Below are 72,089 nucleotides of genomic sequence, written 5' to 3'. Positions count from 1 at the left end.
CATGTATAACTGAAAAGTTGTGCTCTACACTGGAAATTGACACTACATTGTAAACTGAGTATAACTCAATTAAAAAAATTTAAAAAGTGGAGTAGGAATTTCTCTTGAAAGGATTAAGTGGTTTTTTCCATATTAGCTTCCAGGTTAGAAGATCCAACAGAACAAACATCTTATTCTTGAAAATTTTCTAAACCACCTGGAGCAGGAAATGAATTTTCAACCTGTTTTTTTTATATGAAGATGATTTGGTTGTTGGGTTTCAGTTTTGTTTTGTTTTGGTCTTTAAAAAATTTTTTTTTCCTGAATTAGAAGTTACTAAGACCATCCTATAGACAAGGATTAAAATGTCATCTGTCCTCCCCAGGGAATGGAGATTAGGCAGTTTTGTTCTTGGAAAGTTCTTTCTTATCCTCAAGGAAGGAGAAACTAGTTGTATTGTTGCAGACATTTGGCTGTTCAAGGCTCTACTGCTGACTGCATTTCTAACTGTTCGTCAAGGACTATTGTGAAAGAAAAGAAGAGAATAGAACTTTTGGAGAGAGGATAAAAGAGTGATACAGCAAGAAAGCAGTGGAAACCAAAACAGAGGACAAAAGAGAAGCCATCCCAAAGACCCTTAACCAGGAGAATGGTTTGAGGGTCTGCCACTTCCCAGGAGCTGCCAGGGAAAGGCTAAAGACCCCACAGTGGCACAATGAGACTGCCAGAACTCCCTTAGATCAGAATCTTGTCTTCAAATTGTCTAGTCTCCAGCCTTAACTTGCTGACCAGCCACACAGCCACGCTGGAGTGGGCCCATGCTCTACCTGTGTTATAATCTTTTTTCTGTCATCATTTGCCTACTTTCTGAGGACTTCTTTCCATAGTAGCCCCCAGGACACTTTGTATAACCAGAAGGGCAGAGTGGAGGAAAATCCTTACAGTGAGATTTTAGAATTAGACATATTCATTAAACTAGTTTCCTTTTACTAAATATCATTAATCACCAAAGGAATTAGATATATGTAATTAAGAGTCAGCTAGATCAAAAGATCAGTATAAAGCTCCTACAGACAGACTCAAGTATTTATGGGAATTTGGTACTTGGAGGAAGTGACTTCATAAATCTTTTAGTGAAAGAACAGATTATTCAATAAATGATTTTGGACAACTGCCTATCCATATGGAATAAAAAGTAGATTATTAACCTCAAAATATTTTCTAGAAGGATTAAAGACCTAAAGAGACAAAAAACTCAAACTACTAGAGTTATTTCAAGGTAAGGAAGGCTTTTAAAATAAGGTTAAACCATAAAATTTGAAAATCAAAACTTTGATACAACAAAAAAATTCTAAAGTTACTAGATCTGTGACAGACTAGAAGATATTTCCACCCTACATAAAGATAAAGGCTTCGTACTAGAGTATGTATATAGAAATAGGTACAGATATAAGCATAGGTATATAGCTCCTAAATATCTCTGAATGGGGAAAAAACAAGATAGCAGTAGAAGAATGGCAAAGGGAGTGGAGCAGCAGCTCACAGAACAGTAAATCTGCTTGGCTAATAAAGACACTCCAAAAAATGCTTTCACTAGTTAAACAATAACGCAATACCATTTTCATCCACACTGTCAGAAATCTAAATGTCAGACAACATCAAATGTTGGTAAAAAAATGTGGGGACTTCATGCATCTCTGGTGGGAATATAAATTGGTACAACCACTTTACCTAATAAAATTTGGAAATGCACACCCCTATAACAGGTTATTCCATTTCAGGATATATGTCTGAGAGAAATTTTCTTATATTTGTAGATGGAGACATGTGCATGTATGCTCATTACATCACTGACTGTAATATCACACATTTGAAAATAATTGAAAAATCCACAAACGGGAAATTATCTGATGGAATATTATGCTGCAATACAAAAGAATAAACTATCAAATAGGGAGGTACAAAAACCAATATTGAATAGTAAAATAGGCAAAATAATAGGGTATATTATATATATATAACATTTTAAAACATACCAGATAATTTAAGTGTAGCTCGTGGATTAGTTCATGTAAACATATGTTGAGCTATGAAAAATGTATCTGAAGCACAGATTTAAAGCAAATTGTAGCAGTTGCCTCTGGACCAGAGGGATGGTGGTTATGGAAGAAAACTGGACAGAGGGATGGTGGTTATAGGGATTTCAGCTTTATGATTAATATTTTATTTTTTTTAATGTGGAATATAAGTGATTGTGATATTATAGTTTGTGCTTTTCTAAATTTTGACATTTATTACCACAGAGTCTAATATGCTACTTTGAGAGAAGTTCCTTTTTGACTTTCCAGAGTTGATGCAGTGTGTATAGGAAGAAGACTCATGCAGTAAAAGTAAATGTGAGATGCTCTGCTACCAACTAATTTACAGCAAAATATTGTTTTGAGCTTTTTTTGGAGAACAGTTTTACTCTTTTCATTTTGCTATGTGAATAGGATAATAAAATTAAAAAGACTTTGTTCTGAAAGGGGACTTAAGAGATCATTATAAAATAACCCTTCACTTTACAGATGAGAAATGAAAACCCAGAGACCAGCTGAGGGTCAAGCAACTTGTTAATAATGCAGTCCGAATGAGAACGCCTATAGACTACACTGGAATGTTATATGAACTATCATCTTTATTCATCCTTCCTCTCCCTTCACTCCCCACACACACTGATAGAATTCTACTCTATTATTATTCTTGTTACAGTCGGCTTGGCGTTAAAGTTATTTATGGATGTCTGTTTCCCTCATGAGAATGTGAACTTTTACTCCTGGAAGTCCAGGATCACGTCTCATTTATCTTTGTAGTTTTGCACACAGTAGGTGATCAATAAATATTGGTTAAATATTCTACCTCAGTTATTATCTTTATGGTATTGCCGTCTTGGTATGAAGGACAATATATTTAAAGGAATTTAGCACTTAGATTTGTTATAACTCTAAAAATAAAGCACTAGAACAATTTAATATCGAATCTTCATTTTAGAGATTACTCAATTCAGGGAGCTGAGCCATAATATCTCTGCCGTGTTTTTTGATATATATACATTATAGGAAAGACATGTCTCAAGCAGCTGAGCTTGCCATATCACCCTAATGGTGTGTGACTCAATATAGCATAGGCAGGCTCCTCTTAGAGGGGTGAGCATGAGTGACTCTGTTTTCCCCAGCATCATCTTAATCCTGTATTTCTCAACATCCAGCCCCTGCAGCTGATGCATGTTTAAAAGATTTTCACTCACACTGTCTTGTCAACGTGATAGATTTTATTCACCAGCTGGGATTTTCATGTGTTCTGTAGCTTCCTACGGCGTTTCATTGGGTTTGGGTCTCTCTGCTTCCCTCATACTAGTAATGATTCTGGAATAATGGAAAAGGGCTCAAATTCAAGCTTCCCACAGCAATTTAAATATCACTTTTTATAGCTCTCTCCCTCACATTTCTACAGCATCCTGTCTGCTAATATTAACATCACAGCTTGAGGCAGGTGCAGACCAATTTGCCTTTATGGATTATTTGACCCCTAAAAGTCCTCGCTCTGTTTCTGAGCCCTTCCAGCATGAGCCTGGCATTCACCCCACAAGCCTGTATCTACTTGTTCTTTATACAAAGGCAAGAAAGAAAAACTAAGGCAACCTTTCCCTTTTCCCTCATATCAAACAGACTGTACAAATTACAAATGTACACAGATCCCTGCTTTCTTTTAATAGTTCAAGTGGGAAATCTACATATTTACAGGACATGGGAAGTAGCAGATTGGATAGAGGACAACATCAGACTCATGGAATAAACTTGATACAAACTTACTGAAATCACTGTGGTTGTCATATATGAAAAGACTTGGATTCCTAATGATGTTTTTGCGGAATCAAAACTATGTTTTCAACATTCTGTAAATATTAATTTTATTGAAGGGATGACAAGAAAATTGTGCTTATTTCCCACTAAATTTAGAGAAAATAGTTAGAAGAGCATTTTACATTGAATGCCTTCCTCAATCTTCTCAGCACCAAATGAAAGACAAATAAAATCTGTTATATGAAAACATCATAGCAGATGGTCTTTTCCATTAATGAGTATGTAATGAAATAATAAACATGCTAAAGAGAAAGACATGAGAGACTGCTTATCAGTTGTGCAGTGAGTAATTTATCTCAGGACCCAGAGGTCAACCAATGGGAAAGCTTTCATGAGCATAAACATTGAATCTCCTCCTCTTTCCCTATCCTACTGGTCACCTATAAATGCCTCAGATCGCCTATCCAAATTATTGTCTTCATTGTGAAGTGTCCCAGAAAAATACTCCACAGTTCACATAGATGAATCTAAAAAGGGTAATCTCATTTTTTAATACATATGAAAAAGTTATAAGAGAGTAACAAATAGAATCCAGCAGTGCATTGCTATAATAATGCCCTATGACCAAGAAGGGTTTATTTCAGGAGTAAAAGAGTACTTTAATATCAGGAAATCTATCAACATAATTCACTACATCACCAAATCAAAAAAAAAATAAAAAGAAAAACAAAATTACTATATTATTACATAGAGGTTGAGAAGACTTTTAATACAATTTGAAAGCCAGTAGTAAATGGAATCTGCTTAAGTATGATGAAGGTGATTTTTCAGAAACCAATAGAAAATGTCATTCTAAAATAAGAGAACTCTAAAACGATTTCAACTAAAATTAGGAACTTTCAGGAAGGTCCATTGATAGTAATTATTATTTTAACATTGCCTTGGAAATTCTAGTGTCTATAGGAGTCAGGAAAAGTAAATCCTACGCATAGGCACTGGGAAAGAAACCACTAATACAGGTGTGCTGGATTCTTCTAATATTAACGAGATTACAAATGGGACTATATTTTTCAGAAGCCCTTCCCTTTGTGGTTTTGTGTAAGAGTTGGACAAAATTGGAAGTCACGTGAGACTTGGGAGGTGGAAGTGGAATAGTAACCACTATCTCTGAAGTTCTTTTGAGTCATATATGATGAAGAACAGAGGCAGAGGTGCCCAGTGGATTCTGGTTTGTCATTGTTTCCCCTACTTCATGTTCAACTCTACCTTCTGGCTGCTAGATCTGCTGACCACAAGTAGCCGCAGGCCCACCAACAAGACCTCAGAAGTGCAAGCTGTACAGAGGTGCAGCCTTCCAGGAACTTTGCTCACTTCCCTTTCATGTTCCCTCTCTGGCATCTGGGTGCATCTAGCTTTCCAGATTTTCATTAACACACATTTAAGAAGGCTGAGTAGTGACTTTTCTCCAATTCTCCATCTTCCCGTTTTGGATCTTTATTCCCTAATATCTCCCACAATTATGTAAGTTATGGTTCCTATACTTAAACCCCTTTTCATGATGCTAGTTGATTTGCTTCTCTAAGTTCTGACTGACAGAATTAATAAAATAATCTATTAAGGGGGCTGGTTACAAGACAAAGGTTAAAAATAAATGTTTTCTGTATTTTAGCAAGAGACCTAGGAATAAAAATGGAAAAATAATAGCAGTTTGTTCACAACACTGACAAAGTATAAAATAATTAGGAATAAAATTACCAGAAAGGCATAGCATTATACGAAGAAAACAATAACATCTTATTGAAGGATATAAAACAAGATTTACACAACTGGAAGGACATTCCATGTTCTTGGGTAGGAAAAAAGATGATAAAGTGATAATTCTTCCAAATTAATATGAAAGAAGTTATACTCCCAATTAGATCCTAACAGATTTTAAAAAATAGTTCCTATTATTTTAAAATTCATATGAGAGATATGAAAGATATGAAAAAGAACAGTGTATGTGTATGGTGGTTCTTTACTGTATATAAGAACATGTTGTAGAGCTTTTGTAACTAAATCGACATGATGTCAGCATGAGAAAAAATAGATAAGTTGACAGAAGAGAAAATCTAGGAATAAATCACAACACATATGAGAATTTAAAATATGAAAAATTTGTAGTTCAATTTGGTGGAGGAAGTATACTTTACCTAAGCGATAGTGTTTGTACCAGTTCATCTATTGATCTACGAGCATGAAGAAAAATTCAGAAGGATACACAAGGTTAATGCAAGTTGTCTAGTGGGTGGATGTGGGACATAAGGAAGAAGTTGGGGAGAAGAAAGAGACAAAAATAAAAAAATAAATCATTAAGCAAACTTAAAATGTATGATTTCTAGAACAATATCATAGAGTCATATTTCTAGACAAATTTCAGAATAAAAATGTTTACATTTTAGTGCAATTATGTGTAAATATATATGGAGAAATGTATGGATGTGGGGGAAAGATGTAACAAGGTGTAAGAATCTCTATGACCTATCAGTGAAGAAAGCAAGTAAAATACCAACATGTATAATTTGATTGTGCTTAGATAAAAACAAACTGACACATATTAATCAGGGTTTGATCGGAGAAGTAGAATTCTAGCCATCATATAGAATAAGGAATTTATCACAGGTATTTGACCTCATGCAAGGTCAAGATTGGCACTGGTTAAACAGTTTATATGTGACTTGATTCTGCAACCAGTGTTGGGCCTGAAGCCTTCCAGGCAAGCAGTTGGAAGGGAAAGATAGGAATGAAGTTGCATGACATTTCAAGGATAAACTGAACCTAGGAGGATAAACTGAAACCCAGGAGGATAAACTGAAACCCAAGTGGCTTTCAATTCCTTCAAACCTCCAACTTCGGTGATGTGGGTGGCCTGCTGGAGAGTGATGCCCTTGGTCATGGAGTGGCACACACAGCTGACTCAAGAGTAGGAGAAGCTGAAGGAGGAGATCCTGTGGGAGTTGGAGAATCCGTGGGTTCAGCTGCTACCTGATGCCAAAAGGTAAGCCAGTAGATCAACAAAAATGTGTACAACTGCTACAGAATCTTACCCTATACCAATCTTCCCAATCTAATCATCCCTGCTGCTTCATTTTTGCCTTTCATAACTATGGAAATTTCTATATGGCTAAGTTTAGCTCAAAACCACACAGGGAAAGGAATTCTTGGGAAAAGAATTCTGATAAATGTAAACAACACATACACGTACACATACACATACACATACACAAACAAATAAGACCCTTATGTAAGTATATGCATCCCTTTTTATTGGTATAAATAAACAAAAAGTCATGGAAAGATACACCCCAGGTTGTTAAGCCTAGTTTCATGAGGGAGATGGTAGTAGAGAGATATGTCCAGAAGTTAAGTTTATACAACATACTATGATGCAACTATTATAAAGAACAAGATATGTCTGAATGTACACATATGGAAAGATATCCCAATGGAAAAAAGCAAGTCAAGGAAAACTATCTAAAGTATAATCTTATTTATGGAAAAATAACCCCGTATGTGTGGAGATACAGAGAGAGTCACTTACTAGCTATGTGACCTTCCAACAAGTTATTTGATCTCTCTCTACACCTTATTTCCCTCATTTATAAAATGAGCATAGTGATGATAATGATAGTATCTGGATTGTAGAGTTGTTGTGAAGATTAAATGAGACCCATAAGGGCTTAGAATACTGCTTGGCAAATAGCAAGTGCTCAATAATATCAGCCATCATTATCATTATTTTTGTTATTTCTCTAATTATTAATATATCTAAATGGAAATCAATTTCCTCCTCATATCTTATCAACTCAATTGTATCCTGTCAAATGAAGGAGAAAAGGAGGAAGAGAAGGGGATCTGATTTAAACAGAGCTGCCCCATAAGGTTGTCACCAGCCCGTGGGTCAGTGAGTTGTAACCCTGGGTAGTCATTAAAAGGATGTTGATGGTGAAAAGACGCAAGGTCAAGCAATGCTTATCCAGAAAAAAGCCTGGGATTCAGACAGGCAGTTCTGGCTGTGTGAGTGTGTATGCCTGCATGCGTGCGTGCGTGCGTGCGTGTGTGTTAGCACACACACACTTGTGTATAAGTTGGAAAGAACCAACACAATAACTGAGAATAAAGTCACATAAGGAAACATTTTACAATTTCTGCAAAGGTGAGTCAGAGTGCTACATATTATATTTTCTGGTCCACACATGAGAGTTAAAAGAAGGGACTGCCAGCATATTTATTTACACACTCTGAGCCCTGCAATTTATTTCACTGTGTTTGATGTTAGCAAGGAAGCATTTTTAAAAAATTACTCATAATACAGAACAAAGAACTATTCTGTAGGTACAAAATGTGTCTAAACTGCAAAAAAAAAAAAAAATCCCTCTCCTGCACTTTTGACACATTGTGACCACAGTAAAGGAAGCACTAAGCTTCTTTTGTTTCTAGATGCTGCTGGAGGAAATGAAACAATGGGGCATGAACACAGTTCTCAACCTTTTTTTTTCTATGGGGGCATACGTGGCTGACTAATGTTCCCTAGCACAATGCTCCTCTAAACGCAATTCCCAGCACACTGGCCATTACTTCATCTCATTCACTGCCACCCAAGAGAGCATTTCAGGATACAAATGACTGAGACTGACATTGAAAGAGGATAACCTTGGAGACATTCTATTTTTTAATTAAAAATGTAATACATGAATATATTCTCATTGTAAAAGACTAAAACAATATGGAAATATATAGGATATATTTCTGTACCAGCTCTCCCAAACCCAAACTCCTCCTCTCCACAGAGAGAAGTTAATAAATTATCAACAATTTGGTGTGCATCCTTTACATCTTAAATTTAGATTTATATATGTTTAATATGCACTCGTGTTTATCTATAGCTTTTTATCGATATATCCACACACACTTGTTTTTCCATAAATAAGATTATATTTTAGATATTTTTCTATAACTGTTTCCCACTTAACATCATAACACTGATATCTTTCCATATGGGTACAATACAGACCCATCTTGTTCTTTATAACAGCTTCATAGTACTGTTTCATAAATAAAAGATATTTTATTTCACCTGTTCCCAACTAGTGGCTATTTATGTTGTTTCTTTTTTATTATTAAAAACAATGTTGCACTGAGCATACTTGCTCATCCTTGTTTATGTTCCTTTGTGCACAAATGTATTTACTAAGAACAGATATGTAGTAGTGGAACCGCTGGGTCAGAGAGCACCCACATTTTATTTTAGTATTTAATTCAATGCAAAATGTCCTGAAAATTTGTATCAATTTATACTGTTTCCAGTGGCAGTATCTTTTCATTCATTCAAAAAAGATTTATGTGGTGGCTACTTACTTACCCACCTACTTACCTATCTATCTACCTGTCTACCTACCTACCCACCCACTGTCTAACATGTAGAGGAAAATAGAGCAGGTCAAGAGGTATAGGAGTGACAGAGTCAGGTTGCATATTTAAGTTAGGTGGTACAGGTGCCTTGCTAAAAAGGTAATTTCTGAGAAAAGCTTGAAGGAAGTACTGGAGCAAATCACACAGATATCTGAGGAAAGAGGATCAAGGTAGAGGTAACAGCAAGTAAAAATAACTGAAATGGATAGATAGCTGGTGTGTACTAAGAAAAGCAAGGAGGCCAGTATGGAAGGACTGGAATGAGCACTGGATCTTTGCTTGAAAACCACGTTTTATATCAACAAAAATCCTTCATGCCTGGGAACCCACATGCTCCTATTTTAGACACATCGCTCCAAAAGATGCAGCATGGAAGGAATTTCTTGATTCAGTATCACAAATTCATTATTCACTTTATGTTAGGATATATGCTGTGCTCTATTAGAATGGCTTTGTCAGCTGGAGACTGGATTACCTTTTATCCTTAGACTTGCTTCCTTTCTGGGTACTGACTGATACTCAACATAGGAATATTATAGCACAACAATGAAGAATGTGAGTTAAAGGCAAGCAAAGCATCATGGTGTTTACCTGCAGAAGGAACCTTCAACTTAACCGGGCTGCAAGAGCCAGAATGAGCCTATTATCCATTTTTGTGTGCAGGGCTGGGCCTCAAATGTATCTCAATTTTATCTATTCTTCTTAAGCCTGAAATAAATTTTAGTTTTTAAGCTATAGCAAACAAACAAACAAACAAACAAAAAGTAGAAGGGGAAAGCAGAAGAGAAAGGTAATAAACATATTTATATATTCTGATTATTTATTAACCCTTTTTCACTTATATATGTTGCAAATAAGTTATCCCAGTTTGTCTTAGTCTTTATGAAATTCAACTTCTATATTTTATTTGACTTCTTGATACTGCTTTTAGTTTAAGGAGATCCTATCCACCATAAAATAGATAATAAATATTTTCCTATATTCTCTTTTGATAAGTCTTACAAATTTGTTGTTTCTTACATTTAGTTCTTTAATCCATCTGGGATTTGTATCTGTGAATGTCACAGTTAAGGTATAATCATATATATAATACATGCATATATATTATTTTTCTCCTTTTTCTGATTTGAAATACAAAATTTATTATATTAAAATTCTATTAAAAATTTCATATATATTAATCTGTTTCTGGACTGTCTATTCTGTTATATTATTCTATTTTCCTATCAATACCACACTGTTTCAATTATTAAAGCTTTATACTTTATTTAGATATCTGATATGGATCACTTTTCCTCACTGTCCTTGAAAAAAATATTCCTGGAGATTCTACTTCAGATTAATCTTAGAATTATTAGCTTATCAAGGTCCATTTTATTGAAGTTTCATTTAAATATATAGATTAATTTGAAGAGAATTAATACTGTAAATTATTGAGTGTTCTCATTTAGAGAATAGATCTTTCCATTTGTTTAGATTTTCTTTCAAAATTTTTGGTACATTTTTACAGTTTTGTTCCACATAGGTCTTGCATATTTCTTGTTAGGTTTATTTTTAGGTTTTTACTGGTTTGTGTTACTATTTATGAAGAGGCTGTATTACATTTTATTTTCTACTATCTTGATTTAACTTTATTGAATAAATTCAGCACCCCCCACCCAAAACCCAAAAAACCCACAAGACCCTGCAGTAAATAAAGGTATAAGGGTAGCTTTACACTGATTGTAGTCTTTTAATAATCTATTGCTAGCAATAGACCATCTGAATTGATTCCCTCATCAGAACAATCTCTAGGATATGACAAATCAAAGAGACTACCTTTAGCCTTTGTTTTGGGACATTTATTTACCCGGGGAGGAGACAATTAGGCTAAGCTCTGGGGCTTATACATGTTCAATCATCCTGGAATCTGAGAAGAACAAAGCAATAGGGCTGGGACTTCTCCTCCTTCTTTCTACATTCACCCCTGCTGTTTTATTTTGACTTCCTTTTGTTTTAAGTCTTTATTTTATACAACAAAAAAATTTTAATTATGCAATATTATATGAACAAAGAAAAGAACATGAAATAATACAATCTTAATTTAATAGCTGAGTCATTTAAAATTACTCAAGTTTAATAGCTGTTTCTTTGCCAAACTTGGTTCAGGATTCTTTTCCTTTTGTTCTTCTTAATTTTAAGGAAATAAAATATTACAAATATAGCTAAAGCACCAACCTTTTTTATTCCCATTCACTCTGATATTGGTGTGTTTCACTCTTTAGCACATTTTAAATATTTTTATGATTTTTATTTGCAGCTGTAAGTTATATTTATTATCTTGTGGGTTTTTTAAATAGTTGGTATCAAAGCATGTGTAGCCTTTTGTAACGTGATACTGTGGGCTTTTTAAATTCATCCTCGCTGACAAGGACAGTTCCTTAAAGTTATTCATGGTTGATTGATTGATTTTATTTTATTTATTTATTTATATCCATTGGTTAGACTTGGCCAATCTGTCACATGGCTATACCTAATGGCCAGGGAAACTGAGAAATGTGGTTTTTATTCCAGGCAACCATGAAGCTGACTAAAAATTAGGGTTATATTACCAAAGAAGAAGACTGGAATTGGTAATAGAGTAAAGCTAGCCATCTCTGCCAAACACCTTTAATTATAATGTTTATTATAGATTTCTGAAATAGACTTTTATTGGATTAAGCTGATTTTTTTTCCCATTCTTAGCTTGCTAAAGGATTTTAAAAATTGCTTTTAATTAGGAGTAGGTGTTAAAATGTTCTTTGGCATCTTTTAATGTGATCATATGGTTTTCTACTTCAATCTAATAATGTAATGTATTAAATTAATAGGTTTCCTAATGTTAAACTATCCTTGCATTCCAGACATAAATTTTAATCAGTCAAAAACTTGAATCTTGTATCTGTTAGAAACATAATTTTCTTTTAAAGTAGTGTAAAGTTTCATTTATTTAGGATTAAACATGTTCCTAGATTAAATTGGCTTATACTGTTGTTATTTATTATTATTTGTATGGATTTATTATCAAGATTATGTTAACCATATAGAGTTAGTTGGGAAGCTTTCCATCTTTTTATATTATTGGAAAAAATTTTTAACTTCAGAATTATCTCTTTAAGTTTTAATATAACTTACCCATAATACCATATGGTCTGGGTTTCTTTCTTAAAGGATATATCTTTGCATTCAAATTTTTTTCTATGACACTATTCTATCTTTGGCTGAGCCAATTTTTGTTATTTTTTTCTAGAAAAATCAACCTTTTAATTTAGATTTTAAGTGTACTGGCATTAATTCATACCTACCTTTCACACTTTCCATATCTATATTTATCTTATCTATCTTCTGTGATTAATTCATCTCTCCTCTATTTTTTCTGGTTCAGAATTGCCAGAGATTGTAAAATTATGTTGGATTTTCAAAAAACCAGGTAGTGGTTTTATTAAGTAGTCCTTTTAGGCTTTTTGCTTACTTTATTATTTTCTGCTTTTTAACTTTTTAATCTTTTATCCATTCATATTGGGTTAGTTTTGTTTTTTTCTTCTAATTTGTTGCATTGTTTATTTAAGTAATTATTGGAGATACTGTTTATTGCCTATCCATTCCTAACTCCCTTATCCCTTTCCTACTTCCAACTATAGAGACTGAAATAGCTAGATACCCAATTTCCCAAATAGTCTTACAGCTAGATATGGCCATGTCTTCCAAATGTAGGAGAAAATCTTTTAGTGGCATAGTGGTAAAGATTTTTTTTTTGATGCTCACTAAAACAGAGTAACACACCAATTCTCTTTCTTTCCAACTAATAGAAGGAAAAAGAGAGCCCAGAGAAGGTACAACTGCTTTCTTAAAAGCCCCACCTTGGAAGCTGTATACATCATGCCCACTCACATATCATTGGTGAGAAGTTATTCATTTAATCATACGAACCGTGAGGGAGGCTGGTAAATGTGACTAGCCATGTGGCTTGCTATAACCCTATTACGATGGAAGAAAACACAGATCTGGAAGATAGATTAGCACATTACTTGCAATCTTTCCCACATACAATGGCAGAGAAGTTAAGAACATCAGTTACTCACGAAAGCACATGCTTGGAAGTTGTTCTATAATCCTTTAGGGACCTATATGAAAAAAAATTGAGCTTTGAAAATATTCATCTAAATATTGGGTGATGCCACCAGTACTCTTATCTGACAAAAGTACCAAAACTTGAGCTACAACAATCAGATTCAAGTAAGCAGTGACAGAAAGTCTAGGCAATCAACTTGAATCAATAATGCTACCTATAATTCTGTCGGGAGGATAATCACATATATACATCGGCATACAGTGTGGCTTCTCAACTCACTATGAAAGCATATAACTCAAACCAAATTAATAGTTACAGGTAGCTTTAACTGGCAGTGTCATAAAAGCATTGGTTTGTACCAACTGTATCCAGTAGAATGAGCCCAGAGTTAATGACAAATGTATGCACAAGTAGCAATATTTTGCATGCTTTCAGAAACATTAAAAGAATAGAAAAAGATATACTACTTTTCCTAGTTAATTTATCTAATTTTAAAAATATTATTTCTTATATTTTCTTATACTTTCTCTTATAAGTTTAAAATAAGTCAATAAAAGTTCTACAAACCACTTGATTATCTTTGTTTTAGCATAGATGCAGATATCTTTTATAATCTTTTTATTTGTCAGGTTTATTAAAGCATAATTTATATTTAATAGAATTCACTTTTTTAGGTGTACAGCTCTATGAATTTTAGCAAACAAATATAGTTGTGCAGCTGCTACAAGAATCAAGTTATCAAATATTTCCATCACCCTTCTACCCCCAACAAAGTTTCCTCATGCCCCTTCGTAACTCTCAAATACAATATTTTGGAAATGAATCAAAATTCCAATTGATGTGTCCGAACTGGTAAGACAGGCCTTTCATCTGGGAGAACGCCATACAGACATCAAATGTGAACAAGCCAACTAGCTTATTTTTATTTTCCTACCCCTGAAATCCCAATTGTTTTCTCAAGTGCCTCATTGTTTTGACCCAAATGATTTTAACAGGGCATCACTGTTTCTTTTGCTTTGCAAATAAACTTAAAAAATTATTTGGGGAATACTATTTTTTAATTTAACATATCAACATCATTGTCTTATTAAATGTTTTCCAAATCCATCAAGTGTTTCTATATTATAGAAATAAACAAAACCATTCAAAAAAAAAAAAAAAGAAGGTATGGTCTTTGTTCCCAAGGAGGTTTCAGATTTAAGCAGATTAAGAGAGAGAATAAGCATGAACATATTTGTAACAAATAAAATATGGTCTATGATAACCAGTAGGTGTTTAAGTATTTTCCTCTCTCTATTTTATTATGGCTAGCCTGTGGGGAAGGTAGGAGGAAGTAGGCTGAGTGGAAGGAGTGACTGGATTCAGCAGAATGAAATAAATAGAAGAAGACACAGAGGCAGCATGAAGAGGGCAGAACAAGGATTTGGGTAGAGATGACATTATAGAAAAGATAATTGTCATGGTTTGATCTAGCTGAAAGAAGCCTTGTATAGAGAAGCCCTTCATTTTGTAGATGAAGAAATAGGCCCGGAGAGGTGCAGTGACATGCTTAGGGTCAACCAGAGAAGTTGCAGTAGAACTAGGACTAGAACTAGTTCTAATTCTGCTCTGATGTTTATTTTACTATCTTTCATGGCTTATCCTAGTTGCTTTCAGGAAGCACCTGTAATTTCCCACTTATTCATACTTGTTTTATGACCCTTACACACTACTCTAGCTTTACAAAAGAAATGCATTAGCTATCACCTGGGACATTCCCAGTGCCTTGGAGGTGCTGCCCTCACAGTCTTTCTCAGAGAATCTATCTCCACTTTTCTTTCCCAAAACCTTCTTGGCAGAGTCTTGGCTCCTTTCTTTGCTGGAGGCTTTAATAATGATTCACTGTAGGGCAAGCTTGAAATTTTGACTCCTTTGATATCATTTATGTAGGAAAAAATGTTCCTAGCTCCAAATAATCAAACTAAACTTTCAACAAGAAGACAAATACTTGGAGACTTTCTATAAATTTATCTGAATATGTAATTTTTTTCTGTTCTGTCGAGGAATAACATATGCCACTCAAATCTGAAACTATGATCTAATACATATTGAATCAGCTATTCCGTACACACCTTTCCATAGATTCTTGTGAAAACTGAATTCTTCATTGCCATAGCAGATTGCACCCACAATTCTCCAAATTAAAGAGAACAGAACAAATTGTCTCAGCACCTGGACAATGGGCAGAGTACATGAGAAAACAGAACTTATAGTGGAAGAGGCACTAGTAACAGTGTCTTGCTGCTACAGTTTTTTGCTGAAATGTAATTTTTTCAGGTGGCTCCTCCAAAACAAAATAGGATACTTGGACATCAAGTTCAAGTCCACAGAGGAAATTCAGATCAGGACTACACCAACTGCAGCACTTTCAAACATCATCTCTGGGTATTTTCACCAGAATATTCTATGTTTAAAAGTATTTTTGAACTATATGTTTACAACACTGTGCTGCTGGGAATGCAAAAAAGTAGGGTAACAACAGAAGATAGAAAATGCCATAGAGATAATTGGGAGGCACAGACAGGCTGTAAATATTTTAGGAATTCAAAAATAAGAAACAGGGCTGTATGGAATGTGAAAGGCTTCATTGTATGGAAGTGAAACTTAAGCCAAGCCTTGAAGGATAGGTAGAATTTGTATATGTGGAAAGGAATCAGGAGCAGAGCTAATATTCAGTTGGATGTTCTGGTACAGTTGCACTGACATCTGTTCTGTGTGACTGGGAATCCATTTTAAATGGTTCCTGTACCTGCCAAATTGGTTGTGAGATATTCTGAAGATCACCTCAGCAGGCACTCCTGGACACAACTGTGGAAGTGATTACTGGGAGCAGTTCAACTTGCCCAGGCCATCAAAAGGCAACAAACTGATCAGAAATGGATTAAAAAAATTATTGCTGTGTTCAGTTGTCTTATATATGCTGTGCACACATTTCTCCTGAGATTATAACCTAATCTCTCAGTCAGATTGATGCCAGTCTTAAACTTCATTATCATATGGCCATGTGCATCAAAATGACAAAATCAATGTGTCCAAATGATTATTAGTATTCTTTACCAGAACAAGAACTGTACTGTCACTTATAACACTCGGATCCAATTTCAATCCCTTGAAAAGAATATCATCAAGAAATAGCCAAGCTGATCGGTCTTCTCTAGCAGGTACTTCTGCTGTTTCACCTTCTGAGGTGAGTAGCCTCAGGGACATGGAACCAATTTTCCGCAGTGGTTTGCTATGATATTGAATACACATCTCAATACCCTCATAGATAGAAAAGGAGGGTCTGATTCATCAACACTTTCCTTTAGGTCAGCGAACACTCGGAACAATTAGACTGTTTATAAAGCCTTGGTACATGGAATAGTGCAAAGTCAATTTAAGAAATATATTGAATATGTGAACTTTTCCAAATTGTCATCAACTGTTGTGACAAGCTATTAAAGAAACTATTGTAGAAGACTGAAGGAGCAGCTGATTTCAAAACAGTAAATCAAGTCTTGGTCAAGAGCACTGATGAAAAGAGAACAGGATTCTTGCTGTGTTTACGAGTGGCTCAAGACAGCTTTAATACACATCAATCACAGGTAGGCAGCGTGCTCTGGTCCGTGCCCCTGACTCTCAGTGTGACCTTTTGTGAGTCACCAGAAGGCTTTCAGGCTCGGTTACTCAGCCGAAAACAAAGCCGAGGAGCAGAAACCTCAGTGGAAAACAGGCACTGCATTGCTAATGAGATATCCTGGGGAAATGAATTCCTCACCTCTACAACCCCTCTCCGTAACACTCCCCACTCTAGACCGCCATGTTCCACGCTTTCAAGAGAAGATGGACAAAGTGAAGTGTTTTAGGCACATACTAAGCTTTAGAAGCATTTATTAGGAAAAATTTACTGTTCTTACTTAAAATAGAAAAGCGATGGAGAAAGAAATGTTCATGCAATCTTGCTTTAGAAATTAGAGCCCTAACTTTGGGTTTAAAATCTCTCAGTTGGCTATAGTTTGCTTAGAGATTTGGGAGGGCTAGCCAAGGAATCTCACCCTTTCAGTTGGCTCTAAACAGTTTATGGCTGTATAACCAGTACTATGAAATATTTCCACCCCCTTTAGGCAAAAACCATTCATTATTGTGAAACTTTCTGCTAAAAGCATAAGATTAGAGTTGCATGAACATGTCACAGTATGACTGTGGGTGATACAAAGTTTGGAACAGAATAGCCAGGACAGCAGCTTCTTAGGAGGGTAGTAAAACAGACTGAGGGTGGGCCTGGGGCTGGGAAATGTTATCCTCCACAGCTTAATGGAGCAGCCGGCCACCTGTGGAAGAAGGAAGCTCAGGAGGAAGATGTGGCCAAAAGAACCTCTGGCCCTGGAGAATGAGGCTGCACTTTCACTTTTAAGATTGTTGGTCCCTTGGGGTTGCAGTACACATACACACACACACAAACACACAAGTGTCTGTCTGGCACATATGTATCTCCTTTCTGAAGCTAGCCCCCTTGGAAAGGTTACACATGACTGAACACCACTGAATTAGTCAGTCTATTTAGTAGCCTGTAAGAAAAGCTGACGATATCACAGCTCCAAGGCAGGCTGCCACCTTGGAGCCTCAATCGTAACTAATGGGGGTTTAAAAGGGAGATCAGAAAATATCATGCAGATAAAATACAGAGATAGGAGAAAAGACCATAACCTCAATCTGCAAAATGTAATAGCTTTGTCAAAATAAAAGCCAAAGCTAAACTCTCCTGCTGCTGTACACCTCCCAGCTCGAGGGAACTGTTCAAGCAGAGAGGCATTTTCTATTAGCACAAACTCCGAATGCAGCAGGGAGAAACTCAGCCATAATATCTGCACAACGGCCCCTCCATGCAAACACCATTCCAGTAATGGGAAATTTTAATGATGTAAAGCAGCAAGGTCACACGATATGTCCAGGCAGCCCTTGGAAAGACACTGCCTCGGCAGATATTACAGAGGAGAGCTCAGAATTGCTCCTGGTTCATTAGGTTTTGCCTGAGGGTTTTTTTTCTTCCACTATTAACTACAAACAAGGCTGAGGTTCTTGTTACTCAGTTCCTTGTATGCAATGTAAAGAGGTGAAGGGCAGGGTTTGTAAATATGGGAAGGCAGACAGCTTAGACGTGTTTTTACAATACTTGAAATATTCTCTCTGAGTCACCTTAAATATGAAAATTGCAAAAGCCTTATCAATGTTGCAGTGTTTTTTTTTTCCTACCAGAAGAAATTTTTATCTACTTGGGTATAGATAAAGGTACTATATGCACATAAATATACACACATGGGGTGGATTGATTCCCTCCCCTCCATCCAGCACCACCACATCTTCTTACAGTTTGCCTCCTTCTCCCAGCTTTATGACCCCATTGAGATCGCTCTTACTGTTTCTTTCCTCGTTACATTTTGATATTTCAAAGCATGGCCTGGATCTCACTCCCATCTCCCCACTTCACATTATTAATGAATTGGAAAGCAGACATCATTAGTTTTCGGAGACCATTTCTTTTAAAATTTACAGACCCCTTCATCTGAATCCCCAGAGACAGTCTGCTGTTCTCATCTTAGAATCTTATTAGCATCATATCTTCTGTATCCTGCCATGCAAACTGCATGGCTATGCACTTTCTAGCACTTGACCCTTTTGCAGATGGAATTAATTTACTCTTTGAAGATGCAGCAGCATGCTGTTGTGCTTGTTAAAGAAAGAAAAGCCAAGCAAGGAGATAGCAAAGCAAGGAAAGAAAATTCTTGGTCTAAAAGCAAGCTCTTGTAAGGGAAGTTAGGTGGAGATTGGGCAGGAGAAACTAATAGCAATAACTATTCATAGAAACAGGCAAATCAGCTGATTAGCAGGGATCACTGAGAATTTCTGCATCCAACTACTAACAAGAATTGGAAAAGCTCCCTGGTATGAAACAGATTACAGGAATTAGTTTATACTAGAACCTTTCATTTTTAGATACCTCTTTGGTTTAACATGGCCCAGGTCAGCATTAGAAGACAAGTCAAGTAACTATTTCTGATTTGGTCAGACACCTAACCTAACTCCTGAAAGCGTTCAGACTCTTTTACTCATTACTCACTGTGTGCTGGTATTGTTCTAGGCACAGGAGACATAATAGTGAGTAGTACAAGATTCCTTCATTGGCAGAACTTATTTTCTACTGAAGGAGTAAAACATAGAAAGTAAACAGACAATTAAAAATATAACTTCAGGTAGCTATAAGTGTTATGAAGGAAAATTTAGCCACTTAAAAGAATAGCAAGTGTTAAGCGGAATTATTTGAAACAAGGTGATCTGTTACAGAATGATTCAAGCTGGGACATTAATGATGTAAAAGAGCAAGCCCTCTAAAGATCTTGGGAATGAGTGTTCCAGACAGAATGTAAAAGCCTTGAGACCAGAACAAGTTGGCATATTAAAAAAAATTAAGTACACAGCTGATTGATGTGGCTGGAGTGGAGTCACAGAGTAGTAGGACAAATAAGCAGTGACCAGGAAAATAGATTCTTAAAGGCCATGATAAGGAGTCTTAATTTTAAGTCTAACCATTATGGAAAAAATGTAAGGTCATATATTTATGCTTTAAGATAAGTCCTACTGTTTTGTAAGGGTAAACTCAAGGGTAGAAATAGGAGGGCAGAATGAAACCAAGGAAACCAGATAGAAGGTTACCTCAGAAGTCTAAACAAGAAATTACTATGGTGTCTTAAACTTAAGGTGACAGAAGTGGAGGTGGTGAGAGGTGGAGGGATTCAGAATGTATTTTGAAGAGATTATCTATCTATCTATCTATCTATCTATCTATCTATCTATCTATCTATCTATCTATCTATCTCTATATATAACTTGTTGAGGAATTGGATGAGGAAGTGAATGATGATGTCTTTAACTGAGTGCCAGCTGACTGAAGTGGGAACAGACTAAAGTTGAAATTAAAAGCTTCATACTGGCCAGGTTAAGTGTGAAATGACCACTAAATATTCAAGAGTAAATAATGCAGGGCTCATAGAAGAGATCTGAAATTAAGAGAGTAAACATTTTGTAATTACGAACTCATAAATAGCACTTCAAGCCATGTAACTGGATGAGATCATCACAGGAGTGAGCTTAGACAGAGAAAAGCCCCAAAGATGGCTTTGAGACATTCCAAAAAACAGGAGTCAGAAAGAGGAAAAGGAGGCATAAAGTGAGGCTGAAAAAGAGTAACCAGTGTTATAGAAGAACCCAGAAAATACCACCAAAAACAACAACAACAAAAAGACATTTGAGAAAGGAAGGAGTAATCAACTGTATAAAATGCCACTAAGAGTGAAATAAGAACTTAGAATTGGTTATTTGATATGGCAGATGGAAGTCATTGGTCACTTTGGAAAAAGAGTTTCAGTGGAGTGATAAGGACAAAAACTTGACTGAAGTGACTTACAAACAAAATAGGGGATGGTGGTGAAAAAAACTGAGTAACTACAGAAAACTTTACTGATGAGTTTTCTCAGAAAGAAGAGCAGAGAAATGGAGTGGTAGCTGGAGGGTTATAGTGGGATAAAGGAAGGTTTTTAGAACTGTTGACCATATCTAGAAAAACATTCTCATGATAGTAGTTGAAAATCAGGATTAGAATGCTTTATCTTTTATAATTGTATATTTAATTGAACTATTCTTTTGCATTATTGAAACCATAATTCTGTTCTCATTTAAAGTATTTTTAATAGGAAACACTTTTCAGAATTTATGAGGCATTATTTATTAGCTTGGATTCTAACTGTAGCCAGATGCTATCACGCTTTTAATCATTTAAATTGGTTTATTTTCCTTTTATTATCCTATTGCACATTGAGTAATCACTTAGCAAGAAGGACCAAATGCTAGAAGTGCCTAGTAACTTTGAATATGATGAAATGTGACACAGATTTAAATTAATCCTTTGAATGGTAATGATGTACTCCTTCATAATATGGAAAGGAATAAACTTACTAAGACTACTCTTGCTTGTTATTATTATTTTTCCATCTTCATTCCTGCTATATCACTCTAGTTTAGAGCTTTAGAAAGTCCTGTGTATTACACCAACATTCTTTCCATCTGACTTTCCCTTTCTTAAATTTATTTTCCTCTCTAATCTGTTCTCTTTGCCATTTTAGACTAATATTTTTAAAAGACTACTTTAATCTCTAAAATCCTCCTCAAAAATCCTCAAGGCTTGCTGAATTAAAAAATAATTCTCTGTTAGATTTATACACTGGCCCTAGACAATCTTGTAATTTTATTTCCCATTAACAGTTTCTATTCTATTGAATTTCCACACAGCCATAGGTATAGACCCTGACTTCTTAGAGGCTTACTCTTCTACATTCATTCATAACAGATTTGATTAAGGTTCTTATTTTTACCCCACACTATAACAACTACTTTATAACAAGTTTCACTGTCTCCACTCACTTACCACTTTAGTCCAGGGGCCATACAACTGCTAGGGAAATTTCCTAAATCATAAAATCCATTATGCTTTGCCCCATTGTAACAAGGGAGAAAAAAGGCAGATAAAATTAAAATCATACTAATGTAAGAGACTGTTAAATAGTGGTGGATGCAAGATACTCTTGAACTTATTTCAAATGTAAGTGACAACAACAGCAAAAAAAAAAAAAACCCTTCAAAGGTAAGCAGCCAAAGAAAAGTCTGTGAAAAATGGAGAGATTTTGTGGGGTCAAGAGGAAATCAATCAAGCTGTTAGCAATATTGAAGGCTGATGGGGGCATACTGGAGTCTGGAGAAGCCCCATACACTTCACTAGCTTATTTGAGATAATAATTCTTCCTCCACCCCAAATTTTGCTGAAGGAGCAATAGTGAAGCTAGGGCTTAAAATAATAAAGAATTTGAATAATCTTTTATATTCTTGAGATGTCTGGGGCCTAGAACCTTAGTGTAGCTAAATACAAAGATGAATGGAAATTAGCTGAAACTGTAGGCCAAACCCCTCTAAACACAATACTGAAAAGATAAAATTAGTTTCTCAGTGGAGGCAGCCTAGGAGATTGAGCATTGAGCTATCCAAGATGAAATTAATCTTTATTAAAGCTGTAGCTCAGTCACAGATTGACTTGACTTCTTATAAAGTTTGAATTATCACTTATTCACCTTAGATGCATAGAAAGAATTCACCTTTTTGGGGAAAACCCTTTACGAAACAAAACAAAATATACTGCAGTCTCTATCCTTCTATGCACAATGCCTGGCATGTAAGAAAATATCATGAGACATGTAAAGAATCAAGAAAATATGATGCATGATCAAGAGAAAAAAGAAGTAGATCCATAGATGCTTCAGATAGCGTAATTAGAAGACCAGGACTTTAAAACTAATGTGAACATGTTCAAACATTTAGACACCAAGATGGGCAGAACTCGTGAACAGAAAGGGAATTCTAATGGAGAAAAGAAAAAAAGACTTAAAAAAACTGAATGGAGTATCAGTGATTCATGAACACTATCAAGCAGTCTAATACATATGTAATTGAAGTTCAAGAAAGGAAACAATGGTAAGAATTATGGCTGACTTTTCATAAAAAACAATAGAAACCAGGAAAAATGAAATGATATTTTTAAAATGCTGAAAAAAGAAAGTTATCAATCTAGAATTCTACAGCCAGTGAAAATATCCTTTAAATTGGGGGCAAAATAAAGACATTTTCAGATTAAAAAAAACTCTGAGGCAATCTGTCAATATCAAAGCTACACTATAAAAAATACTAAAGAAAGTTCATCAGGTCAAAATAAAATGATACTAAATAGAAACTTAAATTATAGGGAGGAATGAAAAACAGTAGAAATAATAAAAAGCAGTATATAAATATAAAATTATATTTTTCTAATTCTTTTAACAGACATTTGGTGGTTAAAGCAAAAATAGCAATATTTTAGTGTAAAGTTTATAAAGTATGCAATGGTAAGATATATGATAAAACTAGCTCAAAGTATGGAAGATGACAAATGGAATTATAATGTTGATGGTTCTTAATTTATATATGAATGAGTATAATAATAATTCAAGAGAGATTGTAATAAGTTAAGAATGTATATTGCAGTCCATAATGTAACCAATGAGGGAAAAAAAAGAAGTCATATAGTTTAAAAACCAGCAGAAAAGATAAAACAGTCTACCTAAACATTCTTAATCCAAAAGATTTTAGAAATGGAAGATGAAAGGAAGAAAGAACAGATGGAATAAATAGAAAACAAATAGAAGTATGGTAAACATAAACTCAACCAATCAATATTAACATTAAGTATAAATAGGATAAATGTTCCAATTAAAAGGCAAAGATGTTAGAATAAATGAGTTAAGTAATGGTGCAGGATATAAAATCAATATACAAATACCAATTACACATCTATGTACAAGCAACAAACAGAATTTGAACTTAAAGATAAAAAGTATCTACAATAGCATTGATAACATGAAATACTTAGGAATAAATCTGACAAAAGATGTATAAGACTTGTGCAATGAAAACTATCAAACATGGCTGAGAATTTAAAGAAGGCCTAAATAAATGAGAGCTATAGCATGTTTATGAATCAGAAGATTCAGTATCGTTAACATGTCAATTTATCAATAGAATCAGTGCAATCCCACTCAAAATCCCAGGAGGCTTCCCCCCCTCGGTAGAAATTGACAAGTCTTAAATACAGAAATGCAAAAGACCTCAAATAGCTAAAATAACTTCAAAAAAGGACAAATTTGGAAGACTAAAACTGCCAGTTTTCAAGACACATATTAAACCTATAGTAATCAAGATGGTGTAATATTGTCAATAAGGACAAATAGATCAATGGATTACTATATTTTAGGAAATATAATAGAGATATGTAGTAGAGAGCTCACGTATAAATGGACTATTGATTATCAACAAAGGTGTAAATACAATCTGATGGAAAAATATTGTCTTCTTTGACAAATGATCCTAGAACTAGATATGCACATGCAAACACATGAACTGTGATTCATATCTTGCACAATCCACAAAAAGTAACTTAAAATATATTATAGACCTAAATGTAAACTCTAGAACTTAAAAAGTTCTGTAAGAAATCATAGGAGAAAAAAATTCTTTATATGTTGGGCAAGGCAAAGATTTCTCAGTATGACACAAAAATCATGAACCATAAAATCAAAAACTGATTAAGTGGATGTTATCAAAATAAGAAGGTCTGCTTTTCTGAGACTTTTTTAAAAAAGAAAATCCATAGATTGGGAGAAAAAAATTTGGAAATCATGTATTAGATAAAACTTTTATATAGATTATATAAAAACACTTGAAAAGTCAGTAATAAACAAAAAAGCAAATTTTGTTATGTTCAAAATATTTGAACAGATATTTCATCAAAGAAGTTACAGCACATGAAAAGATGCTCAAATTATTAGTCATTAGGGAAATATAAATAACAACCACAATAAAATGCTATTTCACAACAGCTAGAATGGTTATCATAAATAAGGTAGGCTTTAATAAATAAGATAGACAATAATAATTGTTGAAAAGAATGAGGAGAAATGGGAACCCTCATAGACTACTGCTGGGAATGTAAAAGGGTGCAGCCATTTTGAAAAATAGTTTGACAATTTTTTAAAAAGTTAAACACAAAGTTACCATACAACTCATCAATTGCACTCCTAGGTTTCTACCTAAAAGGAAAAAAAATTCACACAAAGATTTGCATATGGTTATTCATACCAGCATAATTCATAATTGGCCAAAATGGAAAATAACCTAAATTTCCATCAACCTGGAAAGGACAGACAAAATGTAGTGTATCTATACAACTGATTGCTATTTATCAATAAAAGGGAACAGACTATTGACACATGCTATGACAGGATGAACCTCAAAAACATTATGCTAAGTGAAAGAAACAAGATACATAGCAACACATTGTATAATTCTATTTATATGAAATATAAAGAAAAGAAAAATTTATAGGCACAGAAAGGAGATTATTCATTGTGGCTGGAAATGGAAACAGGGGTTAACAGTAAATGAACATGAGGGATCTTATTAGGAGGATGAAAATGTTCTAAAACTGATTTATGGTAATTATTGCACTACTCAAAGCTATTAAAAATCACTGAATTGTACATTTGAAATGGGTGAATTTTATGATATGTAAAATATATTCCAGTGAAGTTGTTTTTTAAAAGAATAATGAAATATCACTATATGTCTATTAGAGAATAATGAAATATCACTATATATCTATTAGATATCTAAAATTAAAAAGACCAAGCATTGATGAGATGTTGAGGAACTGGAACAATCAGACATTGCTGGTAGAAATGCAGACTGTAATGACTTCGAAAGAGTCTGCATGTTTTTTCAAAAGTTAAACATACACCTACCATATGATTCTCCAAAAGAAATGAAAGCATATTTCATTTCATTTTGTAGATAAGTTAGTATTTATTAAGAGAAATAAAAGTATGTGTTTGTATAATGAATTGCATACAAATATTCATAGCAGCTTTATTTGTAATAGCCAAAATTTGAAATAATTCAAAAGTCCACCATTAAGTGAATAGATACACAAAGTGTAGTATATGAAATAGAATATCACTTGGGAGTAAAAATTAATGAATTATTGATATATGAAACATCAATAGATCTCAAAATAATGATGCTGAGTGAAAATAGCCAGACAAAAAAGAATATACTGCATTACTCCATTTATATAAAATTCTAGAAAATTGAAATTAATCTATAGTTACAGAAAAAAAATCAGTAATTGCCTCAGGATGAAAAGAGGAAGAATGAGGGAACTATAAAGGGGCACAAATAAACTCCTGCAGTGATGAATATGTTTATTATTAATGAAGAATTGAACATAAAAATAGTATACTTAAATAATGAATCAAAATTCTGGTTTTGGAAAAAATAATACCGAGAAAATCACTAACTAAACTTATCACAAAAAAGAAAGCACAGATATACAGAATAATAAATGAGAAGAGTAAAAAAAATTAAAACAGAAGAAATTAAAGTAAAAGCTCATGAGACAATTTTGCAGGTCTCAGTACAAATAAATTTTAAAACCTAGATGAAATGAATAATTGCTTAGACATATATTACCAAAATCAATTCTAGTAGTTAGAACTTTTAAAGAGACCAAGTTTCCTAGAAGAAATAGTGTATGTTATTAAGAAATCACCATAAAAAAAGCACCAGGCCGAGTTGTTTCCTATAGGAATTCTACCAGTCTTTCCAAGACCAAGATGTTCACTGTGCTCTGTAAATTATCAGAAAGTTCTGAAAGGAAGGAAAATTTCCTAATTCCTCTTATGAAGGAAATATAACTTTGATATTTAAATTTAGAGACAAAACAATACAAAGAAAGAGCAAGAGAACTATAGTCTTGTATCCATATCCTAAATACTGATTCAAAAATTCTAAACTAAATATTAACAAACAGAATCCAACACCATATTAACCATATTAAGAAAATAATACACTATGACCAAGTGAGATTTATTCCAGGAATGCAAGGTTGGTTAAATACTTTAAAACCCATTAATATCATACACCATATTAATAAATCTAAGGAAAAAGGTCATATATATGCTGACAAAGTCTTTGACAAAATTCAAAGCAAGTTCATGATAAAAATGCTTAAGAAAACAGGAACTGTGGAATATTTTGCAACCATGGTTAAATTTACAGACCTTAAAGTCAGAATCATGAAATGGGGAAACACTAGAGACATTTTTAGTAAGATCAGGAACAAAGTAAGACGGCTGCTATTTTCACTACTATTCATTAATGTACTAGAGATATTAACCAATGCAGTTAGATAAGAAAAATCAATCAGAGGCAAAGGAATAGATAAAGAAGAAGTAAAACTATCTCTATTTGCAAACGATAGGATATCATATTTGGACAATCTCAGAAAAACAAATGTAAAACTAACTGAAACAATAATTCAGTAGGATAGCAAGATTTAAAATTAACATATAAAAATCATAAGCCCTTTATATGTATAAATAATATGTAGAGGTCATAATAGTAGAAACTCCCTATTTACAATGTAAATAAAGAATATATATAAGCACCTATAAATAAGTTTAATAATAAATGTGTAAAATTTTTAAGGAAAAATGTTAAAAACACTAAAAAGAAAAGAAAATTTTATCAATGGAAAGACATCACCTATTCTTGAACACTCAACTCAACATTATAGAGATGTCAGTTCTCCCTAAGTTGATTTATAAACTAAACACAATTACAATAAAAAAGTATCAGCAAGCTATTTTGCTGTATCAAGCTATTACTGATACTAAATTTCATATATAAAAACAAACTTGCAAGAATAGCTCTGAAATAACTGAAAGCAAAAAATTATGAGAGAGTACTAACCCTACAGGGTATTAAAAATTACTACAGCATTTGTCAAATTCCATAATTTGGGTTTTTATTTGAATTGCATTGAATTTACAGGCCAACTTGTGGAGAATTTATATCTTTACAATATTAAGCCTTTCCAATATACAAACATGATGTATATGTATTCATTATTTAAGACTTTTAAAAATTGTTTTTTCAATAAGGTTTTTTAATATTCTCCTTGAAATGTCTTTAAATATATTTTAGTTTTATTCCAAGGTATAATTTCTGTTATTGTAAATAAACATTTTTCTAAAATTATATTTTGTAATGATTTATTGCTGATGTATAGTAATGTGATTGACATTTTGCTTATTAAATGTGTATCCAGTAATCTGTACTCTCTTACCAGCTTTAAAAATTTGTTAGATTTGCTTAGCATTTCTATGTGAAAAGTCGTATCATTTGCTACTTATTTATTTCCAATCCATACCTTTCACTTGTTTGCTCATCTTCTCATCTTTTGAACACATACATTTGAATTAATAGAGTATGTAACTAATCACTCTCTCTTTACAAATAAAAGGACTGAACTCCTTGTTTCATGTTATTACTTTTTAGTATTTTAGTTCCCTTTTGTACCTCTCAAAATACATTTATTTTTATTATCTTTTTTATCTTATATCTATCATTTTTATTATTATCTCATATAATTAGTGACTATTTAGATTTACCTGTATGTTTGTCATTTTCTTTATCTGGCATTGCTTCTTCCCTTCCCCACTTTGTTTCCGGGCTCAACTTCCTTCCTCCTGAAGAATATTCTTTAACTTTTTCCCAGTGAAGGAATGTTAATGATAAACTCCAAGTTTTCATTTGTCTGAAATGTCATCTTCAAAATTCTTACTCTGAAATAAAAATTTACAGGGCATAGAATTATAGATTAATAGGTTTTTTCCTTGCAGCATTAAGACATTATTACACCATTGCCCTCTATTTTCTGTTGTTACTGTTGAGAAATCTACTGTAGATACTATTATTCTTTTCCAGTGATTTTTAAAAATTTTTCTAATTTCTTAAAATTTTCTTTGTCTTTGGTATCCTGAAGTTTCAGTGCAGAGTATCTTGGAATGGGTTATAAAACTCTGGTTTTCTTATGCTACCTGAATCTGAAGACTAATGCTTTTCATCTGTTCTGAGGGGAGCTTAACCTTGCTATTTACTATGTTTAATGACCGCCACTTGTTATAGATAGTTTCTTTTGGCATTATATATTGAATAGAGAGCTAATCCAATATATAGATATTGGATGTTTATCTGTAAAATATACTTCAAAAGAGTTTTGTGTTAGTTCTTTCCAGGCATTTTACTGTTCCATGGCAAATGTTAATTTCTGGCTTTGGGAATTACCAGATCGTACAGGTAATATCATTAATAATGTATCCCCCAAACTCATATATGGCAGATCATTGTTGTTATTCTCAACTTAAAAATATCTTTTTCTACACTCAGTCCAGCCCAATGCTGACAAGCTTCCTTGTCATTTTCCTGTGTAGTGGGTATATTTTCCATTTAATTCTCCTTTGAAAAATGATGTATTATTTAAGGATTTAAGGGTCCTAGCTTGACAAGAGGGAAGTGTGAAGCAAGTGATGTCTTAGTTCTAACTCCTTGGCTTATGTAGGCTCACAGCTTCATGTTCAGTTTACTCAAGCTTCTAGATTTCCAAGACCAACAACCTCCATCTCGCACCAGATCCAACTTCCTGAGGCAACCACAGGCTCAATTCACGTGTTTATCACTCTGGGTAGAAGTTTCTAGCTTATCTTTGAACTCTGTATATTTTTATCATTTTTCTGAAAAGTAAACTGTATATTCCAAAGGAAATGTATTCTATTTTATTTAGCATTTCCAGATGATTATAGCAGGACCGTTTCTATGTGATCTATTGTCAGATTCAGAAATCCCCTCAGCCTGTACTTATTCTCTACTACTTCCAAACCCAAACCCTCTGCTCTGGTCAGGCTTTTCATCTTTTTAGTCCATTAACATTTATTTAACACTTCTTTAATATTTCTCTATTTTTGCTCATGCTATTTTACTGACCAGGAATGTCTACCCTTCCCAAATTCTAGTCTTTAAAAGTCAGCTCCTCCATGATGTTTCTTTTCCTCCAGTCATCATTGACTTCCTTCTCCTCCAAATTCTCCTAGAATTATAGTCTGTACTTAGTCCTGAGTCACATGTGATCTTCTATTATTTGCTTTTATTTCTTTTGTCTTATTTTACACACTCAATTTCAGGAAATTTTATTTGAAGAAATATGATAAACTTGTGCTTATTAAATCACCAAAAGACCTAAGATATTTGATGTATTATTTCTTTAATGTGTTAATTATAATTAAAAACAATATAGCAAACCTATAATTTGTGCAGACCTCTACTTTGACAAATTATAAGTGAAGGATTTTTTTTCTATTTAAAAAATCAAAATAATTTTCTGTACTAAATCAAAAGCAAATTTTATGCCATACATTTCTACTGAATAAAATTCTGCCATCAAATTCCATTTGTGACTCTTTATAGTAATTTTATAGTTATATTACTCTTTATAGTACTATTATTATCCTTTCAGAAGAAAGTCTACATTACTTTATAGGTGGAAATTACAGAAATTTCACCTTTTAAAAAAAATTCTGAAATCAGCAAAACATGTGAGAGAGAAAAGCTAAATAAAAATGAAATATACAGTTATGTTGTGTATGATGTCTCCTTAGATGACGGATACACTAGCAAGTTTACATTGTAGAGATCTTCTGTAAGATTTTTTTACTCTTGTAAAACTTAAAACCTGGAAATTACCAATCATTGCAATAAAATAAAATTATTTTATTGGAAATTCCTTAAATTTTTATATAATTTGCCATATCCAGTAATATACTTATTGGTGAGATAATATCATCTTCTAAAATGAGGATTCTTAAATAAAAGAAAAGTTGTGTTGTCCCCATAGCACCAGAACATTCCCACTTTTCTATAATCCACACTAAGATTTGCAGCTGGACTCCTTCCTAGAGGATTAATCAGCTTTGGAACAGCCAGTGCTTATGCCAGATACAGACTGGCAGGAAGCTGATGAGGCAGCACAATGAATGATCTACCATAAAGGCCATGGGCAAGAGGTGGCCATTAGTCTAGAGCTCAGTAATGCACTCTTCAAGTACATTACTCACCAATCCATCAGGCAACCTGCTACAGGACGAAGAGATTCCAGCACTTTAAAATCTGTAATGCAATGGCTGCCAGCCTGCTCTACATGCCCTAGGTTACAAGGGCATAGTAGTGTGGGAGGAAGGCAATTCATTTGGTGTCATAGCCAGTATTTTTTCTATTCTTTCTTCTGTGTGTACTTAAGAAATGGGCCTTCCATTAGTCACAGATTAATAGTGGAGAGAATGCTCTGATGTCTCTATTAGCATTAACTATCGACAGATACTTTCCTACTGCCTAATTGGCAAAATTTTCATTAGCTAAAATGAGAAAAACTTGTATAGGAAAATACATGTTATTTTTCATTTAAAATACAGCTACATAAATGTTAACTAAAACAGACTATCAAAACAAATGCTACTTAGTAAATAAAAGCCACTTAAAATTAAATATGGCAAAACTTGGCTGTAAATCAAGAGTGGTATTTTTTTTATTCAGGGAATATTTACCATATTTAAAGTCTCTCTATGCATATGCTATAATTATAATTGCAAGTGAGGAGTCAGACAGAGAAAGTGATGTTTACTACTAATCAAAATTTTGCCATTTGTAATTAACAAAGATATGCAATTAAAAAAAAACTAGTACCAGTCAAAGAGAGAGGTAATAGATCTAATTTACTTTAAGTACTATTTGGTAGTCTTATTATTTATCCTGATATTCGTCTCTACCCCCAATCTAGTGGGGTATACATATACACAATAAATTTATATTAAACCATATGATAACAGCTGACATTCAATCATTTTTTTAATTAAGATTTTTATTTATGTTTTACTTATGTTTACAGTGAAAGTTTATGTTGAAACCCACCCCCTCAAAAAAAGAAAAAAAAAGAAAGTTTATGTTGGTAATTGGTGTCTTTTCCTGGGAAATCACTTGAATGACTTAAACACTCAGGCATGCCACAGCCTCTCAAGTATGTATCACTCATTTATTTGTTCATTCAAGAAACATTGAGTACAACCATTCTTGACCTATAAAAATGATCATTTAATATGGTTTAGCATAACACAATTAATAAGTGTTATTAAAAATGTATGTAAAATGCTATAAAAGCACAGATGTCTGAATCATTAATTCTGTCTGAGCAAGCCTAGGGGGAGGATGGGATTCATGGGAGTTTTTTTTTTTTTTAAATGGAGAAAATATTTGAGCTACATTAAAAAGATAAGGAAGAGATTTTCAGATAGACAAAGAGGAAACAGCCTTCCAGGGAGATAGAACAGAACAAGAAAAGGGATGGAGAAGTGGGTAGCATTTATGATTTAGGTTTAAAAGGTTGGTGTTTCCCCAGTCTTTTTATAGATTGGTAATCTATAACCTATAACAAGATTGGAATTATTTTTATTTTTTCTATCCTTTTGTATCCTTTATATCCTGAGTGCGTTTTGGATATTTATCAACACCCCAAATACTAGGAAAACTATAATAGGTTTCAATGTGACAGTATTTTCCCCTTGAGCATTCAGTTTATGATGATGAGATAAAAAATGCATATAATTATGCCAAGGAGCATAAGAGGTAGTAGCTAAGCCTTGAGTATCACAGATAGGCTGGCTGTGGGTTCCAATATCAGCTCCATTACTTAGTAATAGTGGGACATGGGTAAGTTATTTAGCCTCTCTGTGCCTCATGTTCTTCTTTTATAAAATGCCTATAACAATAGTATCTTTTATCTCCATGCTAGCACTTGTCTATTCACATTTTTAGGAAAAAAAGTGATTTTATACTCTTACTTTGTATCTGTAGAATGTAAAACATAAAAAGAAAAATTTTTGACATTTTTTCCTTCAAGTAAAAATGTCCTATTTTCAACAAAATCGGACAAGTTAGACCTCTCAAGTAGAAAATTTGCTTTTTGAAGTTTCTGGGCTACATCAACACAAGAAAATTGGCTCTTCCAATACTACATGCAGTTAAGTCAGTATTTATGTTGAGCCTAGGGATTTTGTCATAGGGGGAAAAAACTTCCCACAACCGAACAACTAAATATTCTGGATAAAAGATTTACAACGTCCTTTAAAATACACAGCTGAGCTCACAATAAAGTAAGACGCATCCTTAGAGGCAAAGAACTAAGTTGAAGCATGAATCCACAGAGGTAAACATGCTAAAGCCAGCAGCTGCCCTGAGGGCATCTGCCAACCCCCAGAAACCTAGAGCTTTTTATTTGAGAAGTTGGGATGGAAACCCCAACTTTAAGTCAGAATTTTGGGAGATACTCAATGAAAGAGTGAACTAGAAATTCTTCCTTGCAAAGGAAAAATAATAAAACCTCTGATCAGTCTTGGCTATAATTGGAAAGGACAAAAACTCCCTTCTGTTAGTAATCTTAATAGGGCAACATATACTTTACAATCCAAACAGGAACTCTTCTAAGAGTGGAAGAAGGTACGCGTAATAATTACATTAAGACAACAGACATTTTAACTGGAAATGTTTTGGGCAAACCAGAATGTATGAGCACCCTAATTATAACCACAGGTAGGGTGTCATGTGGATATTGGGATTTAAATGGGTTGAAAAATAACCAAGCTGACCAATTAAAGTAATTCTTGGTTGATACTTCTTTGTAGGAACCCAGGAGGAGAAAATGTAAATCCATTCTAGGAAAATGCATCCTCAACCCTGGCCTCAAATAATTTGCTTAGAAAAAGTCCCAGATTATGATCTCATGATGGAAAAGAAAAAGGAAAATCACAAAACCCATGAAGAGACAGGATACTATGAGCAAGATCCAACATAAACAACAAAGAGAGAAATCTGATGAAGAAATATTGTATTTCAAATACTGGAATTATGTAATTTTGAATATAAAATAAGTATGCTTAATATTTGAAAAAAAATAAGGAAGGGAATAGAAATACAAGCCAGATATAAAAGAATACAAAATATGACCAAACAGAGTTTTTGGAAGAGATTCAACTGGATTGTTTATGGAAAAAATAATTAAAACTTAAAATGCACTGGACAAGTGAAACATCAGATTTGACACAGATGAAGAGAGAATGAGTGAACTAGAAAATAAAATTAAAGAAATTATTCAGAATAAAGCACAGATAGAAAATACAAAAAAAAATTATGGTCTGAGGAGAATGAGGTCTAACAACCATCTATTCATAGCTTTAAGTATAATAATAAAGAAGAAAAGAAAGATATTCTAAGAGATAATTACTGAGAACTTTCCAGAAATGTTGGAATATATGAATCTTCAGAATCAGGAAGTATAGTGATCCTGAAAAGAATCAATATAAAGAAATACACATATATACTTCACCAGAGTGAATCTGCAAAGCACTGAATATGAAGAGATCTCAAGAACAAAGAGAATGACAATTTACCATGAAAGAAGCAACATTGATATCTGACTTCTCTGCAACAATGGAAACGAGAAATCAGGGATAGAATATATTTAAATTACTGAGAGAAAATAATTTGTAACCTAAAATTTTATTCTGAGGGAATTATCTTCAAAGGATAAAGCTAAAATAAAGACATTTTAGGCAAAAATTGAGAATTTATGAGCAACTGCCCCTACTGAAGAATTAATTGTTCAGGGATATATAGATATATATAGATATATAAATATATATATATATAGGTGTATACATGTATGTATATAAAATGTGTTTATATTTTCAGGAAGAAGAAAAATGATGCCAGAAAAAAAGTATGTGGTGGAAGAAGAAATGACAAGCAAAAACAAACATTAAAAAAAAAAAGGATATATTAGATACAGGTATGTCTAAATCAACACTTGTATAAAATGACAAAATTAGGTCTCTACTTCAGGCAACAGTGGAGTAAATGATTTCAGGTATCTTTCTATAGATAGCAATTATAAATTCTAGAAGATAGATTGATTTATAGGTATAAATATAAAAGTTAAAATTATCAAGTGAAAAACTCATCACACTATACTCTTAAGACATGCATATTTCACTGTATATACATTTTAGACAAAAAAGAACTATAAAATATTAAATTACAGTTAGTGGCCTTGCTATTTGCAATAATATGAGTTAGCAATTTGAAGCTAGCTTCTGTGAATTCTAGGCTAAAGCAAATGAGTAAACATATTGAGGACAATCGAAGCCAGATTTCTCACTGTTAAAGAAGGGAGTTAACAAATATGGAAAGGTGGAAGACTATAATATAATACACGATATTGAATTGGAATTAGAGATATCATGATAAACACATTTTTTGATACTTAGAAAAATACAGATATAGGTATATATATGTTTGTAAATAAAATATATGTGTTTTAGAAATATTAAAATATATTTCCTAGCTCTGTCAGCTGAGAGAGCCTAGATGCAATGATACACCAGTACCAATGAGCACACTTAGTGTACAGATCTTGATTTCCAAATTCTACTGTCCACTAAAGTAATTAGGCCCCATGGGGAAAGGCTAATTTTAGACTGGAGTAGTTTGAGATAAGCCTGGAATATTTTGCTCTAGCAAGTGAGGAAGTTCTCATAGGATTGTGGGAAAATATCAAAAAGACACAGGAGTATTTAAAAGAGCTCCTACTTGACAAATCTGGGAACACTTTATCAAAATAAATAACAAGAGTAATGGATTATAACCTATAGAATACAATGTGTTCATGAATCCATATTTGTCTTAATTCAGTTCATGCTGCTACAATAAATTATCACAGACTTGGTGGCTAAAACAACAAATATTTAATTTTCACAGTTCTGGAGGCTGTGAAGTCTGATATCAAGGTGCTGGCAGATCTAGTGGGTGATAAAAACTTGCTTCCTGTTGTTTGGATGTCTATCTTCTCCTTGTACCCTCACATGCTGACAGCATAGTCTAGCTTTCTTCCTTTTCTTATGAAGATACTCAATAATCTCATCATGGGGGGTTTCACTCTTATAACCTAATTACTTCTCAAAAGCCTCACCTCCAAATACCATCCTATTGGGAATTAGGATGTCAACAGGCAAATTTGGGGTGAGGGAGCAGAAACACGCAACCCATAACAATACTGATACAAACAGACAAACAAAAGAGATAGGGGAAAGATTGTCTTTACAGTAAAATGTCAACTAATAAATAGAAAAGGAATGGTAGAGTTAGATAATCATTTACAGCTGCTAAAACTAATAGGTGAAAGTTTGATGAGGAATAGGATATTTACTTAGTCTCAAAGTATCTACCCATACACTATTTATTAATTACAAACAGAAAAGCTGTACTTACATAGTGGAGAGAGCTAGCAGATACCACCTTAGCCAAGTGATCCAACTTATCATCTCCAATATTAGGGCAAACAAGCTTCCTGATATGATTTGCTGAGGACTCATCAGAAATTTAAAAAACAGAAACATAGATCAACGGAACAGAATAGAGAGCCCAGAAGTAAACTCACACACATATGGTCAATTAATTTATGACAAAAGAGGCAAGAATGTGCAATGGGGGAAAAGTCATTCTCTTTAACAAGTGGTGTTGGGAAAACTGGACAGCTACATATGAAAAATGAAATTAGACCATTTTCTCACACTATATACAAAAATAAACTCAAAATGGATGAAAGACTTAAATGTAAGACCTGAAACCACAAAACTCCTAGGAGAAAACATAAGCAGTATACTCTTTGACATCAGTCTTAGCAATATTTTTCTACATATGTCTCAGTCAAGGGAAGCAAAAGCAAAAACAAACAAATGAGATAAAATCAAACTTAAAAGCTTTTGCACAGTGAAGGAAAGCATCAACAAAATGAAAAGGCAGCCTACCAAATGGAAGAAGATATTTATTTGAAAAATGATACATGTGATAAGGGGTTAACATATAAAATATACAAAGTACTCCTACAACTCAATATAAAAAATTCAATTAAATAATGGGCAGAAGGAACCAAACAGGTATCTTTCCAAAGAAGACTTACAGATGCCTACGGACACGAGAAGATGCTCAACATCACTAATCAGCAGGGAAATGTAAATGAAAACCATGAGATATCACCTCATATCTGTCAGAATGGCTATAACCAAGAAGGTAAGAAATGATAAGTGTTGATGTGGATGTGGGAAAAAGGAAACCTTTGTGCACTGTTGGTGGGAACTTAAATTGGTATAGCTGTTATGGAAAATAGTACAGAGGTTTCTCAAAAATTAAAAATAGAATGCCCACATACTTTAGCAATTCTATTCCTGGGTATTTTACTGAAGAAAACAAAAGCACCAATTAAAAAAGATATATGCATTCAACATTTGCTGCAGCATTATTCACAATAGCCAAGATACGGAAGTGACCCAAATGTCTACTGACAGATAAAGAAAATTGGTATATACATGCAAAGGAATATTACTCAGACATAAAAATAAGTGAAATCTTGCCATTTGTGACAACATAGATGGACCTGGAGGATATTATGCTAAGTGAAATAAGTCAGATAGAGAAAAATACTGTATGTTTTCACTTATATGTGGAATCTACAAAACAAAGCAAACAAACAAATAGACTCACAAATACAGAGAACAAACTGGTGGTGGCTTAAGTTGGGAAGAGGCTGGGGAATGGGGAAAACAGGTGAAAGGGATTAAGAGGTACAAAGTACCAGTTATAAAGTAAGTAAGTCACAAGATGTAATGTACAACACAGGGAACATAGTCAATAATATTGTAATAACTTTGTATGGTGTGTAATCTCTAAAAATTTTGATCATTATGTTGTAGAAACTAATAAACTGAAACTGATATAATATTGTCAGTCAACTATACTTCAATTTAAAAACTATTTTAAGATTAAATATGATGTATGTAATGTATACACAGGTACTGATGTATAATAAACATTCAGTAAGCACTAAAAAAGAGACAAGTTAGTAAAAAAAAATAGTATGATAAAACGTATATTAAAATAAACAACTATGCTGCATTTACCATGGGGTGGAAAAACCTCTCGGGTACCAAAACCAGAGATTATTTAAAATATTGGTGTGTTGAGAAAGAGGTTGACTTTAATGTCTGAACCAGCACTGTCCAACAGAAATTTCTACAGTGATGAAAATGTTCTTTTGGATAGTGCTGGTCTAGACATCTGCATTGTCCAATACAGTAGCCGCTAGCTATACATGGCTTTTGAGCACATGAAGTATAGTTAGTACAATCTAGGAACTGATATTGAAATTTCATTTAATTTTAGTTAATTGAAATTTCAATGGCTACATGTGGCTAATGCCTAGTGGTCAACACAGGTCTAGACAACAAATCTTTCTATAAGTATGGTAGTTTTCCAATTCTTTGCTTATATATTTGGCATATAACTCAAAAGAAATTCAAAGCATAGTGACACTATTATAATAAATATCTTCCTATTCCCATCTATTTACTTATGTAAACAAGTTTTACCAAGGCTTATATCAGCAAAACAACAGTCTAAAAAAAATTGATTCAATCAAGTCACCAAAACTCATATACAGACACACGAATTAATTGGGGGTAAAATTTCCCATGCATCTCACTGACAGATGAGTTTTAATAAAAACGATTTTTTTGTTTAATAATTATTTATCAAAATTTGAGTAATATATTTAAGTTGTTTTGATCAACTGTGTACAAAAATAATTATAATGCTAATTTAATGTAAAAGAAAATTGAATGCCTAGAACAGAGATTCCCAAACTTTCTCAGTTATGGGGCCCTAGGAATTTCAGTAGTTTTTTCCATTAATCTCCTAGGCTAGAAAAGTCTCAACACTTTAATAGTGGTAAATTCAGGTCATACCCAACAGATGTCGCTGTGTTTCTCTCAAAAATTCAAAAATCCTGCAGCGCACCTGTGAGTTGACTGCAATGCCCAGGGGTGCCTCGGTGCACAGTTTGGGATCCATGGATCTAGAGCCTTTGGGGTATAGAAAATGAAATAATTGGCAAATCTGGAAAAAGGATATATGGGAGTATTTTATATTCCCAAAGTTAGGAATAGCTTTCAAGAGTCACTTAACTAACGGGAAACATATAGGACATCAAGAAGGCAGATTTTAAGAATGTAGAAAGATTGCAACTAATTTGGGGGTAAGCTAGTACTGAATGGTATGACTATCCAGGAGTTCATAAATATATTTTGAAATTTAGATTAAATATACCACAAAAGAAATAAATGATTATGCATATAGATAAACATATCAGCGCATACAACAGGGAAATATTTTTGACTGTTAGGTATGTAAAAAGCTGTGTTTAACTTAGAAAATAAACCCCTCTCAGGTCACACACCCCACTCTCCGACTTTGAAGGCTGCTTGTGGCCACATATTGGGGTGATTGAGTAGCTATTCCTTTTTAATTGTTAAGAAAACATCTGCCCTGGGGAAGGTTTAAATGAATGAGAAGGGGAGAAGGGGAGAGAGGGAGAGAGAGAGAGAGCAGAAAAGTACTGTGGAGAGGGAAAGAAGTTCAGTAAATTGAAGACAATGTTAAGGAGGGTTTACAAGTAGGAAAAGGAGGGGTTAAGGGTTACCATGTGCTTCTTTGAAGCTACAATAAATGAGGATAGTTGCATTTTCCCTATTATATTTATAAATTTTCCCTATTATATTTATAAATTCTCTGACATTTTCTATAAACAGTCCCTATCTATAGTTTAAATCAGTAGTTTGTGGAAAAACAGAGAAGTTCCTCAAGAAGAGCAGGCATACAAGTGTAAAGTCATATCAAAATGAACTTGCTTCACCTTTCTCCTCTGAAGATTCAGTTGGAAGTCCGTGGTCTATAACCCAGAAGAGGGCCTTCACCAGAACTTGACCATGGTGGCACCTTGATCTCAGACTCCAGCCTCCAGAACTGTGAGAAATAAATTTCTGTTGTTTATAAGCCAAAAAAAAAAAAAAAAGAAGAGAACTCTCTCTAGCTAAACAGATATTTATTTTTAATGAAATATTGATAGTTTATTTACCAATGGACCCATACATTTAAAGAGGAGACACCTTGATTTGCTTATTACTGCTCTGCATTACAAGGGACTGTTCCATGACAAACTAAAGAAAGTTTTCCAGCATCATCAAGAATTTTTAAGAGAACAGAAGTTCCACCTTTAAAAGATCTATGTGGAAATAATTTTTCCCAATCACAATGTAATAATTTGGGAAACTCAATGTTCTCTCAAATGACTTCTTTATCCAAATCCAGTGGGTTTTTTCTCACTCTGTTTTCATTTTTAAAGAAATTTATATAAGTAGCCCTTCCTTCAGTTTCTCATCGGTACAAAGGGGACAGTAATAGTCATTTCACTGAGTTATCGAAGAAGTAAAGATACTGGCTGGGCAAGGCCTGTATGATCCAGCAATATCATAAAATATAAACTATCAAAATTATTATTTCTCCACTCTCTCTCTCTCTCTTGCTTTGGCTTAAATGAAATACTGTCTTCAGGTTCTTAACAGCAGACTAGAAGTCCACTTTTGAAGAGTTTTAGAGATGAATTCACGGCATCATGGATTATATGAGAATTTGGAGATTAAACAATTCCTTCCAACTCTCTCTGATGTGTCTGTCACTAGTTCATTTCCTTTAACTCTGGGAATTTCCCAAGGTTAAATTCCAAATTTTTCACTCCTGATACTCCCCTTGTGAAGGTTCTAGATGAGTCTTATGGTTTCGGATATTACCAAGTTTGGGCTACAATATACTCATCTACAAATACACTTACCTTCTTCCTAGTTCCCTATATACCACTGCCCACAGAGCATTTTAATTAAAAAAGCCACAACTCCTGAAACATATTGAAAAACAAGCCCATCTCCTCCAAAGACCTATCTTTACAAATTTTCTCATAATTATCAACAAACCCTTCAGTGTTTCCAGGCTCATAACCTTGGTATCATTTTCCTTTTTCCCCCCTAGTACAATTTTGACCTACAATGACAAATTCTGCTAATCCTTCTTTTGCAGTAACTTTGAGATTCACTTTTCCATCAACATCATAGACCCACCACACCCCCACCCCCAGTTCCCCATGTTGCCCCTTCCCAGCTCTGACCTAAACTCTCTCATGTGTGGATCATTACAATAGCTTATTAGGAATTCTCCTCATCATTTAACTTTTCCCTCACCAACCAAACTTTGAGAATGTTTGTATAATATTATGTATTGTTCAGCCCAAGTATCCACAGTGACAGCCTACTCTTTATTTTATAAAATCTTAATTAGTAAGTCCATCACTCAAAATTCATCATTGGAACTACGATTTTATTAATCACAACTTTACTTCCATAAAAAGTATTCCACTTCAGCTGCTCTACTATGTTTGCTAACAAATTTGAGTTCTCTTGCCTTCCATACTTTCAGATCTGCCATAGGTATAATATTGCCAAAAGAACGCCTTCATTACTGTGATGAGAGTGGGACAGCATCAAATGAAAGGAAAAAACTTCTGCAGATGATCATTTGTCCTGCAGTCAAAAAAGGGAAATTCTGGATTTTTTTTTTTTTGGCCTGGTAGCCTAGAATTTAACTATACCACTGTCCTCTTTCACCTTTAGAGATTCATAGGCTTCATCCTCTTCAAAATCTAATTCAGAATTTAACTTAAGGAATCTTTCCTGTACTGACTGCAAAGGGATAAAATATGCCTTTATTCCATATCTGTGCTCTTTATTTGGATTTTTTAATATGCAGTTGTTGACACAGTATTACTGTATCAAGTGATTTTCAGTACATACTTTTCAGAACATACATGTTTATTATATGTGTACATACACGTCCAGTCATTAGAGTAGAGAACAAAATAATGTCATATTCCTTTTCATTTTCAAATTAAATGCCTCTATCCCTTTCTTCTCTCCTCAGAATGCTTGCTTTGTTAAAAACTACAGGACCTCTAGGGAAGCTTATTCAGACTTACAGGTCAGTTCTGGTAACCATCCTCTGCTTAGTCAACCAAGGAGATGAATTCTTTTCAGCTGTTACCAATGTCACCGGCACAAGAAATGCCTGTTGAAACAAAGACAGCTCAGCAATCCCAACACAGCCTTTGCTATTAACTATAAAAATATTCTGGTGCCATACTCCTTGACCAGTACTGGATGAGCCACAATAAACTGGACATGGCTCTGCTGAAAACCTGGCCACTCCGCCCACTGCAAGCCTGCCTAGCTTATGAGCCTGTGAATACTCTCAGTGTGTGGAAAGAGCTCAGCTGCACTTACTCACCTAGCTTCTGTGATTTTGGCTCATAGCCAGGACTTCATATGCTAATAGACTAGGCCTAGATCTTTGAGGCCAGTACACAAATATAGACACAAATATTTTCTCTAAGGCTGCCTATAGTACCAGGGTAGATAAATTTGAAGAGATTTCTAGATTCAGCTACTACTGTGACTAATAGAACTCTCTCTTCTGTTGGTTTTTGCACATGTGCTTCAAGAAGAAAAGACATATCCCCTCTTATTTTCAAAGATCACTCCTATTTTCTGTTCTAGGATAAGTAACAATGCTTTTAAGGGAAAATCTCGCCTTGTTACAAATATACCCAGCTAGTGTTAGGGACCAAACAATCAATTTCTTCTCTTCTTTGCAGTCTCCACTATGATAGGTACATGTAGAGACAGTGTTGTTTGGTTGACAAAATCCCTAATCTCAACATCCTTTACCTGTCTCCAGTAAAAGGGCTGGAAGAACCAAATACTTGCTTTTCTAGCCTTTCATTAGTTCTGACTATTTATATCTATGTGGAAATATGCTGGAGAAAAGTGTGTGTCGATTAAAAGAAGCTTTGTGTAAAATCTCAGACAAAAAACCCCCTCCTTTTCTAGTTTAATAGTAGTCTCTGAAGCTATATTTGAAGATAGCATCATTAACAAATCTATTCCTGTTGAGCTTTAAAGACCATTAACTACTTGGTCCCATGACACTTTACCATATTTTACCAAATCTCCTACCATTCTTTGCATCTGCAATTCCACACTTCATTACAAATAACAAAGTATTTTTTCTAGCTTTACTGAGGTATAACTGACAGATAAAAATGTATATATTTAAGTGTACATGATGATTTGATATAAATGTACACTGTGAAATAATTACCATAACCAAATTAATTAACACATCCATCACCTCACATATTTTTTTTATTGTGGTGAGACTGCTTAACATCTACTCTCTTGCATATTTCAAGTATACAATACAGTATTATTAACTATAGTAACCATGCTATACATTAGATCCCCAGAACTTATTTATATTCCAAGTAAAATTTTGTACCCCTTGACCAACATTTCCCCATTTCTGCCACTCTTCAGTCCCTGGCAATCGCCATTTTATTCTTTATTCTTTGTTTCTATGAGTTCAACTTTTTTTTTCTTTGTAGATTCCACATATAAGTGAGACAAAAAGTATCTATCTTTCTCTGACTTGCTTATTTCACTTAATATCTTTCATGTTGTAACAAGGAGAATTTCCTTTTGTATGGCTGAATAATATTCGTGTGTATGTGTGTTTTCTTTATTCATTCATCTTGCCAAAAGACACAAGTTGTTCCCGTATATTGGCTATCGTGAATAATACTGCAATGAAATAGGAGTGTAGATATCTTTAAAAGATACTGATTTTGTTGCCTTTGGAGATATATATATACACATACAGAAGTGGGATTGTGGGATTGCTCGATCATATGTAAGTTCTATTTTTAATTTTTTGAGGAACCTCCATACTGTTTTCCATATGTCTGTATGAATTTACATTCCCATCAACAGAGTACAAGTGTTCCCTTTTCTCCACATCCTTATCAATACTTCTCTCTTCCTTTTTAGTAACAGTCATTCTAACAGGCTGTGAGGTGATATCTCATTGTGATTTTGATTTGCATTTCCTTGATAATTAGTGATGATGAGCACTTTTTCTTGTAACTATTGCCCACTTGTATGTCTCCTTTGGAAAATTCTTTAGGCTCTTTGCTCATTATTTAATCAGGTTATTTGTTTGCTATTGAGTTGTATGAGTTCCTTATATATTTTAGATATTAACCCCTTATCAGACATATGCAAATATTTTCTCCAAATTCATAGGTTGCCTTTTTCTTTTGTTAATTAGTTCCTTGGCTGTGAAGAAGCTTTTTAGTTTGATGTAGTCCCATTTGTTTATTTCTGCATTTGTTGCCTATGCTTTTGGTGTTACTTGGTGTTATCAAAAAAACTGTCAACACTGGTGTCAAGGAGCCTTTTCTCTGTTTTAGATTTTCAAGACTTATGTTTAAGTCTTTAATCCATTTCCAGTTAATTTCTGTGTATGGTGTAAGATAAGGGCCCAATTTCATCCTTTTGCATGGGGATATCTCATTTTCCCAATACCATTTATTAGAGAGACTGTGCTTTCCTCTTGTGTATTCTTAGCATCATTATCAGAAATTAGTTAACTGTATACGTGTGGGTTTATTTCTGGATTCTCTATTCTGTCCCATTGATTCATGTGTCTGTTTTTAAGCCAGTAGCATACCTTAAAAATTACCACAGCTTTGTAAAATAATTTAAAATCAGGAAGCGTGATGACTCCAGCCTTGTTCTTTCTCAAGATGTCTTTGGCTATTTGGAATCTTCTGTGGTTCCATACAAACTTTAGGACTGTTTTTTATACTTCTATGAAAAATGTCATTGGAATTCTGATAGGGATTGCACTGACTCTGTAGATTCAATGGGTAGTATGGACATTCTAACAAGATTAATTCTTCCAATCCATGTACATGGTTATTTTTCCTTTTATTTGTAGTGTCTTCAATTTCATTTATCAATGGCTTATACTTTTCACTGTACAGGTCTTTCTCCTCCTTAAATTTATTCCTAAGTGTTTTATTCTTTTTGATGCTATTTTATAAGGGATTGTTTTCTTGTTCATTTTTTAGAGAGCTTATTGTTAGTGTATAGAAACACAACTAATTTTTGTATGCTGATTTTCTATCCTGCAACATTACTGATTTTGTTTATTAGCTTTAACAGATTTTTGTTGGAGTATTTAGGGTCTTCTATTTCTAAGATCATTTAATCCACAGAGACAATTTTACTTCCTCCTTTACAATTTGGATGACTTATTTATTCCTCTAACCTAATTGCTCTGGCTAGGACTTCCACTACTACATTGATTAGAAGAAGCAAGAGTGGCATCCTTAACTTGTTCCTGATATTACAGGGAAACTCTCAGCTTTTCACTTTGAGGTATAGTGTTGTAGATGGCCTTTATTATGTTGAGGTACATTCCTTCTACAGTTAATTTTTTGAGTTTTTATCATGAAAGAATGCTGAGTTTTTAAAAATGTTTTTTTCTGCATCTACTGAGATGATCATATGACTTTTCTTCTTCATTCTGTTAAGTGCTGTATCACATTTATTGGTTTGAAACATCCTTGCATTCCAAAGATAAATCCCATTTGATCATGGTGTATGATTATTTTAATCGGCTTTTGAATTTGGTCTGCCAGTATTTTATTGAGGATTTCTGCACCTATTTTCATCAGGGATACAGGCTTTTAATTTTCTTTTCTTGTGGTGTCCTTGTTTGGCTTTAGTATTAGAGTAAAACTGGCTTCATAAAATCAGTTTGGAAGTGTTCCCTCCTCTTCAATCGGAAGTTTCATTGATACTTTCTGTTGTTTTTCGATTCTTTATTTCATTTATTTCTGCTCTGATCTCTGTTGTCTCCTTCCTTCTGCTAACTTTGGGATCAGCTGTTTTTTTCCTTTCTCTAGTTCCTTTAGGTGTAAAGTTGAAGTTTTTTCTGAGAGATTTCTATTTTCTTCATGTAGGTATTTATTGCTATAAATCTGCCTCTTTGAACTGGCTTGCTGTATCCCATTAGCTTTAGTATGTTGTATTTCTATTTTCATTTGTTTCAAGATATTTTAATTTCCATTTTAATTTCCATTTTGATTTCTTCTTTCACTCACTGATTGTTTAGAAGAGTGTTGTTTATTTCCACATATTTATAAATTTTCCAGCTTTCCTCCTGTTATTCATTTCTAGTTTCATACTATTGTGGACAAAAAAGATACTTGGTATGATTTCAATCTTCTTAAATTTGTTAAGGTTTCTTTTGTAATCTAATAATCTTCCTAAATTTGTTAAGATTTGTTTTGTGGAAGAAATTACTGGCCAACGGGATGTCTCTTGGCACTGAGCTGTGTTGTCTTGGGAGTTAGGTGATACAAATAAAGGGAAACTGTTCTTACTCTCTTCAGTGCATCTATTCTTGGATTTTTTGCTCTAATAGTGTGCTGGGACTTTCCCTGTGGATTCCTGGATTCTCACAAAGGTACTCTCATTTGGGTATTGTCAAAATTGATCACTTGTTGGGGGATGATAGTATAAAACTTTTATTGTGCCATATAGCTGACTAATGACAAGAAATTCTATAGTAAACCAAGGAGAATTATATATGCCTAGTAAGGGAGTTCCTTTTCCAAAATGAATTAAGATTTTTTGATTCTGGGTCTTTGTCCACTAGAAATTTGAAACAGAACTAGAAGAAATAAGGGTAAGGTAAATATCAAAATGAATTAGAATAAGAATAGTGACAAGTGGATTAGACAGATATAATAGTCCCAAGCAATAAATAAAGAAGACCAATTTACAGTTAAAAATAGTGGCTTGAACATAGAAACTTACACTTCTCCCTTTGAAAACTCCACTAAAATGACAGTAGAATGATCGAAAAGCAATAAACCCACAGGCCAAAGATAACAGGAAAGGAGAAAACAACATAAAAATTTTAGAAGCCAGGAAGCAGATGGATAAGGTAAAACATACTCAACAAATGTCTGAAGGCAAAATCATAGGCCAGGAGGGGGAAGCAGTACAGAAACAAGTCAATTAATACAATGGAGTCTCATAAAGACACATAAACCATAGGTCCTAAATACTTCTGAATGTAGGGGTATAGCTAAGGCAGGAAACAGCGAGTACTGGGTAAAAGTCTATATTAGAAGGAGGCAGACCTACATATAGCCTTTGTCAATCATACAGGTGAGCAAATTGTCTCTCCTTTGTCCATGGAGAAGACTAGAGATTTACTCTTTGAAGAAGCACAACCAGTGAGACTTTGAACTGGAAAACCAGATTGGAATGAAGACTGATCTTCAATTTGAAAACAGGAGAATTATTTCAACTCTGTGTATTAAATCGTGACAATACTAGCTTATTTCCCAAAGTTGGCTCCAAGAATGCTGTAAGCCAAGCTCGTACTCTTAAGAGAGGAGCTTAGAAAAATCCTCTCTGAAAAAAAAACATAAGATAAAATGTTTAGAAATACTGACATATGGAGGTCCAAAATAAAATGACCAGTATTTTGTCTAACACTGACACCAACAGATAACAATCCACATTCATGCAGAGAGCTTTCAATGATCTTTTTAGTACCTCATACTCAAATATGAATTGAAAGTTAAGGACCAGTTATTTGAACAATAGTATTCTCTTGATACACTGGAAAGCTATGTGCAGAAGGCCTGGCAGAAAGCAACAGTTGGATGGCTGAAAGAAACAAGTGACAATTTTAGCTCAGGGGAGAGTTTGGAGTTTGAGCTCAGCTAGTTGAATTGCTTGCTAGAACAAAATGAACAGTATATAGATGAAGCTATCTATAGTCTCCACAAGGGTAAAATAAAAAATTACTAAATATGTGAAGAAACAGAAAAATGTGGCCCATATTTAAGAAAATAGTCAACAATAACCAATCCTAAAATGACCTAGATGTTAGAATTTGAAGAAAAGGTTTTTTAAACAGCTAATATAAATATGTTTAAGGAATTAAAGAAAAGTGTGGTCAAAATGAACAGTTGGAGAATTTCAGTAGAAAAATACATACTTTCAAAAAAAAGAACCAAATAAAAATTATAGAAATAAAACATATAATGTCTGAAATGAAAAACTTACTGGATGGGAATGACAGTAGGTTAGACACAGTAGGTGAGCCAAATAAAGGAAACAGTGAACGTGAAGACAGATCAATAGAAAATATTAAATCTGAAGATGAGAAAGAAAAGATATTGAGTAAATGGAACAAAGACTCAGTGAGCTGTGGGACCATATTTAAATGAGTTGTTATATCTAATTGCATTCTCAGAGAGAACAGAGAAAATTGGGCAGAAAAAAATATTTGTGGAAATAATGGCCAAATTTTTCCAAAGCTGATGAAAAAACATAAACTTACAGATCCAAGAAGATCAATGAATCCCAATTAATATAAAAACAAAGGAAACCACACTTAGGCACATTCTTATCACTTGGCTGAAAACATAGATAAAGAGAAAAGCAGCCAGTGGGAAAAAGTCCCATTACAAATAAGGGAAAAGTGATACAAATGACAACTGACTTCTTATTAGAAACAGTGGAGAGCAGGAGAGAATGGGACAACATCTTTAAAGTGCTGGGGGAGTGGGAACTGTCAAATTCAGATTCTATATTGAAAAAAGTTACCTTAAAATTGAAAGCAAAATAAATACATTTAGAAAGACAAAAATTGAGAGAACCTGTTATCAGCAGAGCTGTATTACAAGAAACTCCAAAGGAAATTTTTCAGACTGAGGAAATTTGGATGGAAACTTAGATATATAACAAGAAATAGTAAATATTTGGGTAAATATAAAGGAGAATATATCTTTCTTTTCTTAATCTTTAACAGACTATGACTATTTGATAGAAATATAGTAACACTGAATTATGAGTAAATGTATACAAATGTACTATATATGAAAATAGTATCACAAAGTAAATGATTGTGAATGGAAACAGGCTGCACCAATGCTCTAATATTTTTTAAACAATGACTTCATTGAGGTAAAATTCAGATTATATTCACCCATTTTACCCACTTAAAGCATACAATTCAGTGGCTTTAATTATAGTGGCAAATACATTTTACATAAAGAGATGCTTAATATTGAATGTAAAGCTGTTTTCATTGCCATGATGTGAACAGGTGCTCCAATTCATCTCCCCAAATCTTTCCCCAAATTGGCCTGGGAAACATGGATTACTTATTGGATAAAATTTATGACTAAAAATTAACTCTACTCAATCCAGTCTCTTAAATCTAAATTCAAAAATTCAGGAATTTAGAATTGTAAGAATGTTATCATGAAAACATAGTAAGGGACAGAATGATTGACATTCCTATAATAAAGACCTATACATAAAGAATAAATATATATAAAAAATTTCCCAAACAAAATGGAATTTTTGAAATGACAGTTGTTTGAATCTTATCACCAACCTGAAAGACCACTACTTGCTAAGAACATTGTAAATAGGAACTAGATGGATACAGATTATTATTTCCTATAGAAGCTAATACTCTACTAGATGGTAAACTGGCAATTAAACAAGAGTTGTGGATGGTGCACTAAAGGTGCTCAAATAAACTATTTATCAAATAAATTTTTATTTAGAAGGAGACAACACTGCATAGAGCAGTGTTTCTCAAATGTCAGAAATATATAAACCTTTCCTTTAAAAATGAAATCTCACAGAATCTCAATGCTATATTACTTAAGTATGTACAAACATAAACACATAAATTAGGTAATATAATGCATTTCTTAAGTGCCTATAAGGTAAAACAAATTTACAAATTAAAAATAGTGAAAACCATACTACTCAGCCATAAAAACCGACAACATAACGCCATTTGCAGCAACATGGATGCTCCTAGAGAATGTCATTCTAAGTGAAATAAGCCAGAAAGAGAAAGAAAAATACCATATGAGATCGCTCATATGTGGAATCTAAAAAACAAAAACAAAAACAAACAAACAAACAAAAACAAAGCATAAATACAGGACAGAAATAGACTCATGGACAGAGAATACAGACTTGTGGTTACCAGGGGGGTAGAGGGTGGGAAGGGATAGACTGGGATTTCAAAATTGTAGAATAGATAAACAAGATTACACTGTATAGCACAGGGGAATATACACAAAATGTTATGATAAATCACAGAAAAAAAAAATGTGACAATGAGTGTGTATATGTCCATGAATGACTGAAAAATTGTGCTGAACACTGGAATTTGACACAACATTGTAAAATGATTATAAATCAATAAAAAATGTTAAAAAATAGTGAAAACCAATAATATATAAAAATAATTGAATGATAAACTATTTTGTTTTACTAAAACTAAATTGCTAATGCTGGATTTAATATAAGGTGATGTCCCTATCAAATTACCCAGGACATATTTCACAGAACTAGAACAAATCATAATAAAATTTATATGGAACCACAAAAGACCTAGAAATGCCAAAGCATTACTGAAGAAAAAGAAAGAGGCTGGAGGAATAACCTTCCCAGATTTCTGACAATACTATAGGGCTACAATAATCAAAACAGCATGGTATTGGTACAAAAACAGACATATGGACCAATGGAACAGAATAGAGAGCCCAGGAATGAACCCACAAACTTTTGGTCAACTAATCTTCGACAAAGGAGGCAAGAACATAAAATGGAATAAATACAGTCTCTTCAGCAAATGGTGTTGGGAAAACTGGACAGCAGCATGTAAATCAATGAAGCTAGAACACTCCCTTACACCATACACAAAAATAAACTCAAAATGGATCAACGACTTAAACATAAGATGAGATACACTAAACCTCCTAGAAGAAAACATAGGCAAAACATTATCTCACATACATCTCAAAAATGTTCTCCTAGGGCAGTCAACCCAAGAATAAAAGCAAGAATAAACAAATGGGACCTAATTAAACTTACAAGCTTCTGCAAAGCAAAGGAAACCATAAGTAAAGCAAAATGACAACCTACAGAATGGGAGAAAATTTTTGCAAAAGACGAAACCGACAGGCTTGATCTCCGGAATATATAAGCAGCTCATACAACTTAATAAGAAAGAAACAAACAACCCAATCCAAAAATGGGCAGAAGACCTAAACAAGCAATTCTCCAAGGAAGAAATACAAATAATTAATAGGCACATGAAAAAATGTTCAATATCACTAATTATCAGAGAAATGCAAATCAAAACTACAATGAGGTATCACCTCATACTTGTCAGAATGGGCATTATTCAGAAGTCCACAAATGACAAATGCTGGACAGGAGAAAAGGGAACCCTCCTACACTGCTGGTGGGAATGCAGTTTTGTGTAGCCACTGTGGAAAACAGTATGGAGATTCCTCAAAAGACTAGGAATAGACTTACCATATGATCCAGGAACCCAGCTCCTGGGCATATATCCAGAAGGAGCCCTACTTCAAAAAGACACCTGCACCCTAATGTTCATAGCAGCACTGTTTACAATAGCCAAGACATGGAAACAGCCTAAATGCCCATTGACAGATGACTGGATAAAGAAGATGTGGCATATTTATACAATGGAATACTATTCAGCCATAAAAATGACAACATAATGCCATTTGCAGCAACATGGATGTCCCTGGAGAATGTCATTCTAAGTGAAGTAAGCAAGAAAGAGAAAGAAAATACCATATGAGATCACTCATATGTAGAATCTAAAAAAAAAAAAAGAACATAAATACAAAACAGAAACAGAGATAGAATACAAACTTGTGGTTGCCAGGGAGGAGAGGGTAGGAAGGGACAGACTGGGAGTTCAAAATTTGTAGATACTGTATCTACAAAATTTGTAGATATGTAGAATAGATAAACAAGATTATACTGTATAGTACAGGGAAACATACAAGATCTTGTGGTAGCTCACAGTGAAAAAGAATGTGACAATGAATATATGTATGTTTGTGTATAACTGAAAAATTGTGCTCTACTCTGGAAATTGACACAACATTGTAAACTATAACTCAAAAAAAAAGACATAATTGTATCAGAAAAACAAATAATACAAGGTGATGTTTCTTCAGGGCTGATTCTATATTTAATGTGTTTCTGTATTTTAAAATTTTAACATTTCTAATACAGACATTGCCTGTTTACAGAAGTATGCTGTATAGTATGTCCTTAATGTTCACTAAGCTGTGTACTAAGATTTCTGTACTTTAATACGTAAGTTAAAAAAAAATAATATGCAAGTTAAACCTTAGTTTTTTTTTTTTTTAACAATTTAAAGGCTTTGCTTGACAGTACACTGTGATCAGATTTATACTTAACCAACACCTGGTCATAATCTTTGAGTGCCTATTTTAATAAGGTGTCATAGTTAATGTTGCAAGGCTATATTTTACTTGAAGATATGTTTAAATATTCTTGTGATTTAAGTCTGAACTAAATAATCTGATTAACAGGATTTGGAACAGGGTTTTAAACACCATAGAATTATTTTAAGGAGGTACATTAAAAAGATACAGTCTGTGTGATACAATGGCAGTTTCAAATTCAATATGGAACCAACTGCTGCAATGTGTGTCTTCAGCGTTCATGGCATCTGTACTTCCATGCTGTTATGAATCAATCATCTTTGAGCCAGTATGACTCCTTCATTTTTAGATTATACCATGACATTTTTTTCTGCATTCACTAGCCAGAATGTGAGAGAAAACTCAAATATAAATAATTGCTCTGAAATTGCAAGTCAGTACTTTGTTACAGGTCATTATGATTATTTATGATATCATTATATTAAATATTTATATTCAATACAATAAAAGCACAATTTAAAACTGACAGTGAATGTTCTTTTTTATAGCAATTATCACCTTCTAACACATTACTTTCATTATGTCTTGTTTATTGTCTATATCCCCCATTCCCATAAGAATGTAAGCTTATTAGGCGAACAACAGTTTCTTTTCTTTCTCTCATAATGTACCTTAGGTGCCTAGAATAGCATCTAACACATAATAAGCACTCAGTAAATTGTTGGGAGAATAAAAAAACTTGTCAAGAGATGACACGTGGCGATACCCTAACCTTTAAGGATTCCTAGACTGAGAAATATTGGCAAAGAGGAAAAAGCACTGGCTTGGGAGCCAAATAGACCTGAGTTTGAATCTATGATCTATTTCTAAGCTATTAACTCTTATTCTGCTATTTACTAGATACACGACTTTGGGTGAGTTGCTTAAATTCAGGGAATCTGGCTCTTATCCTCTGTGGTAAAATGTATAGTCTATTAAAATGGGGAAAATGGCCAATAATAAAGTATATAAAATATCAGTATATATGGAGATCATCTTTACCATTACTATTAGAGATGTCATAGAAAAAAATTAATCAAGTAAAACTAAACCTTTCCATGCTATTATGATTTTCCTTTCTTTAATTCATCTTATTCATAAAGAGGTAAAATAGGAAACAGGTTTAGAATAAATAAAAAGGCAAAAAGGAACAGAAAGTAAAATTTCTACGAAAACAACTGCATTAAATACTGGAAGATGTTTTCATAGCAATCATTTATCAGATGTTGAAAGAGCTTGGCTGTAATACAGCTGTAAAATAAGCCAAAAACAACAAATCAACATGAAAACAGAAACAGAAAAAATATATGAAACAGAATAAAGAGCATGTTGTGACCTCAGCTGCACATGAGTGGTTTTTGTCCCCCAGCATTCATATACACTTAATCCACCCAACTTCTTCCTACATGCAATTTCTACTTGTCTCATCAGGAACTTTAACCCTCAGGCCAACCCTGAAGGAAGAATTAACCTACTTATTGAACCCTTAGGCAGTGTGCAGGGCCAGGAAGCCAGGCATTGGGGGAACACACTGAAGTGATCTCAGCATTTTACTGCAGTATCCCACAACCACTGAATGAAGGAAGAAATTAAAAGTGATTTACTGTATAAGAAAAATCAGTGTAAATTTATTCCTTAGTTTACGTTTTGTTGCCAGAGTTCTCAAAATACTTTGGAAGTACAAATGGATTTAAGATCTGTTTCAGGTAAATGTTATTTATTTTATAAACGGAGGATAAAGTATTACTTAGTTTTAGGCAAGGGACATATTATTATTCACAGTTCAGCATACAAAAAAGGCAATTTTGGATGGCTAAATTCAGTCTTAACCCAAACCATGTTCCAACAATGCAAATAGAAATTGGTAGATTAAAATGGGTTTGCATGCCAACATCTTAATAATACTAAAAAATGACTGAAAGTGAAATACACCACTGAGAAAAACTTGGGTATTAATAGCCAAGCAAACATAAGCCCATAAACTTTCCCTTGCCCTTACTTGTCACCTGGTTCTGCCAATGTGCTAGTTCAACTGCTGATCTTCCTTAATCCCAATGTGTAATAGAAATTGTATTAACTAACCTCCACTTAGCTAATTCACCATATTGCCCTGCACTCTTCATTCTCTCTATAAAACACTGGCTGATATTCACACTGCTGAAGGTTCATGGCTAATAAGCTATCCTCTAGTATGGCCAGATACTTCTTCCTCCAGTTAAGCAGAAGCTTATGAAAAATCTTGTATTTGTTTCTAGTACTGTTTATGCCTATTGTGCTTGTTGCTTTTATTACATAATCTAGTTTCCTGTATATAAGCTGATAAAATATGAGCACAAAAAGAAAACTGTAGCCTATATAAGCAATGACAACAACAAACTGAAGCTGAATGCTCTAAAATGACTCAATAAAGAGGTCACTGAAAATTGACTTGAATTAGTTGTGGATGAGGCACTGGAAAAGACTGTACGAAAACTTGTGAATATCTATAAGTATTCTGTATTCAAATTGCTTCAAATGCCTTTACTATCACCAAAGAAATCAAAATAAGAAATCATATCTCATGCACTAAGTGTGTGATTTTGGTAAAAGCATTAACAACACCATTCAATAACCTACACTCAAAGAAAAGACCTTGGCAGTTTTACATGTAAGGACTGGTGAATGAATACAATTTTATGTTTCCAATGAAGTAAAATGCTTCAGTATTAACAGTTTTATTAGTCCCAGCTACATCCAACTTCTTTGGTTAACTGATCAATTACAGGTCCCCAGTAGTATTAGTTAAGAGGGTTCCACTCTATTAATCTTAATTGTTTCTCCTCAGTCTCAGAATGATGGATGCTTCAGATTACAGGCTTCCCCACAACCCTTAATTTTTACTGAAAAGCATCTGCTAAGAAAATTAGTCATTAGAACCTAAAGATTTCTAGTTTAATTTCAAATTTAACCTAAGATTTCAAAGAGTAAGTAACAACAAGAAATACAACTACCTAAGAAGGATAATGAAAAGGAAGAAAAACAAGAGTGAGGTGCACTGAAAACAGCTTTGAAAGGCAGGAGACAAATAAGGAAGAAGGATGAGTGGACTAAAAACAGGAACAGTAAATCAGAGGTAGAAAACAATTTAAAGGGGACTTGCATCTCAGACTGCATCTGAGTGGAGCCATGAGTGCCTAGACAGGCAGCACCTCAGACTTCTGTCTGTGACCAACATGAACTGAGAGCCCACAATGGGCCCCCTTGCTTTGGCACTTCCCTCCTCTGGGGCAAGCATCCTGGTGCAGGGAGATGGCAAAACACACTTAAAGGGAACAGAGCCAGTTTGGGTCCAACCCTCAAGGCTTCTGTTCCAAAACTTGGGATCAGACCCCACCCTTGATACGCCAGTGATGGCATGGAACAGAGGGGAAGTCCTACTTTACACCTGGCTCCAGCTCTAGCCCCTCTATCTTAAGCTCTACCCGCTACCAAGGTGACAGTTGCCAGCACGCTCTGAGGAAAGATGTGACTTGTGATACTAAGAATAAACTATCAAAAAAAAAAATCAGAAGAAGAAAGCAAAAAAAAAAAAAATTCCATTTAAAATTGAATAAAATACCTAGGAAAAAACTTAACCAAGGAAGTGAAAGAACTACACTCTGAAAACTAAAATACTGATGAAGGAAACTGAAAATAATACAAAGAAATCGAAAGATATCCCATGTTATTGGATTGGAAGAATTAGTAGTGTTGAAATGGGCATACTACTCAAAGCAATACACAGGTTTAATGCAATATCTACCAAAATACTCATGACATTTTTCAGAGACCTAGAACAAATAATTCTAAAATTCACACAGAACCACAAAAGACCCTGAATTGCCAAAGCAATCTTGAAAAAAAAGAACGAAGCTGGAGGTATCACCGTTCCAGGCTTCAAACTATGCTACAAATCTACAATAATCAACACAGCATGGTACTGGCACAAAAACAGACACATAGACCAGTGGAACAGAATAGAGAGCCCAGAAATAAACCCATGCACCTAAGGTCAATTAATCTATGGCAAAGAGGCAACAATATACAATGGAGAAAAGACATTCTCTTCAATATATGGTGCTAGGAAAAGTGGATGGCTACATATAAAATAATGGGATTAGAACACTTCCTATTACCATATACAAAAATAAACTCAAAATGGATTGAAGACCTAAATGTAACACCTGAAACCATAAAACTCCTAAAAGAGACCATAGACAGAACATTCCTTAACATAAATCATAGCAATATTTTTTTGTATCTGTGTCCTAAGGCAAAAGAAATAAAAGCAAAAATAAACAAATGGGACCTAATTAAACTTAAAAGCTTTGGTACTGCAAAGGAAACCATCAACAAAATAAAAAGACAACTGACTGAATGGGAGAGAATATTTGCAAATGATAGGACCAATAAGGGCTTAAAATCCAAAATATATAAACACCTCATACAACTCAATAGCAAAAAAAAAAAAACAAAAAAACCTGAATTTTTTTTTGCAGAAGACATGAATAGGCATTTTTCTAAAATTGCCAATAGGCACGTGAAAAGATGTTCAACCCTGCTAATAATCAGGGAAATGCAAATCAAAACCAAGATGAGATATTACCTCATATCTGTTAAAAAGACCACACATCATAAATGTTGGAGAGGATTTGGAGAAAAGGAAACCCTTGTGCACTGTAAATTGGTGCAGCCACTACAGAAAACAGTATGGAGGGTATTAAAAAAAATAGAATTACCATATGACCCTGTAATTGCACTCCTGGGTATATATCCAGAAAAAATGAAAGCATTAATTCGAAAAGATTCATGCATCCCAATGTTCACAGAAGCACTATTTATAGCAGTAAAGATATGGAAGCAACCCAAGAGTCCATCAACAGATGAATGGATAAAGATAATGAGGTACATATATACAATGGAGTATTATTTAGCCACATACACACAAAAATGAAATTCTGCCATTTACAGCAATGTGGATGGACCTAAAGAATATTATCCTTAGTGAAATAAGTCTGACAGAGAAAGACAATACTGTGTGATATCACTTACATGTGAATCTAAAAAACACAATACACTAGTGAGTATAACAAAAAAGTAGACTCACAGATAGAACTACTGGTTACCAGTAGGAGGTGAGGGGTAATATAGGGGTGGAGAAGTGGGAGATACAAACTGTTGGGTGTAAGGTAGGCTCAAGGATGTACTGTCAACACAAGAAATGTAGCCAATATTTTGTAAAAACTGTAAATGGAAAGTTACCTTTAAAATTGTATAAAAAGTTTTAAAAATTAAAAAAATGATTTCCTGCTCTGATTGCTCCTGTGCATGAAAGTTTATCTTTCAGTGAATCTAAAGATTCGAACTATAGTTTTAAAAGTTTGTGTTTCTTGCATCATCTATATTTTCTCTGGGTCAATAATTCTTTTTCTTGTTTTATTCTTTTATATTTATTCTGATGATTTACCTCATATTATGGTGATCCTTGTGTGTGTTATAGTTTATAAATGAAGAACTAAGTTGCTTGTGATGAGTGGTTATCATGGATTCTTGTAGCTCTGTGTCATCTGTTTCTCCAGCAGAACTTCCTCTTCAATGAGCTGGCTGACTACCACCTCTAATTAGTAGAAAAGGCATGCCATAAGGACTTATGGTCCATGAACAGGCAGCAACAGTTAAAGAAAGCAGTCTTTGCCAATGTTGAGAGGCACTTCTGAATGTGAGAAGCCCTTAGTATATTTTACAGAGAATCTCCTATTAGACATGAAAGGTAGTTACCATGGTTTTAATGCAAGGACAAATCCTTTATTGAAGTGTCTGTATAGGAAGAAGAGGTTACCTTAAGTCACCACGTCTCTTAAGTCCCCACCAATCTGTGACAGTTTCTCAGCCCTTCTTTGTTTTCCCATAATCTTGATACTTTTGAAGAATACTGGTTAGTAATTTTATATAACATCCATCAATTTGACATTGTCTGAAGTTTTCTTATAATCAGACTGATATTATGCATTTTTGCCAAGGTGATGCTAAACCCAAGAGAATAGAATTGGAGTGCATCATATTGGGAGGTACCCGAAGTGAAAATGTTCCAATACTGGTTCATAACTCCGAAAACTTAGTTAAGGTGGTGTCTGCCAGGATTTCCCACAGTAAAGTTATTATTTTTCTTTTTGCCTTAAATGCGTATCTTGAAGGGAAGATATTTTGAGATGGGTTAAAATAAGCAAGTAAAGGAAAACCAGTCTCCTTGTCATACTTCCATTCAGCAATAGCATCCATGATGATTATTGCCTGCAATAATTATTTCTGTAGTATTTGCCATAGTGATTTTCTATTCTTATTCTTTCTATGTTACTTATTAAGATTTTGCCAAAAGGAAGAACTATCCTTTTGCTCCAACTTATTTAATTTTTTAAATGTCAGTGTAGCTTCATGGATATTTATTTAATGCTATGGCTTATAATCCGTTACTTGTATTATATATTCTATTTACACGGGGTTTTAAAAATTACTTTTTATGGTTGATTTTGAATATGTGTATTGCTGAGAAAACAAAATCTGAATGATATCACTTTTTGACATTTATTAAGATTTCCTTTGGGACAAAGCATGTGATTTTTTGTAAATATTCTTTGTATACATAATGATCATTCCTTTTGCTTTTGAATTTTTTCACTGTGAACTATAAAATATGTAAAAGTGCATTAAATATAATCATATGCTTAGTTAATTGTTAAAAAACAGACACCTGTGTTACCACTAGGCAGGTGAAAAGAACAGAATATTGCTAGTGACAGAAAAATAACCCAAGTGCTATGTTCCAATAACATCTTCTCTGCTCACCATCCTCACTCTCACCCAAAGAAAACCAATGCTTTGATTTTTAGGTTCTCCGGTTACCTGCTTCTCCAAATAAAAATACCATCTATCTACGCAGTACTAAAAACTATACTTTAGTGAAACAAGGTATGTTATGAAAACATCATTAGTCAATGAGTATTACATAACCTGCAAAACAAGGAGTATTGTTTTGCAGAGACAAAGAAAAACATTTTCATAATGATAAAAGGTCCAATTCACTAGGAATGCACTACAGTCCTAAATGTGTATGAATCTAATAGCAAAACTTAAAGTACATAAAACAAAAATGACTGAAATAAATAAATAAAAAGTACTCACTCGTAATTGGAGATTTTATCACCTCTTCCTTGGTAACTGATGGAACAAACATACTGCAAATCAGAAAAGATGTAGATGTGAACAACTATCAACTCGACCTATTAGAATGTTACACTTAACAACTGTAGAATATACTTTTTTTCTGAATACATATGGAATATATATTATCTCATTGGGTTTTAATTCCCATTTTCATAACTAATGAGCATAAACACACTTTCATATGATTACTGGCTATTTGGCTATTGTTGAAGATGCTATTGGGGCTCTGCCCATTAAAGGCTCTGCCTTTAGGGTACCCTACCTAGGACAGTTGCTACCAGGACTGATAATTAGAAACATAGTCTAGCAGAGGTCCTAGAGTCTGGCAGTCTGCAGTAGTGCAAATGTTAAGGCTTTCATTTGTGGTGAATGGGGATGTGATACAGGTGGAAAAAAATGTACCAGCCTGTGTGCTTTCTCTGGCATTTCAGACCAACGGTGAAGAGAGTTAGGTATTAGGACTGTGGAAATGGGTGATTATTGCCCAGCACCACTGATTTACTGGAAAAAAAAAAAAGAGAATGACAGACTTAGGTCAATTAAACACAAATTAAAAGAAAAATAAAAATCAAAGGGCCAAGATGATTTGTGATTAGGAATATGACTTAATTATGAGTGGCAAAGCTAAAGAGAAGGCTGAATTCTCATCCCAGTCAATCTTCCATGATAAAGTCAGAGTCCTCACAGAGAAGTAGGGACCCTTAGCCTTGTGATGGGGATATTAGGATCGATGCAGTTATGAATTTTGAATACTTAGCTTACCCTCAATCCTTTGGGCCTGTGCAAGGGACCACTTCCATTTGTTAGGGGATAGAAACTCCATCTTGCTTGATGACCATGCAGAGGCTTCAAATGAAGCAAGTGGCTTATAATGGTTTCCTTTCTCAGAACCTCACTTCACTTTACCTCCTGGGCACCAGAGCAGTACTAGTGTTAAATCGCAGCATTGCCCCACTGTGGGAATGGTGGAGCCTGCTAAGGGAGAAGAAAGACTTAATGCCAACAGACAGTGGCAGCACCTGGAAACTAAGCAAGGGATTATGATGTTCCATTGAAGTGGCTGACTTTAACTTTCATCCAGTCTTGATCTCTTTTAAATGTGTATATATATATATATAAATAATGCCTTTAGTGGCTGCTCATCTATATTGCCTCTACTAACATCAAGTTTCATGAATCACCTCCATAAATTTCTATGGGTCTGGTACCCCCTGATTGTATTCCAGACTTGCTGACTATTGAAGTATTTATTATCACCACTTTCCTGATAATTAAGTTTTGCCACCTGATATCTGATATTCCTGCATCATATCATCCATATTTATAGAAGGGATTTCATCTCTGCAACACCATCACCTTCAAAGTTCCCACCTGCAAACAAGTCACTACTAAGTTACTCAATGATGCTGGTACATGAAGCATCTTCCAAATCCTTCCAGGGTACATAGTAAGCAGGGGTTTGGTCTTATATAAAATGTCCACTCCAAGATACCAACTTCTCTGAGGTTTTTTATTACTTCCTGAATAATTCTATCACCATTTATCATATCTCTACTTAATGTAGGCTATCACTTTTTTCAGCAACCACACCATCAATGTATTAAAAACTGATTCCAAGGGCCCTTATCAGGACATTAAGTCGGAATCATAGAAAAAAATACCCAAATTAAATAGCTTTATATTCCACTTCCTTGATCCAGTGGGCTCGAGATTTACTCCCAAGCATATTCTATAAATTCTTAACAGTACTTTAAAGCAATTTGATTATGATGTGCCTTAGTATAGTTTTCTTCATGTTTCTTGTGCTTGGGGTTGGCTGGGATGGTTAGAGCTGCTGACAAAGTTTTCAACAAATTTGGAAAATTTTCAGCTACTTTGAATATATTTTCTGTCCCCCTTCTATCTGCCCATCAAGGACTCCAATTACACATATATTAGGCCACATGAAGTTGTCTCACAATTCACTGTCGCTCTGTTCATTAGTATTGTGTTACTTTTCTTTCTGTGTGTCATTTTGGATAGTTTATATGTTTTAAAGCCAACTAATCTTTTCTTCTGAGATATCTAATCTGTCAATCCCTCCTGACATGATATTCTTTATTTCAGACATGGCAGTTTTAATCTCTACAATTTCAATTAGAGTATTATTTTTTAACCTTTCATATCCCCATCTGATATGTTCCTGATTTCTAAGCTCTTGAATACACGGAATTCAGTTGTGATAGTTGTTTTAATGTCTTCATCTACTAATATCTTCTGTGTCATTTTTGGCTTGATTTAGATTAATTTATCTCATTAAGGGTTGCAAATATTTTGTCCCAGTCTGCAGCTTATTTTTTTCACTTACTCAAATTACACTGTCATTCAAATAGTAAAAGCATTCAATTTTGACAAAGTCCAACTTATCTTTTTCACTTATGGTTCATGTTTCTTTTCTCTCTATACAGTATGTTGTCTAGCTCAAGGTCACAAAGATTTTATTTTACATAAAACTTGTACAGTTTCAAGAACTCTTACAGTTAGATTTTTATCTAACTTCTACAGTTAGATTTTTATTTTGTTTTAATATCCACTTAATATTAACATTTATATATAATGAAGTATGGGAAAAGGTATTTATTTATTTGGTTCCAGTACCATGTACTGAAAAAATTATTCTCTCTCCTCTGGATTATTTTTGACCCTTTATCCAAAAATGGTGTGTTTATTTCTGGGCTCTCTATTCTGTTTCATTAATCTTTAATTCTATTCTTATCTCATTATCACAGTTTTGATTACTGTGGCTCATTTTTTGTACAATCACTAAATTGATGATTTAAAAACCTGGTGACTGGATTAATAAAATTGATCTTAGAATATTTAAACAATCTTTCACTTTTGGAATAAAACTGACTTGGTCTTACTTTCTTTTTGCATATTATTCAACTTAATTTGCTAATATTTTGTTAAAGATTTTTGTGCTTATGTTTATGAGAGTTATTGGTCTGTATATCTTTGCTCTTGTATTTGTCTGGTTTTGGCATCAGAGTTATGCGGCCCCATAAAATGAGTTGGAAAGTATTCCTTCCTTTTCTATTTCCTATAAGAGGTTGTTTAGGACTGACATGATTTCTTCCTTAAATGTTGGAAGAACCTGCCAATAAAGCCATCTGGGCTGAGTGCTTTTTTTATGGGAAGGTATTTTAACTACAAATTCAATTTCTTTAATAGACCTAAAACTATTCAAGTTATTTGTTCTTTGATTCTTATATTGTCGTTCAAGGAATTTTTCCATTTCAGTTAGGTTATCAAATTTATTTACAATGTTTTTATTTATTTATTTCATATAATTCATTTGCCATCTGCCAGATTGCTAGTGATGTTCCCTCATTCATCCTTGGTCTTGATAATTTGTGTCTTCTTACTTTTTTTCTTGTTCAGTCTGGCTAGATGTTTATCAATCTTTGTAATCTTTTTAAAGAACCAGCTTTTGGGTATATTGATTTTCCCTACTATTTTCAGTTTCATTGGTTTATGTTCTTATCTTTATTGTTTCCTTCCTTCTTGTTTTGGGTTTAATTTATTTTCTTAAGACACTTAGATTATTGATTCAAAACTTTTTTGGTTTCTAAAGTAATGCATTAAATCTTATTTCTCTGTAAGCACTACCTTAGCAGCATCTTACAAATTTTGTCATGTGTTTCCACTGTCATTGTAATTCAGTTCAAAATTTTTCTAATTTCCCTGTGACTATCTCTGTGACCCATGTGTTAATTAGAAATATGCTTAATTTTGAAAAATTTGGGTTTTTCCAGATATCTTTTTGTGTTGATTTTTAGTTCAGATTGTGGTCAGAAAATACATATTGCCTGGCTTCATTTAAATTTTTTTATGAATCAGAAAGTGGTCTATCTTTGTCAATGTTCCAAGTATACTTGAAGAAAATTGTATTTTGCTCTTGTTGGGTGGAGTGTTCTTATTTTTATTTTCTTAAATGCTATTAACTTTAAAAAATAAAACTTCATGAAAAGGAAGAATATGTCACACAGGGTTAGATTCAGAAATCTGATGGTTCAATGCATGAGCTGATTTTGAAAAATCAAAAATTATTTTATAAAAAAGTAATAGTAAGTAGTAAAGTAAAAGTAATAGTAAGTAGTGCTCAATATGATCTTAATGATGTACATATACATACAATTAATAATGATTTAAGAGACCAAGCACCAGCAAATAAATGTAAATAATGAATGTTACCTCTTCACATGATTACCTCCTGAGCTGTTCTGAGATCCAATGACCCATTATCTATTCTCTGGCCACACTGATTTTAGTTCTTTCAAGCAACCACGATCTTTTCTTGCCTCAGGAGTTATCGAACACATTTTCTTCATGGAGAATACTTTCTCCCTCTTTTTGTCTAATTTCTCTTCAACTTTCAGAACTGATCTTAAATTCACTGTCCTCAGGAAGCCGTTTCTGACACACTCTCCAAAGTTCAGGTCCTCCTCGTGTACATATTCATGGCACCTTGTATCTCTCTTTCACAGACCTTATTATGACTGAAATGAAAAATACAAAGCCAGATTAGGTCAGATTATCAAAGATGTTATGACTTCTCAAAAGGTATGGAATCATCTTCTTTTTCAAAAAAGGTACCAAAATGAGACATGGAGTGACCAACTAAGCTCACTTAAGTAAAATGTGGTTTTTATTGAATGATATTTCTACTTTGAAGACTTTTCTGAAGCAAAATTATACCTGCAGAAGAATACTGAATGCATCAGTCTTCTATATTACATATCTAATATATACAAGGGACTATAATTTACAAAATGTTTACACAGCAGGCTACATACAAAACCAACCAAAATGACAAATCCCATTTTTCTGCCTTCATAGATCCAGACCAGTGGATAAGGCATCTGTTTCTCCAAGACATTCCTTGTTGTAGAAAGGGAAATCCATACACAAAGAGCAAGTTTGACTCAAATAAGTTTTCTTGTCCAAACTGAATCTAAAAATTAATGCTTTAGAGTCTAACAGTTTCTTCCAAGTTTTTAGGCAAAGAATTTGGGTGAAGGGAGTGAGAGGAAAATCCTCATCTTTCGTGAACATTTGGAACCATAATTTCTTTTAAATAGCACTTATTACTAGGGAGCTCTTATAGGAAAATATACAGAGATTTCCTGGTAATGGACTTGGAAGAGCTGCCTTCCCCACATCTCTTAGGCTCACTCTGTAAATTCTGTGAAACACTTTTAGACAGACACTGGCACTCATAAATTATACAGCTCATTTGCATATTCCAGTCATGAGACATTATGCAAAGTGACATGATTTGCATAATGGATTCCTCTTGTCGCTTCACTTGCTGCGTGCTTTTAAAAAACAAAATGAAATAAAATGAAAGCATGAAAAGGTGAAAGCATCAAGTTTCCAGCCTTGCCTGTCTCTTTCCCAACTACAATATCAATTGCTTTCATTTGCAACAGGGGGTTGGGGTGAAGCGGACAGAAAGCAAAAATATACACATACAAACAAAAAAGTAAAGAGCTTTCATGTGAATTTTCTTTTTAATTACCATGTACCTACTTTCTTAGTGAAATTCTTCACCGTAAATAACTCATCTGAGTCCAGAGGAATAGCAACAAAATAAAACACTGATATAAAGAAAGGAACTTAACGGAACTTTTTCCTTAAAAAAAAAATCTTCTCCTTTGCCGGTGATACTGAGGGGATATCCCCTTCCACTGTATAACTTTAAAAAAAAAGCATCAGGTATTTTCTTATTATCAGATAAAAGTATATTATAGATAAGATAAACGGTCTGGGGGAAGGATTCCCCCACTCCCCAACAAGAACTTCTAACAGGTTTTCCTGTTTTGAAAGACAAAAGGAAAAGACAGCGTCGTGCTTTGATTACTTAACAAAATATAGACTGGCTGTATATACTGAAAGAGTGAGGCATGACCACGTCGACTTCTATCCGCTCTACTCCAATAAGCAGGCAACGTCCCTCAGCAGTTGCTGGTTTTGCTGCGGGCTTTCCCTGCCCCCCTGCACCAGTGCGAAAGGCAGAGTGTGCCAAGCGGCTGGCGTCTGTACCCTGTGGGAAAAGTTAACTGTAATTCTTCGGCTTTTAAAATCAATTAACCCGTGTGTTAATTAACGTCAAGTCGACGGGAGGAGGAGGAGAAGAAGGGGAGGGAGGGAGGAAAGAAAAAAGCTGCAAGGGCGGATGGCAGAAGAGTTGGCACAGTGCCATCCATTCAGGGGCAACGCCACAGTTTCGTGTGATAGCAGCAGCGGGTATATGTTACGGGGGCCCTGTATGCGGGCCAGACAGTGCGGTAAAGCCAAGGGAGATTATCCAGACCCCCAGGAGCGAACAGCAAGCAGCAACCGAAGGCGCAAGTGCCAGGATTACAGCCTAGGCTGCTCCAACCATGAGCCCTTCCTCGGACCCAGGGACCTGGCTACTTGGGGTTTGGGGGTCTTCCACACCAAAGAGGCACAAAGCTGACTTTAATCACTTTTTTCCTTTAAACTTGATTCTGCCGCATTGGAGCCAGCACAGCGGATGCTTTCACACCCAGCAAGACAAAGGCCGTCGTCTCCGCCATGACACTGTTCCGTTCCAAGCTGAGGCCGGGATCCTGGACTCCTTGAAAAATCAAAAAGAAACGAGGAACACAAACAACAAATACAGCAACAAACAGAAAAAATGAACAACCACCAAAACCGTGTGCCCGTTTGCCCATGCCAGGGGTGATCTGGGCATCTGTTGCAGCAGAAGGCGCTCGTGTCGGGCTTTTGGGGGGGGGGGCAAGCTGTTGGCTTGTTTGCTATTCAACTTCGTTTATAATTAACTTAAAAAAAAAAACACCATTCAGCCTAGTCAACAACAAACAAAGAAAAAGCAGACATCGGAAGAGAAATGCCATAGGAAGCGGCATGAACGCATGCCACAGCCGGTACCACTTGCCATTTGGAAAACCTCAGGGAAAGATGCCAATTCTACAGCTCGGAAGAAGGCAAAGAAGGGAGTAGAAAGGTCTACGAACAGAAATCATAAGGAAAGAAAACCGCTTCTACAATCCTGGATTGCAATTGCACACAGCTTCTGCTGGGAGGAGAGAGGGAATATTCAAATGGAGATATAGATGGGTATAAATTAAAAGATAGGAACTTACCAACTTCATATAGACACTTGTATGTGTATATAAATACACTTATTTTTCAGGCAAATTAAATGTTAAGATATGTATGTATTTTTGTGTTGTAGGTATGGGTATGTATATAGGTGTATATGTTTATGCATGTACACATGTACGTGGGATGTATACCTGTGTGAGAAAAAGGAGAGGAAGACAGAGAAGGAGAAAGAGGGAAATGTGAGTATATGCATGTACGTGTGTGCATACATCCCACTTTTTGACCCAGGTATACACAGAAGACTAAATAAAAATCATACTCCAGCAGCAAGCAGGCAGTCAGAGATTTATCTACATTCACTGCTATCACCAGGGAGATGAATGGGGCCGATCTGAAGCCCTTTTACAAGATCCACTATGGGAGTGAAGGAGGAGGAGGGATGCCACACAGACATGCACAAACTTGAAGGCAGAGAGATTTGGAAGGTGCTACTTAGGAAACCTTGGTGGCATAACGCAGGGGAGAAGAAGGGGAAAGAGGCTTCTCTCTCTCTGTGTTTTAGGTGGCTGTTTAAAAAAAAAAATCTGAAAAAAGGGTTTCAGGAAACGGCTGGTACTTACGTTGTCTGCGTTGCTGTGGATCCTGAAAGGTGTTCTGTTGGCACCGGGCGCTGAGCCAGGGGCAGGCGCTGGAAACAAAAGGGAGAGACAAAAAAAAAAAATAAAGTCATTCAATGGGAATATTAATTGCTGCTCTTGTGGATTTTACAAAACACACAAACTGTTTTCTTTTTTTAAAAAAAAATGTGGATTGGCGCGTGTCCCTTTCGCATGGAATATACAAGTAGTATGGGATTTACAGCCTAGTTCGGGACTCAGGATTAACCACGCTGGCATCTTTTGGGCATATTCTTCCTTTTAATGAATGAGCTTTCGCTGTTAATGAGGAATAATCGTTTGGCTAATGAGCTTTGAAACATTAAGAGAAAAGAGGTTTTTTCCGTTAATCGCTCTGGTGCGACTGCATGGATGGATTACAAAAGACAGCAATAGGAATGCAGTACAAAGGGGGGGAACCTCTCCTGGAGTGGGAGAAGCACCGAGATGGGTGATGTGTCCCTGCGTCTTTCCTTCCTTCTCTCTCTTTCACTCTCTGCCAACTGCTATGGGTTTCCATAACTCCGCAATCAAAGTGGATGGTCGGGAAGGATTATTACAAAGACTGAAGCCTCCGCTGTTAATGTCTCCAGTGTTTAATCATCATACAGTAGAATGGTTTTATGCATATTTCATTTGCATATCATTAAACCGTGTTAGCGAGGGGCATTCAGAGCCAGGAGAAGTACAAAGTTGGCGAGAGAGGGAAGAAAAAAGGTCCCTATGATGCTTATCTTCAAATGGGGACTTGTTCCATGATCTGTCTTCTACTTTTGCTAAAATCATTATGACTTGGAAACCTTTGAAGTTGGATACAACCTTGGATTCTTCTAATTCCTGCAGAGCGGTATATTTTTAAAAACAGCAGAAATGTTCCTTCACTAGACAATTAAAGGAATATAAACTCCAGTGGGTTGAAACTAGTAGCTCTTTGGGGAATGCAGTGGCAGAGGCTCCTACAAATACCAACACTTAAAAAAAATAATAAAGAGCATCATATTAAAACAAAAGAAAACGAAGATAAGAAATATTAACATGTGGATTATATTTGTTTCTTTTGGGGGGTAATGAACTAAAGAGAATGAAGAAGCCATCGGTAATTTATCTCTTCATTAATGAACAGTCACCTTTTTGTATGTGTTTGTTTTTGTACTTTCTTTTTGAAGAGGAATGTTGTCACTTTTGAAGCGATTAGTCAATTATTCTGTAGCTCTGATCTTTTCCCCCTGCACCCGACAGGAAAGAAAGGTGGTGGTTAGGGAATATGTGTGTATTGGGGGGATTTGCGGGGAGAGAAGGAATACAGTGAGTTCTTTGTAGATCTAATACATGCACAACATATTAATTGGGAGCTTTTAAAGCTCCCTCAATAGGCTATTTCATTCCTGGTAAAACAGCAGCTGGTTAGCCACTGTTGGTGACTCTTCAAATCTCACTTTAAGTATTTTTATTTTGTTGCTGTTGTTGTCTTGTTTTGTTTTTCCTCAGTCAAGAATGAGAATATAATGTCACCCTTTCTTTATCGAATCTCTTCTCTCCTCCATCTTCTTCGCTTCCAATTTCCAAACTGTAAAACAATGTTGGTTAATATTGAATTCTGGTGCACAGTCTAAGTAGCACAACTTGATTTGGAAATGAGATGCTGTTTTATATTTAAATTATCCCTACTCCTCCCTTATCCTCCAAAGCTTTGTCTCTGCTATGAATATTCAGATGAGGCGTGATGTGATTACACTGTACAATTACTCCTATCCATGGTGGTGGCAGGGGCTGCTGGGGAGGCACAGAGCCAGACAGCCTCCAAGCCAATACAGTTTGTTTTTGGTATTTTTCCTATCTCCTCGGTGCTGCAGCACATGCAGATGTCGCTGTTGTTCTTTATAAAGCTCTAATGATATGCAAAAGCATAACTACTCGGTTTGGATGCAAAGCATCAACGAAATATTATGGATGTCTTTAAGAAAGAGGGAGAGAAAATCCTGACTGAAGGAATGTCCACATAAATTATTTTTATTTAAATGAATTCAAAGGATGGGGTGAGAGCAAGTCACAAGGAGTCACATGGAAAACATGCATAATATTAATATGCATAAAGAGTTCTCACCGTGGAGAAGAAGCTCCTCACTACAGCTCATGGGACAAACTGGTTCATTAGGAAATAGCTCAGAGCGACTACAGCATTTTGCTATTTCATTTTTTTTTCTTATTTTAAACGAAGTCAGACAGATGTGTTTTCTTTGCATGGCAGCATCAAGATGGATCCAATCTGTGAAATTTGCTGCCCAAATAACATTTCTAATGGCAACTGGAACTAAACAAGGGAATGGATATGGAAGGGAGGGGAGAAGACAATTTACGAAGAGGAGTATATTCAGAGCCAAAGCATAATATTTTGTAGTACAGAAGGTTTTCAGAAACCATCTTTGCTTCTTCATTAGCCTCAGATGGGGGCTCCTGTTACAGGGAGCTATCAGGGTTTATCAAGATGAGCACTGAGACAGGCCCTTCTAGGTCTGAGGCTGAGGAAAGCAGCAGCAACTTGGTGCCTGCCCCCCGCAGCTGTCTACAGCTCGGAAGCCAAAAGCACAGCTACTTGTTGGGGATGCAGTAGAGTGCCTCCTGGTCCAGGTATTTGCGACAGAGGGAATTCTTGGTGCTATCATAGTATATGTTGCTAAAGAGCTGATGGAATCGTCTGGGTGCTTAAGCAGGCCTGATAATGCTTGTGCTGGATAATTCTCAGGGTAAAGATTATCGTGGTTTTCTAACGTTTTCAGAATGTTGAAATTATAGTGTGGATTAGTGCATGTTTATGTTGACTAGAGATGAACCTACTGGGTGGATTCAGAACTGATAAAATATTCAGAATATTACTAATGCCCTCCAAGGATTCTTAGAGAAAAACAAAGCAAGAAGCAGCAGTCAGGGAAAAAGATTTCATTACTTCCCTTAGTCAAGTGGACATAGTTCAAATTACTTTAATAATTCAGGTTAAAACAATTTTATACCTCTGTTTAAACTACCTAAAGACAAAGATAGTTTTGCTCTGGTTTGTGTCCCAGCACAGATTTCAACTTGATGGCATAACGTTGACCTGGAACTGGTCTCTATTTATATAAGGGCATGTAAGCATGTTTTAAATTCTGTCACTCCTCACCTATTAATCTCCAAAACTTCCATTTATGAGTATCCTTTACAATGCACACACACCCCCTTCAACTGTTACATGATTCTCAATTGGTACAGTATACCAAACTACAGAATACAGTGAATTAATGTGGAGAATGACTATTTATTCTGAATCTGAATCAGGCCTGTAACTTCTTCTCTGTTTCATCTCTATTGAAAGAATTATAGCTATTAAATATTGAAACAATGTGTGCATAGAATTTAGCACAGTATTTGCACATAATAAGCACTAGTAATGTTAGATTTTATTATTGCTATATGCTTATTATTATTATTATTATTATTATTATTATTATTTCAGTGTATTAGTGTTTGAGAAAAATAAGGAAAAGGAAATAACTGCCAGTCTTTACTGCTATTACTAAATAACAATGCAGGGTTATGAGAAAGCATTAAAATGTATCCATGGTAGATAGATTGTGAATTATCAATAACCAAAAGCCAAACTACAGCTCATATTAATGCAGTTCATAAAATAGCCATGAAAGTGTTCTTTTAAAAATGCATATGTAATTCTGAAACGATGATCATGATGCTTAATATCTACAGTCTTACTAATAAGAGAGTTCTATCATGTTTGTTGTGGAGGGATTATGGCAATTGAGAGGTGTTCATTATTTACCTCATTGACAGGGCAATGCCAAGTTTCAGTCCTTTTTAAAGAAAAGATATTTTTGAATAGGTAATACATTAATTGTTTTCAAGCATCAATAATTTAAAAAATAATTGAAAGCAAAAAGTCTCCTTCCTGCTTCTCTTCTAGCAATGAGTTTCTAACGTCACCTCCAAACTGGTAATCCATTACTGGTTTCTTATTTATCCTTCCAGATATTAATATACCAAACCTAAATATTAATAAGATAATATATTTTTCCCTTCCATTTTTTCACACAAATGGTAGTTTTTAAAAGGATTCCTTATAATTTTCTGCAAGGGTAACGATATCATTTGTGAATAGACGGCTTTAGACTTAAGACTTAAGATTTCATTTATGAATAGGTGGCTTAAGATGTCCATTAATTTTTGTCTTTAACTCTCCTTATTTCATTGGTGAGGACATCTAGAACAACTTGGAACAGAAGTGGTGAGTGGTGAAAGTGAATATTCTTGTCTTGCTTTTAATCTTAGGAGACATTATTGTCTTGTTTCTGAATTTAGGAGAGAAAGAATTTAGTCTTTCATCATTACGAAAGATGCCCATTATTAAGTGGAAGAGGTTTCCTTCTATTTCCAGTAGCTAAAAAATTTTTTTTTAAATCATGAATTGTTGTCTAATTTTGCCAAATGTCTTTTCTGCCTCTATTGAAATAAATAACAGCTCAAAGTTGTTATCATGGAGAATTACAATGACGGATTTTCATATGTAAAACCAACCTTGAAATCCTAAGAAACTTCAGTTGCTCATGATGTATTTATCTTTTTATATATTACAATATTTTACCTGCTAATAGCTTATTAAGGGTTTCTGAATCCATGTTCATGAGAGATACTGGTCTAAAATTTTATTTTCTTGAAGTGACTTTGGTATTGTTGCAGGGTCTTTCTGGCTTTATGGAATGAGTTGGAGTGTCCCCTGCTTTTATACTCTGAAATAGTTTGTGTAACATTGTTATTGTTTTGTCCCTAAATGTTGGATAGAATACACCAGTGAAGCTAGAGGTCTAAAAATTGTGGGTGATTTTTCAGTTATAAAT

At 34.3% G+C, this 72,089-nt stretch overlaps 1 long non-coding RNA gene across 1 annotated transcript; it reads right to left on the bottom strand.

The window, feature by feature from the left end:
* Nucleotides 1–39,779: 39,779 nt before the first annotated feature.
* Nucleotides 39,780–59,428, bottom strand: LOC140698176 (uncharacterized). Its single transcript, XR_012075749.1, has 3 exons — nucleotides 59,375–59,428; nucleotides 41,927–42,015; nucleotides 39,780–39,867 (listed from the first exon to the last, which is right to left on the bottom strand). It is a non-coding gene; the product is annotated as an uncharacterized lncRNA (long non-coding RNA).
* Between the last annotated feature and the right edge of the window lie 12,661 nt (nucleotides 59,429–72,089).

Source organism: Vicugna pacos, chromosome 9 (genome assembly GCF_048564905.1).
Source record: "Vicugna pacos chromosome 9, VicPac4, whole genome shotgun sequence".
NCBI classification, from domain to species: Eukaryota; Metazoa; Chordata; class Mammalia; order Artiodactyla; family Camelidae; genus Vicugna; species Vicugna pacos.
Note: the sequence above shows the minus strand (reverse complement) of the source record. Positions and strands in the feature narration are given on the sequence as shown.